The following is a 59878-nucleotide window of genomic DNA, read 5'->3' as shown; positions in this document are numbered from 1 at the left end:
GATTTTAACCTTTAAATAAAATATGTACAGCCATGTGCCCACAATAAGAAACAAACATGAATTGATCTTATTTCATTTTGAATTTGAATTAATGTGCTTTTATGGGTTAAATAAAAAAAATTAAAAAGACAAACATTGAACGAGAAGTTGAGTTCAAACATTTGACTGGTACTGTACATTATATCAGGCTTTATGCTTCTCTTTAATCCACCGTCAACCGTAAACACAGCGCCACGTGTGTCAGTGCAGCAGCACGTGCTATTGTTTCCAGTTCAAACCGGTTTCTGGTGATTGTGCTGCAGTTCACTGTGCCTCAAGGATGTGACTGTCTGACTGCCTGTCTGTCTCTCTCTGTCTTTATTGTGGGAAACAGTGATAGACCTGCTCAGCCTTTGTCTCTCGCAGCCAGAAGTAGAAATGCTGGTAATCTACTGGAGTAATTATTTTTTACTTCTACTTCTTACATTTACACTCAATTATGTGAACTTTCTACTCCTTACATTTTAAAAATAGCCTCGTTTACTTCTATTTCTTTTTCATTCCGGCTTCTCATCGTTCAATAAAACCTCTATCCAGATAAATCTCTCTATCTGACTAAAGTTAATCTGATTGTGATTGGATGTAGAGAAATATAAACATATACCATTCTGACACCCTATTGGTTTATACTGTGATCCATCACACCTGCACACGTCACGACGTATGTACCATAAACATATTAGGGAAGTATTCTACAACAAAAGAAAAAATAGGCCACAAGGGATATCATATTGAAATTCTCGCTTTACAGGGATGTCTTTACAGATTGAGTAAAACATGATCACCCCCTATTTAGAAGAAAATCAGAGAAGTACATTTAAAAGTCCTGCAAAGAATCTACCTATAAAATTATAATCTTACTAAATTTATAAATATAAATTATAGGGGTGGGAATCGTTTACTATCTCACGATTCGATTCGATTCCGATTTTGGGGGCCACGATTCGATTCAAAATCGATTTTTGATTCAAAACGATTTGAATTATAAAAATTTCTGCTTCTGGCTTATGAATCTTATTGAAAAAAAACCCTCCATAATATACACTGGTCCTGGAGCAGGTAATGTGTTACAAAAACAATAAAATGTGCAGGAATGTGGGTCCTCAGTGACAGAGGAATCACTGGGATATCACAATGACGTTAATGAACAATAAATAAATAATAAATAACACTGCTTTATTACCAGGCTACTAGCGGTGGTGTGTAGGTGACGCTGCTGGGCTGATGTGATGATAGCAGTGGAGCGCTAAAGTTCAGGAGCAGCTGCTGATTAACTAGTTAATTTAAGGTCGTTGTATTTCTTCAGAAAGGGGGCAGGAGGTGGAGAAATTAATTCATATGGTCCATTCCTTAATTCCTCTGTGATGAGGAGCTGAAATTAGCTCTGATTAGCTTATTGTATTTTTCCGTTCCGCCTTAAATGCTGCAGCCCGCTGCCACCTGTAGCGTTATTTAAGGTGGAACTGGAAAGTTAGCTAGTTAGCTAGCTAACAGTTACTGAAACTAACTACTAGCGATCTTTTTTATGCTTGTTATGAAGCATTCTGCCATAAAACATTGAAACTACACGTTAATCTAATGTAATATAGTGCTTGTTCTGCCATCTTACCGGTGATTCTCAAACACCTACGCTCTGTGTGTGTCTGGAAGATCTCCGTTTGAAAGGACAAGCGCTATCCCCAGGGTTGCCAGGTCCAACAAAAATACCCAGCCCAAAATCAGTCTAAAACCCGCCCCTCAGAATCGATTTTGGGACATTTTAAATCGATTCTGAATCGTAGTAAATGAGAATCAAGATTCTTATGTGAATCGATTTTTTGGCACACCTCTAATAAATTAGAACTGTTAATTTTGTTCCAAACTTCCACAAAAACACTTGAACCTTTATTTTGTGAATGTTCTAATTCAGAATATGTTTGGAAAGCTTTCGCTAAATCATTTTCTAATAAATCAAACTATAGGTAGATCTAAAATGTAAAGATATTATTTTTGGTTTTAACTGTAAGGTCACTACTGTCAACTTTACGTTTAATTTATGTTACGTTAATTATCCTTTTTTAGGAAACACTATCTGCACAAATACAAATTTGGTATAGGTTAACCCTCTTTTAATGTATTTCTTGTTGAACTTTCTCTGTTGAAGTTCCTTAAATGCCTTAGCAACAATAAAGCTGTTTACTATACATGACAGGAAGGAGTTAAATTAGCTGATTGATAAATGTGTTGTCAGTATAAATGTTTTGTTTGCTTGTAAAACCTTTTAACTATTTTGGATGTCCTTGTTTGTATACTGATGTTTTTGGAAATAATTTAAAAACAAGCAGACGTACGTAGCCTAGTACAGGTTTATTAATGCTGATTAAAACTCATAAAAGAAAGCTCTTCCTCCTGCAGAGCTACTCTGAATTCTGGGAACTACTAGGAAACCAGCACCCTGAGGTCTAAATAATCGCAGTGGAGAATTTTACAGTCTATTTTTACAGCAGAATTTGACTGGAAGCCAGTGCAGTGCTGATAGGACTGGGCTGAGATGGTCAAATATTTAATTGGTGAAAGTTTTAGTAAAGGCTGGTTGCTGGCTGCTGCATTTTTATGTAGTTGAAGTTTAATTAAATTTTCTGCTGGAACATCCTGACAGTAGCGTATTACACTAGTCTAGCCTTGATGTAATGAAGGCATGTACACATTTTGAGGCATTTTTTAGCCTGGCAATGTTACGGAGATCTAATTAGGAACTAATGATTATTCACAACTAATCTCTCAAGAGGACCAATCAAACCAAGCTCTGTGTGCAATGGACAGGTGGGGTCCGTGTTTAACCTCTCCTGGATTGGTGACTGATCCTGGTGTGCATACATATAAGGGGCCAATGTTGAACCCAATGTTCAGGACTTTGTGGTACCCAGCTGGGGTACCCATACAGGCCCCACATGGGCATGCTATCTGGAAAGTGGCTAATATAAATACATAAAAACACATTTTTAAAAATCAGTCTGCAACTGTGCTGCTTTGCAAAGAACTTCCCTAACTACAAGAAACTGATCAGGATTGAATAACAACAGCGTTTGAGTCCAAGACCTTCTGTTTACTCAAGCTGATAAAACCACTCAGACTGTGGGAGTGCTACAACACACAAGGTCAAGAACTTGGTGTTTCCACAGTGGCTACAGAGAGACTGACCCAACCAAACAAACTCACCAAGCCTGTACTAATGTTATTCTAAATCAAACCACAGTAATGCAGAACTGAAAAACTGACTCATTACATTACATACTTTACGCAGGAGTAAAGTTTAGGGAGGGAGAAACAATCATTTAGATTCAAATCAGACACACAATCTCTTTTATACAGGAGATATTTGTAGATCTTAGGGTAGCTTTGATGCCTTTTAAACTACAATATTGTAACGTGCTGAGGTACTGAGTTTAACTGAAAGCTTTAATAGAGAAAATAAACACTACTGAGGCTCCATATTCTACAGTCAACAGCTTGAAAAAAGGAAGTGTGCCATTAGCGGTGTTTGTGTGGTTGTGAGAGAAAAAGAGAGAGAGCATAAACATCAGCATAAATTAAAGGTAAATCTACCAACTGAACTCCACAGTAAGCATTGCTGTGTCATCGCCATGTCAGCAGGCTCTGTCAAATTTGTCCATTTACAGGTAAAGGTTACTGCAGATTCCAGATTACTGCATGCATTAACATGTTTCTGTTGACAGCTCTAATTATGATGTAGCACTAATTATCTGATGCACACACAGACAGTACTGCTCTAGCACCTCATCTGCAGCATTAGCTAACTTAATTAAAAAAAACAGCAGAACATAACAGCATAAAGAGTGCTGTTCAAATGTATGTGTATGTGTACATGCATGCGCTCATCATGGGTGCTTAAGCCTCCCCACATAAGGGCTAGTGATGCCCCTTGCTTTACACATGAATGCATGCTTTTTTTTTACCCTCCTTTTATCCTGTTTTTTATTAGTCAGGATCTTCAGTGCAGCAGGGACACTGAGGTGTTTAAAAACTCCAGCAGCACTTCTGTTTCATATCCACTCACTGTACCAGCACAACACACACTAACACCTTATACACCACCATTAATATGCTAAATCAGTGCTAATCACTGCAGTGCTGAGAATAAATGACGCACCACCCAAATAATAATAATAATAATATCTGCTCTGTGGTGGATTTCTCTTCTGTGGGGTTCTGTGTATTAATAAAAAGGGTAAAAGGAGGATAATAAAAAAAGTATATAAAGGAACAGATACAGGACTACAGTCTGTAATTATTATAGAACTACAAAGTGCATCAACAGACAAAAATACACAGAAAAAATCCAGAGCCCAGATGTATGTGACCACATATTAAGGCTTTAATCATCTGATGTGGGGATAAGCTAGATAATGCTTACATTTAGCAATACCACAGTGAGTTAAGGCTCAAAGGTGTTCCATCCATTAAAGATAGCAGTAAAACATGAGCAAACTTTACATTCATTTGTCAACAGTCTTAAAAAGAAAACAACATGGTGTGGTGTGGTGTGTGTGTGTGTTTGAGGGGGGGTCTGAGTTCTGGTAAAAGTTGAACACAAACTTGAAATGCATTTTGAACACCTCATGGTAAAAGAAGACACTTTTCTTTTCCTCAACAAAATTAAATGACTATTTACATCAAAATTAACAAAAAAGGTAGTAAACAAAAGGTAGAAAATTCAGCCCTGGTTTCCAGGGTGTTGAGAAATTGCGTATGGGGACCGAAAAAGAAACCCAAAACAAAACACACACACCTATGAACTGCAAAACCGAGGCCCCTTACCCTTAAGCGCCACAGCGTGTTGCACGCAGTGGTGCAGCGGCATTGCGGAGGCCTGACTCCACTGACAGGGTGCTTGGGGACATAGAATCATTCTAAACATCTGTGCCTTAACTACAACTGCTTAGTACCAGTATTATCTTCATTATTAGCTGATTTTGTTTTTGATCTGATGTGACTTTGCAATAAATTAGCGTTCTTCACAATATACAGTAAGTGCTCTGTGTTTTCTCTTTTTTTTTCTTGTTCTTGCAATTTAGCTGCACTGAGTGATAGGTATTTGGTTAAGTGGAATCAATCATAAAAAAAAGCCAAAACTAGCATCAAGAACCTCTGAGATCACGATCACAATGGAGACAATTTTAAATGTTTCAAAAAAAGCACCAGTGCCCTAACCCTGGATTTTTTTTTTTGCCAAGCTTACAAAAAGAAGATATGTCTACTGTATTTACACGTTCTCTCTCAGCACGTTCAAGCCTCGAGTGAGTACGCAGCACAAAATTCTTTGCAGTCTTTCCAAAATCAATCAACAATGCTTCATACACAGTACCAGTCATTCTCATTCTATCTTTTACTTCCTGTATAATTGTAGATGAATAGCGGAGTCATCTAGACTGTGAAGGAACACATAAGGAATCATGTAGTAACTTAAAAGTGTTAAACAAACCAAAATACTCTGTGAAGCTTCTGAAGCTGGTAACTGATGAACTTATTCTGTGCAACAGAGGAAACCATTGCTCTTCCTTTCCAGGGGCGGACCTGATGAGAGCCAGTTTCATCATAACTTTTTTTCATGGTCTTGAGGATGTTTTCAAAGTTCTTGAAATGTTTTGGATTGACTGACCTTTATTTCTTAAAGTATTTTTTCTTTACTTAGTTGAGTAGTTCTTGTTTTAATATAGATTAAAACATTTCTCAAATATTCACTATTCACTGTATACCTGTAACTCTACCTCTTCACTACTTTACAACTGATGCTCTCAAACACATTAAGAGGATGAGAAATTATGAGTAATTAACTCTTGATGAATTCAGCACATCTGTTAAGTGAAAGCCTAAATTTCAGGTGATTCTACCGCATAAAGCTGACTGAGAAAATCCAGCCAGTCATCTAAACTAAATGTGCCTATTTTAAAGAGTCTAAAATATAAGACATATTTTGCTTTGCTTAACAGTTTGTTCTGTACTAAATCATTCCATATGTTTTTCTTCATAGTTTGGATGACCTTAGTATTAATCTACAATTTAGAACATTTTAAATAATGAAAAATCACTGAATTCAAGGTGTGTCCAAACCTTTGACTGATACTGTACATATATACAGGGTCAAAAGTCGAAAGTTGCAGGACACTTTTTTAAATTTAGAAATTAAACATAACGTAGGCGTATCTAAATACCCCAAGGCCTATCTTTTAGGATATGTCTGGAACCTGGTCGCCATCCTTTGTTTCTGTAATAAAAGAGTTTCCTGCAATTTTGACCTGTATATTACTGTAGGACACACTCACAGTCAGGGTGACTGGGATGCCCCAAGCTGGGGGAGTATGTGGATGGAGGTGAATTCTGAGGAACAAGATCATAAACACTAAAAAGTCTTGAACCTCTCTTTGTCCTTCTCTCTAGACCAAGGCAGTTCATTCAAATGTGTGCAGCTGCATGCCGAAAGCATAAGAACGTGTCCATCAGGACGCGTCTGTGCGGAGGACTACAGTTGCAGGCGGATGCACAACATGACTGTGCATCACACAAACAGCAGCATAAGTAAACCATTCTCTCTCCCTTTGAGCCAATAAAGGATGCTTTCAAGCTCACAGCGCAAAAACACACAAAGTGGAAAAGAATAAACTAAACAAAAACAACAAAGAAAAATGACTTGCCTACACAGCTAAGGTAGGTCAAGCTAAGGTAAACACACCCTCTGCGTCTAACGCATCTCTATGCTCTCCAAGCAGCGCACCAAAAGGCACACCATTCTACACTCATTCTAACGAATGCGTATTTCTGTGTGAGCGGGTTTTTTCCATTAGGCACGACTAAGACATGCTTACTAACCACAGAGCCAATAATCCTCCAGCTAATCATTCATTTCAAGGGAGTGCACAAGGAAAAAAAAAATGACGTGGGTCTGAGACAACGGTTGCCAAACCAACGCCAGATCGCTCCTGCATCCCTTAAAGGCCATTAAAGGCCTCGTTCCCCACCAACCCATCTGGTGCACTTAACTACAGCTTTCAGTAGAAGCAGCTACAGCAGCAGCAGCAGATCTCCACCGCCTGCCTGTGTGTCATGTACGTTGATGCCTTGTTTTCATTCCTTAAAGCCCCAGTGTTTTCCTTAAAGCCCTTGGGAACCTAAATATGAGTTTCCTTCCTTTAATTTAATTTGGTCAGTTTGTCTGTTCTGGTCTCTCTGTTTAAATGTATGAAGTATTTCTTGTAAATTTCTTCCTAAACTCTACTAATAAACTAATAAACCTCTGCTGTATTTCACCACTATCACTCTCTTCTGAGAGTACAATGGGCAGGGCTAAAAATGAAACAAGCTGACATCAGCCCAGCAGAACCAACAAAGCTCTACCCGCTTCTCTTCGAGTCTGAGCAACCGGAACCGGAAAATTTCAGTCATGCATGCCCTAAGTTAAAATATTCTGACCCGCCCACAAGGGTTCTTGGAGAGTACTGAAGAATGAATTTGGTCAAATTCTGTTTTCTGTTTTATATTTTCTATTTAAACTTTGCTGATTGCTTCAAAGAACACCCAAGGTTAGTATTATAGCACAAGGGACTTTAAGCAAAATCAACCGCAGGTCCTTCTGCAGGGCTCAAAAAGAAAACGGAGCATACACACAGGAACATGTTGCATCTGTGAATTATGGGCCAACAAAAATATCACGTAAATCACACACCTGATTGCAAAAGCTAAAGCTGAATGCATTAAACTCTTCCCTTTTTTTGTTTAATACTCTCCATCGGACCTTCTGTTCTCAAAAGAGAAGTCCTAGCAATGAAACAGAGCAGGTTTAGTGTTGATCAGTGCCACAATGCCAAGATCACCGAAATGCATCCAAAAACGAAAAAACAAAGAAAAAAATAAAATGTGGACAAAAAAATGAACAAACAAAAACAAAACACAAACAAACAATTAAAACACAACACAGATCAATACAGTGAAGCCTATATTATTCTCAGTGCAAGAGAAAGATGTCAACTCCATGTACGTAGGATAATTAAGCCTTTGGCTTGGCGGGAATACAGTAGCTCTGGTCTGAGTCCACTCTGATGCGTGTGCTGCAGAGCTCATGCACTATGGCTGCGAGGACTGCAGCACATGCTGTGGCTGCTGCTGTGAAGGTGCTGACTGCGCTGGGGGAGGAGGTGGAGGAGGTCCGGGGTGAACTCCCGCCTGCGTGTTGGGGGAAGGAGGAGGCGTCGGACGCTTGAACTTGTCTGGACTGTTGCTTCTTCTGGGAGACGGTCTCTGAGGGAGGCAGAGAAAAGAAGACGGTTAAAACAAGTGATCCACAGTATGACTTTTATTTAGAGATAAATACATAACAATACTGATATCTGGTATCTGGTATCTGTCTGAAGCCATGCTCTTCTTTTACTCGTAATCACAAGCCTTCAATACAAACATCTGATACCTTGTGCCTAGCCGACATCACTGTGCTCCTGTGTTTCTGGCAACTTAATCACTCAAGTCCTAATTTATATATATATATATATATATATATATATATATATATATATATATATATATATATATATATATATATATATATATATATATATTCTAGAAGTGGTGGAATGCTAACTCTTCGATGCATCTCGTGTGACGAGATCTTCTGCCACGAAAATTCGGCCAGTGGAAACAATAAACAGTTACAGAGTGACCAACAAGACACAAAACATATGTAAATACTGTAAGTAAATCCTACACGTGACTGTTTCATAGGCAGGTGTAATAATCCTTTAGCTCTGTACTGTATTTTAAAAAAATGTTCTGTCTCTGTTTGCACTTCAAGCATAGTCTTAATATGACTGGTTATGGTTATGGATAGTTAAATTACAAGTGATTTAGGAGAAAAAACACAAACCCTAGGCTTAATATGACTGGTTGTGGTTTGCACTTATTGTTTGCACTATATAAGACCTAGAAAAGTTTTATTTATATGTTTTATTCTTCTTCTTATTTCTATTTCTTATCAAATCAATGTGTGCGAGAAACCAGTCTGTTAAGTTTGCTTTATATGATTTTGTCAAATAAAAGCCATTTTTCACTTTTGACGTTTTCCTTAAAATGATATTTTTAAATCTCGTTTCGTTCTCGTGAACCCAGTATCGTGTCTTGTCTCGTGATATTAGTGTCTCGTCACACCCCTACCAAATTAGATTCAGACCTGCAAACATATACAGTAGCTATGCATTTTGACCAAGTATGCATGTACAATTCCATATTCTAAAGTACATATATCATGTGATCTTGCATTTCCTTTACGTTGTTCCAAATTTGTGTAAGTATATTCGCAGCCACTTGCGCCGTCACACTGGCTCAATACTTAACATGCTGGATTAGCATTCGTGCTAAGCATGAACATTCACTACTTTCATCCGGTTCATTTTCCTCCAAACTGTCGACACACCATCACAGTACTGAAGGGCTGCTATTATTAAAGATGAGCTAGTTGGACCTTTTCGAGTTAAAGATCAAAGAGCAAATCAACTCCTAAACCTACTGCCAGTATTTAGAAGACACTTTCTTTGAGCAGTGGTAAGGGAAAAAATCTCTGAAAAAGCATCTTTCAGTACTCCACTGCACTGTTAGCCAGTATAATGACATAATGACATGGCCCCCCTCCTCACCTGACCTAAACATTATTGAGAACGTGTGGGTTCTTCTTAAACAGGGGGATTACGGTGAAATAAAACAGTACACCTCTCTAAACCGTGTCTGGGAGACTATGGTTGCAGCTGCACAAAAAGTTGATCGTCAAGAGATTAGAAACTGACAGACTCTTTGAAAGGAAGGCTTATGGCTCTTATTGAAAAGAAGGGTGGGGATATTGGTCACCGATTTTTCTTTTAAATGTAAGAAATTTTTATTTATACATTTTTATTTGTTTATTATTCTCGCTTTAACAGAAGAAAATAAACAAGTGAAATAAGATGATTGTTTTTTCTTTAATTGAGTAATAATTATGCACTATGCATTAATATTCTCAGAAGAAAGCCAAAGCCTTACTTTTACTTTCTAAAATGTTCAGTTTTAAGGTTTCTTATCATTTTGGATTGACTGGTAGTTGTTTAATAATGACAAAATCATAATAAAACACAATGGACACATTAACAATTTCAACTGTCAAACATATAATTAAAGCATTTAAATGCAATAAAAGTAGCTAACATTAATGTTTAAAATGGAGAAGGTTTAGTTTTATGTGAATAACAAACACAGATTCACACACTGTCATGTGTTCATGACGCTCTCAGGAACTTCATGAGTTAAAGGCAATGACAGGAGTGCTGTGAGTCCTGTGACATATAATTACAACATGCTCCTTTTGGTTAAAAATACCTCAGAATTTAATGGTATTGAGACAGAGTGCATTTAGGCCACGCCCACACCGTGGGGGAAACATTCTGCTCAGTTGGAATAGAAGTGAAAGGGAAAATGTCGCTCAAAGTTTAAAGAGTAACTAAACCCCCTGATTTTAGCTGACTCCACCCTCAGCTCAAATTTGAAAAATGCTGAAAGATGGGAAGAGTAGTGATGTATGGGTTTAGGGGCAGAGCAGAAGGGAGAGCTGATTGAGCTGAGCAGATGATTGGACATCACTAGGAGACTGTAATGCACACATGGACACATTATCCTCGCCTATAGTACTATATAGCACAACCTGAGAGGGCGCTGCAGAGGTGGAGGTTTTTAAGCGTTTGGAAATTCTACTAATAACTAAAAATCTATTCTATTTTCTCAGTACTTAGTACTAAACATTTCAGCTATTAATGAAAAAATATGGTTTAGGGTTTAGTGACTCCCTCAGTGTTTGCTTTATATCCATTTTTTGGTAAAATGGTGTGGCCAGTAGTCAATGTACCAGCACAGTGAGTACAGTTAGATATTTGCATGAATTTGACTATTTATATGATCAGAAATATTTTCGTGCTTGCAATTTTCTTTCTGTTGTGTTTAATTGTAAAGACTATAAAAACAGTCCACATCTTAAAAGGATAAATTTAAGAGAGGAGATATATGCTTTCTCTATGATAGTCACTGTTTGTAAAGGTGTTTATTTAACAGTTTTTTGGATGTGCTTTTTTTGGAAGTGGTTAGTGGGAAGTTTGTTTAGATAGATTTATAGTTAAGACTGTTAGGTAGCTCTCTGGCTAAGCATTGTTGTTTCTGTAAGAGCTAGATAACGGCCCTTCCATCGCTTGCTATTTGGCGAACTTGCTTCATAAGTGAAGTTTAGACCAGGTATTTGTATTTACTTTATTAAATATCTTGTTATGTTGCAAAGATTTGGTTTAAAGTGTGTTTAACAATGATCTGCATAAAGCAGAAACAGTCATGTCTAGTCATGTTTGCTAACCATAAAACTGACGAAACTAGTGTCTGTCTAGACCAGGGGTCGGCAACCTTTAACACCCAAAGAGCCATTTGGACCCGGTTTACACATAAAAGAAAACATTGGGAGGCGCAAATACTTTTTGGGCCCTATTTTAGCGTTCTATAGCGCACCGGTCATTTGCGTATTATGCAATTTGATTTAAGGTGTGTCAATGTGTCTTAGGAATCGTGAGGGCGGTGATATGTGGGAGTGGGGTGGCGGTGATATGTGGTATTTTGTTGACTGTTGTCAGGGTTTTAATCGGTCAGTGGGTAAACCAGAAGCTATTTTAACGATGTGTGCGCAAGACTGTTGACAGGGTGTAAGATAGCAACAAGCATCACGATAATATCACGAAAAATATAATAACCAAAAAAAAGCAACACACAGAAATATTTTTCTTTTCTTGCATTTTTCCATACTTGGCCTACCTGGGGTTGAAAGTATCGATACATGGACGGCGTTTTGGCAGGTATACCGGCTTTCGCAAGTGTGCTTATTTTGAGCGATGAAATATAATAAAATATCATTTGTAATTATATTTGTTTTACTATTTCAAGATTACAACAATCTTCCAAAAAACACACAAAATAAAATACACTTCAATTTAATATTTATAATTTATTTTCACAAGCCACACGGAGCCGCAGTATTAGGGTCAAAGAGCCGCATGCAGCTCCGGACCCGCGGGTTGCTGACCCCTGGTCTAGACTAGCATATACTGAAAACAATAGAATGGTTAGATTTTTTTTTTCTGAACTAACAAACTAAACCAAAGCAGTACATATACTGACAGAGATAATCTCCTTGTGATGTTTTAACCTTATCAAACTCATACTGTATCTAAACTGCCCTGTCTGACTTATTTTTCCTCTGTACTTATTCTGCCCAACTCAGGTTCAATTTCTTTCTGCAGTTGATGATTCTCCTGTTGCTTGGTTGCTAGGAAACAATCTGAGTAATGATGGAAACTATGCAATAGATTTTTAGAAACCTGTGGCAAGACTGTAATCAACGACTGTGACCCAAACAGGTCCCTGTTTACCTTTCCAAATATGATTTCTAGGGCACTAGAAATTTCCCATAATGCATCATTATTTATAGTAATTATTGCAGCATACTACATGAACTAATTGGGTCCCAAAATGACTTGCAAATCCTGTGGACGGTGAAGTACCAGAGTTGCTAGATTATTACTCTGATATCACAAAATGTGTTTTAAATCCATAAAAAAATAAAAAAATAAATCCAACATCAAAACTTACAATATTACACGATTTATTCTAACATGCAATGATCAGTAATTACAAAAAAGGACATTTTTATAATTATGTCTTAACGCATTTTTGATAGGACAGATGACCCGATGCATTGCAAGCAATGAAAGAAGTATCTACTTATACATAATAACTAACAGCATCACTGACCATTCCAGTTTCCCACAATCCAATCTAATCAGATACCACACATCTGCTCCTATGCTGTGACTGACTGCAGTTCACATCATGTGTGGCATGACTGCGTTAGCCAGCATTGTCCAGATTACTGTAGCTAACCTTGCTAGCTAGCTAGCTATTTAAAGTACTCTCTGCCTTATTTATCCCAGCTGCACAAAGTCTACTGATATTGGAGTCTGAACCCTCCAATTTTAAATTAATTATTGGTTTTGATAAATAACCTGGCTAAAGTATCTTAAGAATTTGTTCAGGAGAAAAGCAGCAGCTCAAAGTCATGTAGTCTCTCTGAGCTTTTCTGCATCTGCAAAACTCACTAACAATATGTTTTCTGTCTTTTATCATTGAACCTTTTTAACATTTGTCAAGGTTTTTTAGGTTGTGTAGCAGTTAAAATTTGCTAGCTTCCATTGCTGCTTCAATGGTTGCTGCTGTGATTTTAAACCTGGCAATGTGTGGGAAGTGTGTGTTGAGGAATGAGCAGCAGGTGCAGACAGAGACTACACCACGCAATTCCAGTAATAAAATACTGTCCTTAGCTCTGCTGACAACAAATCACAGTAGCTGAACTTTGCATGTTTCTTTTTTATATTTGCGGGGTTTTTTTGCACTTGTGTGTGTCAAGGTCCGTCGCGGTTGTTGCGCATGCGCTCTGCATTTGTTGTGTTAATGCGCATCATGCAAAGTATCAGAAACGGGCACAGAATTTCTTTTGACCTTTTGGTACTCTGTAGTAGCGAGACATTTTGGTCGGTGATTTTTTTTGGTATCAAATTTAGATTTTCAGCCCTAGACTGGGCTCTTCATGCTAACTGAACTTACCCTCTGTCTGTGTAACCGTGGACTGTCTTTATTAGCAAAGTCATCGGGAGTCATCACAAAATGAAGGCATACAGCATGAGGGGACAAACAGAAACGGACAGAAAGAGGGAAATAGATGTGACTCACTGCAATGCCGTGCGAGGCTCCCACGTGTACATGCAGGCCTGGTGTGTTGTAGTAGGACATGCCGGCTCGGGTCAGCGTGGCTGGAGGGGTAAAACCCACTGTATGACTGGCATACGAGAGCCCTGCCAAGGGAGTCATATTACACACACACACAAACACACACACACAAATAAACAACACACACACACACAAAAACAGGGTATGTCAGCACTAAAAACTGCATGAATCAATCACTAGAGTTTTACCCACTAATAAAAACTACAGGACAGATTTATTACAGATTTATCAGGTGCTAATTGTTTACACACAGTCAGAACTGTGCAAGTTAGTGACTGGAACAAGATGAATGCTGCTAAAGTTCCTGCCTGGAGCTAAATACCCTTGTATTTCAAGGGTAAACACAAGTAAAAAGGGGAGGAGGAAGGCAGGAGTTGTTGCACTCTAAGAAAAGGACAGGACATTGTTTACCCGGCCATTAGATAGGAAAAGAGTTTACTGACTTATTAAGACAAGTCTATACATCCTAGCTTAAATCTATACTGACTGTTTACACAGACACAGATTAGCTGATCAGCAAATATTTACCCAAACCAGCTGTTTCCTAAAACTCTACAGCACTTACTGATATGCGCCTGTGTGCTGAGACTCAGCTGTTTTAACAGAAGGGTGAAAAACCACTCACAGGACTGCAGGACAGTGCGCTCAGTGCGCTCATCTCTTTTGTTTGGACGTGTGAACACAGTACATTCACTGACAAGGTTTTTCAAGCTAACCTTGTGTCAGCTAATATCTGCTGTTTACAAACTGTGTCACTAACCCAAGCTCACTGCTACAGGTACACAATACACAATACACTCCCCACTGTCTTATTTACACCAAGTAAACAGACAGAATTAATGAGAAGGAGCAGCACTGGTATACTCAACATTTTCCAACATGTGTTTTTTATTTATTTTTATTTCTGAACCCAAAAGAATCTATGGTGATGTATGTGTCACAGAGCCTTTAAAAGCTGTGTAAAGTTCCTTACAGCACTTTGTCTGACCTACACTTTAACTCACAAAGTCCCCAAGTGACATACGCTGAGCATCCTGAGAGCATCATCACAGGACAGTGTGTAAATCTGCGTTTGTTCATTACAGAATGTAGGAGTGAATTAGGGATAACGCTGGAGATACAATAAAACTAGCTCCTTTTAAAGTGTATTTTTTGCTTCTACAGGTCTGTTCCAAACATTCCAACAATTTTATGCTTTAATGAAGTAAATCACATTCCACATAACTAGTTCTAACCAGATTTTTTTTTAGCAAAATTGTTAAAATTGTTGTTGCTTCATTTACATTATCAGGAATTAAAATAAAATACTTAAAATACTTAGTCATGTTCCCACAGTAAGGAAAAAAAAACAAAAATGATCTGCTCACCGGATTTATCTGATTTAATTTTGAAATCGGTATCAATGTTCAGAAATGGGTCTGGGATCTTAAGGTTTATGAGCTGACACTGCAATATCTTAAAGTACATATAAACTATTTGTGCTCAGTCACAGAAAGTGTGGGGTTTTGCTTTAGCACCATCAGCTCACTCTCTCGGATCCGTATTTACAATATTTGATGTTTGATTTGTAATCAAAGACAATTGTTAACTTTTTCTGAGGAATAGTATCACCATTCTTTTTTTGTTTGTTTGTTTAAGAAACCGATTGTCTTTACCAGGCGTCCACACTTTTTTTTATTATACTATTTTAAGCTGCTACACTAACTATGGTTTGGCTGCCTTTACACTAAATGTGGACAATTCGGTGCTGTGCTTTTAAACACAATGTTTTCAGTGGGACAAAGTAAAGGAATTTTGACTGCATGAAACTCTGCAGCAGTTCGTCTGTAAACGTTCTCCATCGCTGCACATGTGCAGTGACAAGGATTTCAAGTTTAGCTTAAAATCTTGTGGGGGTCACAAAACCAAAACTCATAGCTAATTATTCTCTGTGTTTTTAGGGTCTCAGTGTGAGATACTGACCCATAATTTGTTATTTTTTAATTTTGACAGTCTGAAAGCCCTTTTCTAGATGGTTCAGACAAAGACCAATCACAGAAAGCCAAGGCCAATAACATATTGATGATATCATAGCATGACAATGCACTTACATATTGCTTCTGACCAGTAATGTCTAAATATAAAAGAAAAAAAAAAAAAAGACTGAAAGGTTTTTGCCGATAATTGATATATATATTTTTTTTAAAGAAGCATTAGCATTGAACGATACGACCAATATTTCAAACCAATACCGATACTACAGACGAAGGGTCGCTGTCTGCACTACTACAATTGGCAGACAGTGGCCGTAAAATAATTATTTAAGATGAGTTTAAGATAAGTTTTTATTTACTTTCAATAGTTTTAAAGTTATAAAGTTATACCGAGGTGTCTAATGTCTCTGTAAGCTATAAATGTGTATTAGCATCGGCAGATATAAACGTGTAATATCTGTTATCGGAGCAGAATTCCCTGGGTAAGAGGCCTCTAAATCCTTAACATAAAGCATCTAGTTTTGCTTTAATACAACAACTCAACCTCATAAACCACAAGTTAACAGACAAAAAAAAGATAAGAGCAACATAAGATAAGAACAACCTAAATGCTTCAGAGAGTATTTTGGTTTGTTTAACACTTTTAAGTTAGTACATGATTTCTTAGTTTCAGTATTCATTTAAAATGTAGGAAATACAATTAAAAAAGAAAAACACTCAATGAGAAGGTGTGTCCAAACTTTTGAAAGTAGTGCATATCTGAACTTGCCAATGCAGCATCACTCGGCCGCTCAAAGAGAAAGCATGGCCAACATTCCTCTTTCAGACTGTCAATCTCTGGCACTGTGCCCTGATGCAGTGCACTGGCTACAGGGTAAGGCGTGTATACCTGGTGATATGGGTCTGCTGGAGCTCGGCGAGGGCGAGTAAGGGATAGGGCTGGACACAGTGCGGGGACGAAGGCCTTGGGCCGACATTTCATTAAAGTACCTGCAGCATGAGAGGAGAGGAAACACCACATCAGGACATTTTAAAAAACAGTGTACCATCTACTGCTGCTGTGTTTACAACCTGACAAAATGCATAAATACTCTGAATATCCTGATATCATTTTAGGCCCACATAACTCTCCCCCCAGTGTGAAGTAACTTCACCTCACAACAAACACAGAGCAACAATTAGACCACAGAGCATTAATATTAATGAGCTATCTCCATCGCTGCATCCCAAACCTCACATTGATACCTTACATGATAGACTAATGAATGCACTTCTACTCTATAAATGACAAAAAATGTTTAGAAAACAATGTATAGAGATTCTAGGCTACTCAGATATGTCTTTAAAAAGGTCTTGGGAATATTATTATAAAGCCCAAAATTGGCTTCCATCACATTACAGTAACAGGAAATGTAGTGCTGGGTCAAAGAAGGTGATTAACCAACATTACCTTTTCTGTGAATAAGTAATACAAAAATAATTAATTAAATTTACAGCATACATTTATATAATGTATAATAGAATTGTTCTCTTTTTCTCACATTTACTTTTCTCTTTGCAATAAAATAGCTAAAAATAAACCGGTATTTTACACACATTCTAATCTTTTTCCTAGACCATTGTAAATCACAAGGACGATATGTCAGCACGATTCTCAGGTTCTCATGTTATGTATGTGTGCAGAAAATCCAATCAGTGAACATGCTAATATTTCCATTTTACATTCATGTGTTTAAATAATATAAAAGTATTATATAGTACTAGCCTGCACTTCTTAAAGCATAATAATTGCTTACTACATATATATCAATGGGAATAAAATCATTAAAAGTCCCCAATGCAAATATCAAACAATGCATGTATGTGTTAAAAATACAGAGATTTAAATAAAAGAATCTGCATTAGATTGGAAAAAATAAATTAGATTTATATTAGTGGTTTCACTCAGTTAAAAATGAATTGTATTAATGACAGCAATATCCTGTGATCATGATTTTTTTTTAATTAATGGTAGTTTCCTGTATTGTTGGAAGACTAGATCCTTATTTGTCTGTATAATATTTTGGGTAAATTTGATGCTTTTTAAATGAGAAAATATCAATGTGTTGTGTTACTGAGAGATTTAGCTGAAAGATTTAATGTAGGTAATAAAAACTAGTGTAGCTTGGAAAGAGGAAATATGACATTGGCTGTGTGTGTGTGTGTGTGTGTGTGTGTGGGGGGGGGGGGGGGGGTGAGAGACAGACAGAGTAAGTGGATGAGAGAGAGAGAGCCTGAGAGTCTTCAGCACAGCAACAGATGAAAATGAAGTATGCCTTTATGGATAGCTGGCTGGAGGAAGTGCATAGATTGGCTAAAAGAACTATGTTAACTCGTAGATTTCTGTGACTCAGCAACGAAAATCAACCTCAGTGACAACCTGATGATGACCTGACTGAACCTGATGAAATGTGAGCTCAAACTTCATGCATACTTTAGAACATGGAATCATACAAGTGTACTAGGAGGTCAAAATGTGCAAAATGTGTACACGCTGGCAGCTTACACACACTACAGGCCGTTACACCCAGTGCAAACTCAAAAAATAGAACGTGCTTCTGATATAAAGCAGTGTCAGCGAGAATGCTTCCAGTTTCTCAGAGACCGTTTCCTTCATGCAGAGATGATTTGAAAGGCGACATTACGTACCTCTCATCATCCATCTCCAGGCTGGACTCGCTCTCTGAGAGCTGCCTGCACAGAGCCTCGCGCCGCTCCACCTCCCGCTGAAGCTTCCTCTGCAGCCGGATGTTCTCCTCCCGCATTATCCGCTCCTCCTCAATGTACTGCGCCCGTTTCTCCGTGTCTGAGACAGATAATACACAGGATGTACATGTATATATAAGACAATCATTAAGAGTAACAGCAACAAGTGCATACAACCATCAGTAAAAGCAACTAAGTAAGCCCTGTGTTTGCAAGACCCATGTTAAGCTCAATTTTTGTTATACAGTGTATCACAAAAGTGAGTACACCCCTCACATTTCTGCAGCTATTAGAGTTTATCATTTCATGGGACAACACTGACAAAAATGACACTTTGACACAATAAAAGGTAGTCTGTGAGCAGCTTATTTTAAATTTATTCTTCCCTCAAAATAACTCAATTTACCGCCATTAATGTCTAAACCACCGGCAACAAATGTGAATACACCCCTTAGTGAAAGTTCCTGAAGTGTCAATATTTTGTGTGGCCTCCATTATATTCCAGAACTGCTTTAACTCTCCTGGGCATGGAGTTTGACAGAGCTTCACTCCTTCATGACGACATCACAGAGCTGCTGGATATTCGAGACTTTGCGCTCCTCCACCTTCCGCTTGAAGATGCCCCATGTATCTTCTATTGGGTTTAGGTCTGGAGACATGCTTGGCCAGTCCTTCACCTTTACCATCAGCCTCTTCAATAAAGCAGTGCTCATCTTAGAGGTGTGTTTGGGGTCATTATCATGCTGGAACTTTGCCCTGTGACCCAGTTTCCATAGGGAGGGGGATCATGCTCTGCTTCAGTATTTCACAGTACATATTGGAGTTTGTGTTCCTTAATAAAATGTACATTAACTCCCAAACACCTGCTGCACTCATGCAGCCCCAGACCATGGCATTCCCACCAACATGCTTGACTGTAAGCATGACACGCTTCTCTTTTGCCGCAACACATGCTTGAAACCATCTGAACCAAACAAATTAATCTTGTTCTCATCAGACCATAGGACATGGTTTCAATATTTCATGTCCTTTGTAGACATGTCTTCAGCAAACTGTTTGCATGCTTTTTTGTGTACAGACTTCAGAAGAGGCTCCTTCTGGTGTGACAGCCATGCAGACCAAAGCACTTAAAAGGGGCTGACCGCCACCTCTTTTTATCCTTGCTGCAATGCTGACAGCACTTCTGCGCCTTATCTTTCAAAGACAGCATTTGGATGTGATGCTGAGGCCGTGCAAGTTTCTTTGGACAACCAAAGCAAGTCTTTTAGGGGTGTTTACTGTTGTTGCTGTGGTTTAGACATTAATGGCTGTATATTGGGTTATTTTGAGGGAAGAACAAATTTACACTGTAACATGAGTTGCACACAGACTACTTTTCATTGTGTCAAAGTATCATTTTGTCAGTGTTGTCCCATGAAAATATATCCTTAAATATCTGCAGAAATGTGCGGAGTATACTTACTTTTGTGATGCACTGTACATTCAGTATCTCACAAAAATGAGTACACCCCTCACATTTCTGTAAATATTTTAATATACCTTTAATGGGACAACTCTGAAGATATGACACTTTGATACAATGTAAAGAAGTGTACAGCTTGTAGAACAGTGTAAATTTGCTTTAACTCAACACACAGCTGTTAATCAAACACGATAACAACCCCAAACACACCTCCAAGAGGGCAACTGCTTTTCTGAGGAAGCTGAAGGTAACCTCTGGGGCATCCTCAAATGGAAGGTCTCTTAACGCAAGTTTTCTAACCTCCATCAGCTCTGTTATGTCATCATGGAGGAGTGGAAATGGATTCCAGTAGCAACCGGTGAAGCTCTAATTAACTCCATGCTCAATAAAGTTAAGATAAGTTAAGCCACCCAAAATATTGAAACTTTGGATGCAAATTGGCCATTTTCACTTAGGGGTGTACTCACTGTACACTCACTACTTTACACTGTATAAAAGTGTCACGTCTTTAGAGTTGTCTCATAAAATCACAATATTTACAAAAAGTGAGGGGTTAAAAGAGGTGTATAGGCCAAGCCAGATTACAGCAGGAGGACTGGGGCAGGGTAGATTACAGCAGGAGGACTGGGGCAGGGTAGATTACAGCAGCAGGACTGGGGCAGGGTAGATTACAGCAGCAGGACTGGGGCAGGGTAGATTACAGCAGCAGGACTGGGGCAGGGTAGATTACAGCAGGATGATTGTAATCACAACTTGCTCATGAATGCATGATCTTACTCAAGCCATCTATGGCCTTGCTTAACAGAAGACAGTGATCAGTGTTCTGAGGGCAGAAAAATTAAGACACATCACTCCTCAGGCACAATGTTCATTCACCCTGCTATCTGAGTCATACTGTCCTTTAAGAAACCTCTGAGAAAGTCCCTGTTAAGAAATTCCAGTATAACTGCAGGCGTGAGGAAACCAGGCTGAGGATTTCATCAGCTGGGAAGGCTGGCCTCTTTATTGTGTGTGCAGCTCCATCTAGTGGACACTCTAGTGAACAGAAAGCTCCACGAAAGCACCCCAGGAGCCAGTTTCAGACTATAACACTATTACTAGGGGCCAGTTGTTCAAAGGTAATCTGATCGGATTTTGGTTATCGGATTGGATCAAATCTGGAAAACGGGTTGTTCAAAAGGGAAAGAAGCATTCTGAAATCGGATCAGATCATGTAATCCAATCCTAGTTTGTTAATGGATCAAACCTTCAGTTTCTGTTGTTCAAAACTTTTCAGTAGGATTTGGATAACTTTGATCCAAAAAAACAGGATTACCCTGATCCCAACAAGGGGTAGGATTTCAAGGGGGATTTCAGGAAGAAAATGTAGTAAAACTTTAAAATCAAAGTTTTAAAGTAAAAAAAAATGTATTTGTACAATTTAGTGTATATACTTTTATTTCTATTTTGCACTTGACCTGTTTAACCGTTACAGTGATAAAGTAGACATAGGCTACCAATTAAGCCTTTTACTGTAGTAAAGTAAAAATAAAAACAATCTTGACCCCATTAAATAAACCCCCCAAAAGATTTCAATAACAAACAAAAATAATACATTCATTTTTTCATCTACGTCACTGTCATTCATCACTGTATATTAATGTCAAGGAAACATTCATCAGATATGAAGCTGTCAAAAATAATTTCGAACAATTGCAAAGAACACCAGAGTTTGTTCTGGTTCTTCAACAGGCTCAGGTGCATCATAAACATCACAGAGAGGGACACTGCGTCTGGTAGCAACGTTGTGCAGGACAATACATGCAAGTGTTATGTTGCATGCTCCCTGTGGTTCGACTCGCAAATAGTTAAGTCATGCAAAGCGTCTCTGCAGAACGCTCAATTGCTCGTATTGTTTTGCAATAAGCAGTATCTTGTTATATTGAACCCCTGTTGGTTCTTCTATCTGTTTTTTACATAGCTGGTAATCCGGATTAGGTAATCCTGAAAACTGTGTTTCTGGATCAGGTTGATCCAATCCAAAATTGCTTTGAAAAACTGGCTTAAAAGTAAGACAGATCACCTGATCCTGGATAGCAAAAAATGTGATTACCAAATCTGGATAATTTTGATCCGGATTACATTTTTTGAACAACTGGCCCTAGAGATTAAGTGAAATACAGAATTAACATTATTATACTTAACAGATTTGTTATTTTAATCCAAAGCATTACTGTCTCTAAGGGTTTTTCCCCCTTTTAATATTAGCTATTTATGCAAAAGCATTTACTATTTTTTTTCGCTGTTTATATACTTTAAAGATAATTTTTATTATCTTTGAAAACTTACTTTATTTCAGTAATTCAGTTAAAAATGTGAAACTCAAATATTAAATAGATGTATTACACACAGAGTGATCATTTTAAGCTATTATTTATTTTATTATTGATGATTATGGCTTACAGCCAATGAAACCCAAAAATCAGTGTATCAGAAAATTAGAATATTATATAAGACCAATTGGTACTTTCTTCACTGTGGGCAGTGTGCCAAATCCTGCTGGAAAATGAAATGTGCATCTCTATAAAAGTTGTCAGCAGAGGGAAGCATGAAGTGCTGTAAGATTTTGTGGGAAAACAAAACTGCACTGACTTTAGACTTAATAATAAAACACAGTGAATCAACACCAGCAGATGACAGACATGACTCTCCAAACCATCACTGATCATCAGTAAATTTTCCATTTCATTTGTAAATGAAGAGATCAGAGTCTGGAGGAAGAGTGGAGAGACACACAGTCCAAACTGCTCGAGGTCTAGAGTGAAGTTTCTACAATCAGTGCTGGTTTGGAGAGACATGTCATCTGCTGGTGTTGATCCACTGTGTTTTATTATCAAGTCTAAAGTCAGTGCAGTTTTGTTTTCCAACAAAATCTTACAGCACTTCATGCTTCCCTCTGCTGCTGACAACTTTTATAGAGATGTGGATTTCATTTTCCAGCAGGACTTGGCACACTGCCCACTCTGCCAAAAGTATCAATTGGTCTTATATAATATTCTAATTTTCTGAGATACTGATTTTTGGGTTTTCATTGGCTGTAAGCCATAATCATCAACAATAAAATAAATAAACACTTAATATAGATCACTCTGTGTGTAATATATATATATATATATATATATATATATATATATATATATATATATATATATATATATATATATATATATATATATATATATATATATGGAGTTTCACATTTTGAACTGAATTACTGAAATAAAGAAAAATACCTTTTCAAAGATATTCTAGTTTTTTGAGATGGCCCTGTAAACGCTTTGACCTGCCCTGTGTATGAAAGGCAACACACTTGCTTTGCTTTACCTTAAAACCTTAACCATTGAAAATCATATTATTATTATGGCACAATATAACTAACAAAAAAATAAACTGGTCATTGTTCAGTAAAAAATATTCCGTCTTTTCTCATTTATTCGGAAAAGCACAAAAAGTGTTTTTTTTTAGTTAAATATTTACAATTGTTAGATTAGTTATTAGTTAGTTATTAGTATTAGTTAGATTCCTACAAATAAGCTAATTTTATTATAGCTTTATAAGGGCATCTGGTAACGGACACTGCACTGCACTCAAAAAACATATTTTTAAACCATGTAAATTATGTTCCATTTAAAAGTTTGGACACAGCTTCTAATTCAATGTTCGTCAGTTTTTTCTTACATTGTAAATAAGCTTTGAAGTCATCCAGATGATAAAGGAACACATACGGAATCGTGTATTAACTTAAAAAAGTTAAACAGACCAAAATAATTAGGTGGCTCTTATCTGGGGAGCTGTTAACTTGAGGTTTCTGGGGCTGGAAACTCTATAAACCTGATAAACCTATCCTGTAAAACTCTCAGTCTTCCTTTACTGGGGCAGTGCTGATGAGAGCCAGTTTCCTCATGATATGTTTGATAATAGAGAATTCTTTTAAAGTTCTTGGAATACATAATATTTCTTAAAGTATTTTTTTTTCTTTACTTAGTTGAGCAGTTCTTGCCACAATACGAATTAGAACATTATTCAAATAGAGCTGTTCACTGTATACCTGTAACTCTACCTCTTCACAACTTTACAACTGATGCTCTCAAACACATTAAGAGACAAGAAATTCAAGTAATTAACTCTTGATAAGTTCAGCTATTTTGCTAATTTGAAGAATCTAAATGATAAAACATATTCTGGTTTAACACTTTTTTGTTAACCAAATAATTCCTTATGTTTTTATTCATAGTTTGGATGACGTTAGTATTAATCTATAATGCAGAACATATTTTAACGATTAGGTGTCCAAACTTTTAACTGGTTCTGTACATGGGGACAGGGCCTGAGCTATGCTATATTCACAGATAGCGTTTGATGAATCTTGCTGAGCTCAGAAACTCACGCTGCAGTTTGGCCGTGTGCAAGTTCTTCTTCAGTTTCTCCACCTCACTCTTCAGAAAGCAAATGTGTCTCATCATGTTCTCCGGAGAATCGATCTCCATAGAGATGTCCCTGGGGGATGGAGGAGCAGAGACAGGCTGGTCTAGCTTCTCCTGGAGAATCCTACAGGGAGAGAACACAGCAGAAGAACATGTCAGAAAACCTAAAGCACAGCACTGTTTTCTGAGTAAGGAGACAGGAGAATTATCTGTACAGTATAAACGGACAAAAAGTTACAGCTACAGCACTTCAAGAAGCCTAAGAAGCCTACATTTTTATCCATTTCATAATATAAAGACATATACTATACTATGTTACCAATTAATTTAAGGAACGACTGCAAAAAATAGAGATGGATCTTTTAGCTCAATTGGCTAATTAATCACCAATACAGATTGAGGGCCAGATGCCACATTAAACCAATTAAACCAACCTGATTATGCCTAATTAATGTCTTGCACTCATTCTTTTTTTATTTACTACACCAACATCAGAAGAACAGAGGGGAGCAGAACAAAAATAACTGCTTATCCAGCTCTAAAAGTAATAGAGCTGTTTACTTTTGGAGGTGTTTAAATCTGATCTGCAACATTTGTTGTTTTGAATGGTTAGTGGTGTTTGTTAGCTCTGCTACTCACTTTACGGCCTGAAATTCACTATAATGAGCATTATTATCCACTTAGTGGGGTTACATTTTTTTTCCTTTTTTTTCCCCCACAGGTCTTTCTTATAGGAAAGACAGAAACAGCAGAACAAAAATGAAAGTTACACTTTCCAAGCCAAACCTACAGTCCTGACCAATGATTGCTGGTAATGTCTAGTTCACACTACACAATTTTAGCCCGTTTTTTCAGTAAAGGACTGGGAATCACTAGGTACTTTGTCAGTTCTGCAGTGGGAACTGCTAAAAACACTAGCTGAGCCATCGCTGAGTGATTGCCAACCAGTCGCAGGTGTCCGGCAAATATCTAGCAGGTTTAATATCTGACCCAGTTGGTGACTGGGAGTCAGAAGCAGCAGCTACCTACAGCCAATGGGATCATGTAGAAAGAGAGAAGCATGGGTCCAATCTTCTGCATAGCCAGAGCAGTTTATGGAGAGTCTGACCACTTTCTGTTAGAGCTTAGATTGTCTGCCCGAACCCCACCTGACCCGAGGCTGTTCGGGCCGAGATTTACCACCACATTCCTCAGGCCGGGTCGGGTAGGGCTCCAGAAAATAGTCTGAGATGTAGGCATCTGTTTTTTAATTATATTTTTATTTTTAAATAAAGCTCTGGTGTGATAATCACAAAGTTGCTAAGTAACCAATTATTATTGTTAACAAAAACGAACCAAATAACGAAAACTGAAAGTGAAAAAACTAATTTATTTATAATGCTGTTTTCACTCCCGCAGTTCTACAGCGGGGGGTGTTGTGCCGATTCTGTCCGCGAAGCGGGAGCCCGATTCAGCAGGGAGTCGGATTCGGCGCAACAGCGGCCACGCGGCAGCACCTCACGTGAACTCCTCCGCGTTTGACTTGCAGCAGTGTGTGTAGCTGTTCTTAAAAATCATTTAAATTAAATAATAGTTCTATGCTTCTATGTTACAGTGTTAATTTACATAATTCTGATCATATTTCGCTCATTCAAACAGCCCGAAAACAGCCAGTTTATTGGGCGGGTCGGGTCGGGCTCATAATGACAGTTTATGGTTCGGGTTGGGTCGGGTTCGGGCAGAATGTGCACGGGCTCGGGCTGGGTCGGATTTTTTTGGGCCCGATCTAACCTCTACTTTCTGTCCCCTTCTGTTTAATAAGAAAAAGACTGCTAAACACTAGAGGTAGCTTGCAGGCAAGTCCTCTATGAATTGGATGAATGGAACTAAAATCTTTAAACAGAAATTAAAAATAGTAATAACTACTTGTTCTTGTTTGAGTATTCCTTTAATTTTAGAAAGAAGAATAACTAATATAACTAAAAAAAAAAAAAGCAAAGAACGGGTCCGTGTAAATTAAAATGTTTCTACAGTAAACAGTTCTACACACTGGAGTTCCATCTACTGACTGATTAAAAACTGTAATATTTATGCAGTTTTATGACACTTACTACTCATTGGGTTTACATGCGTAATCAGCCCAACATTAAACATGACTGATTTTCAGCCTGGCTGGATGAAACATACCCTCTGGGGTTCTGCTATTAACCAGACACCACTGACCTTTTCTCTGCCTCCAGCTTGTCCATTCGCTTCCATAGTCGATTGACTAGTGCTTCTTGCTCTTGCTCCAAAGTGTTCTCCAAATCTATCTTCTCTCGCCTGAGCTGAAAGAAAAAAAAACACAGAATAGACCCTGTTCAGTAAATAAGTCTGACCAACAAGCAGAACTCCTATAGGGACACCGACTATTTCTCATTTTAATAATACTAGTTATTATCAGATGCTGATAAGAGTCAACAAATCAGAATGTTTTATATTTTAAATTCTTCAAAGTAGCACCTCTTGCTTAGATGAAAGCTTTGGACATCTTGACATTTCTCTGTATGTCCTGTACATATGCATTATTGACAATAAAACTACTTGACTTGACTTGATTTTCTTAGTCAGCTTTATGAGGTAGAGTCACCTGGAATTCAGGCTTTCAGTTAACAGCTGTGCTGAACTCATCAAGAGTTAATTACTTGAATTTCTTGTCTCTTAATGTGTTTGAGAGCATCAGTTGTAAAGTTGTGAAGAGGTAGAGTTACAGGTATACAGTAAATAACCCTATTTGAATAAGGTACTTTATTTTTTTTTTTAAGAAATTTGAAAGTATCCTCAAATTGCGTCACAAAAATCCTAACTGTTATGATGTTATAAGCAATCTCCATAAGCTTTGTTTGCTGCAGCGCCCAGGATTGGGATTGCTATACTGCATTAGAAAATTTCAAACTTTTGAACAGATTTCTAAACAGAAAATGTTAAGTATTAATTAGGGCCGCATCATATTAGGAAAAACTGCATTATTATGTACATTTTTACATTTGATTTTGCAATACTGCAATACAATTGTATCCATTTACTGTAATCCATAATAATAATAATAATAATAACAATAAGTTTAGTACTGGAGTAAAATTAATGATATTGGGCAAAATTTATCTGCCTCTGAGAAAAGTTTGAGGTCTTGTCACCACGAATCAGAATATAAAAAAATATATAAATTAATTGTCTTTTGTGGCTGCTATCCACATGAAAAAGGCGTTTTGAGTCAATAGAAAAAAGCCTTTTGAAAACACCTTATAAGGTGGAGATTTTGGAAAACTGTACTGCTAGTGGAGACATGTGGATGGGGTAAACAAGATTTAATGTTTATGTTAGCTTAGTTGGTTTAAAATAAGCTGAAACATGGACAGCGCCTTGATTGTTACTGTTGTCTCTGTTATTTGCGGATTAATAATGTTTACAGATTAATTTTATTTTATTTTCAATGCAAATCCTCATGTTATCCAGCAGTACGAATGATCTCATGCACGATGTGTGTTTTTATGGTATTTTGTAGGAGGTCGATTGTCCTCTACTGGGCGATATTGCGTGGTACAGTGTTTCTGTGTGGATGGGGATATTTTCGTAAAAGATCCAAATTTATGTGGTCTTGAATTTATCTTCTGTATCAAGCATGTAGCAAAATGAAAAAAAAAGTATTTTGCACCTCCTGTGATGTGATAATTGTAGAAGTTCACAAAGCAATAACAGTGCTGAGACAACACCGTGTGCAGCACTAGTATAAATTATGGCAGATTTAATACCTAGTAAGAATACCTGTTCTAAGGTCAGCTGTTTGGAGATGGTGTCATTCTCTAGTTTCTTGATCTTCTTCATCAGCTTGTTGACCTGGAACTCCTGCTCCTGTTCCAGGTGCTGCTCCAGCTCAGCTTTCTCATGTTGTAGCTGCGAGGAGAGAAGAGAGACATGGGTGTTTATCCTCATTCAGTCCCAGTGCTTCAGCACAAACTACTGAACTGTATCAGATGACAATGTAGAAAGCTGAGTTTCAAAAAGTAATGACACACACACATTTCATGGCACTGATATAGGCCTACGATAAACACTGCCTGGCCAAAAAAGTCACCACCTGGACTTAACTAAGTAAATGATGTGGGGTTGATGCTGCAGTTGGTAAGGTTTAGGTTCAGCAACAGTATGTGCTGAAAGAATGAGGTCAGCTGACTACCTAAATATACTGAATATAGACCAGGTTATTCCATCAATGGATTTTTTCTTCCCTGATGAACACAGCCATATTCCAAGATGAACAGTGTCAGGATTCATGGTGCTGGAATGGTGAAAGAGTTCAGGGTTCAGGGAGCATGAGATTATCATTTTCACACATGGATTGAGAGAGAGTTCACCACAGAGTCCAGACCTTAACCTCATTGAGAATCTTTGGGATGTGCTGGATGGAGAAGTGCTGCTTTGTGCAGTGGTCAGACTCTACCATCATCAATGCTGCTGCAAGATCTTGGTGAAAAATTAATCCAGCAACATTGAATTGAAATAAATCTTGTGACATTGCAGAAGCTTATAGAAACAATGCCACAATCAAAGCTTAAGGCGGTCTAAGAAATATTAGTGTGTGTGACCTTTTTTTTTTTGGTGGCGACTTTTTTTTGGCCAGGCAGTGTATGAAAGCACAATTATGCACTACACACTTTCAAAGAGCAATTAACTTTAATTAAGGAACATTACTGTTAAATTAACAAAAAACTAATAACTACAGTTTTTAAATTCTAAATACCAGCTTAATCATTTTAATGGACTCTTTTTTTTAATATATAAAAAGTGTATATCGTGCAATAAGACTACTGGTTGTGAAATTTTGGGCGTTTAATTAATTAGAAGTATTTTACCCTCTTTAGTAACACAGATACTGTTAAGTATCGAAGAGAAATGTCTTGTATTGCATAATAACAGTTATATCATCCTTATTGATGGCAACACATCATGACATTGTATTTAATAAATACAATATAAATAACCCATTACCCGTAAGACACTGTAATCCAAATTTGTTGGCACTGTGGAGTTAATTTATTACATTAAACACAAAATAATATTTTAGTTTCAGTCTGAAGCCCTCAGACTGATAGCTGCTCATTACTCACCTGCATAAGTTTTCGAGAAAGCTCGTTGGTGAGGAATTCTTCTTCTTTCTCATAATTAACAGCTAGCGTTTCCTTCTCCTTCTGCAGAGCCTGGATCTTCTTAAACAGCGTGTTACTGATGAACTCCTCCTCTTGTTCTGCTCTGGCTTGCTGCAGATCAGAAAGGAAGACATTTGGGAAAAATAATAAAAATAATGCAACTGTGAATTAAACATAGCACATAATCAGATCACAAAGTCTCAAAATCAAATTTCCACAGTAATGTAATTCTATTGCAAATAGACATTTAGAACACTGACAAAACCTTTGGATCTAGTGAAACAGCTAATTTTTACAAACCAATCACTAACTGGACCACATTAAATTAACACAAAAATTTACTTTTGGATCTTTACTCCTGGTACAGTGGTTCAGTTTATTATTTATATTCACAAACACTGTTACGATCTATAGTGCATCTCACAAAATATAGCTCACTGGGGGTTCTGTATTCTGTATGTTTAATGTTTTGCCTGATTCTTTGTCTTGTAATCACGTTTCTGTAAAGCTGCTTTGTGCCAACACCAGTTGTAAAAAGCGCTATACAAATACATTTGATTTGATTTGATCATAACATGTATTATTGGGATTATTGGTTTTATTGATGCAAGACAATCTTAATATCATATCAGTTTCAGATCTTTTTGTCTTTTTGAGTATGAGCATCTGTCAAACATGACCAATATTTATATCTTACAATAAGAGCTGGGCAATATGATGATGTATCCATGGTATTAAACGTAGTGCTGGGCGGTATCGCCAAAAATCCATATTACGATTTTTTTTAAGACTTTGAAGTTTCACAGTATTTTTATTTATTTTTTATTATTACACATAATAGACATTCTGTATAACGTTAAACTTACTGTTTTTCATTCACCTCTCCTTTATTTTCCTGATCTGAACATCTGTGACTCAAACATTTGCAGTTATTTTGGTCTGTATGTATGTTTGGTCTTTAAAGGTTATGCTGTAGGTTGATCATGTTGTGTTATGCAAGAAAAATCAGCTTTTCGCAATAAAAAGGAGAAGTGAAAGCACAGCACAGTAAAGTCAACATTTGCCCTCCATGTTTAGAGTGGGGCTGCACAATACATCACTTCAGCATCAGCATTGTTACAGTAGTGCCTATGTAAAATAGTCATATCACTCATTAAAAAAAAAAATATATATATATATACAAAAACAATTATAAAAGATGTTTTATATTTACATTTTTTTTCCAGGTGCTGCAGTTTTAAGCACATTTGGCATCTCACTTCTTTAAATTTAAGATCTTTTAAAATATATTCTAAAATACATTCTACATAGCTACTCCTGACAGTAGAATAAGCCATAAACCTATATAAATGACCAGTCTTGCAAAAAAAAAAATAATAATAATAATTAATAATAATATTTTTATTTTTTTGTCATGCTGCCCAGCACTAACTGATAGTTAAACAATATACACCATATGTTTGTTCATATGTATAATACATAAAAATCTTAAAAAGAAAATACATGAGATGATTACATTGGCTATTTTATGCAAAATTAGAGGTTCTGAATATGGGTTGTGTTTAATTTTTCATTAATTGCCCAGACAACCCAGATAGAGCTTCACCAACCTCTGACCACTGACTAGAACCAGACACTGTAAACTAAAGCTGCATCAGTGATGAGGACACACAGATACCTGTCTACACAAGTCTAACCCTGATAAACACACATATACAAACAATGCTTCTATACTGTTGTTCTGTTTATTCCAAAGACAAAGTTACAAAGTATTACTAAATAACTGCTCTCCAGAACAGGAGCCGAGTATTCTGCTAAACTAAAGCTGCTGGACGATATGGTCAATTTATATCACGTTATATTCCTTGCAATATATTATGCAATATAATTGATGCAATATAATTTGGATATGAACAGTATAAAGCCAACACCTTTGATGTACATCATTACACAGTCTTTAGCATTCGGCCGTTTCTGCTCAGTTTGAATGCAGTCAGTAACAGATGCTAGTAACAATAGACATTTTTATTATAGATTAACGTACCTTTCTATACCTAAAAAGGACAAAGAATTTATAGAATACAGTCTGTAGAACACCAATATTTATTATACATTTAAAGATATGTATATTCTTGACATATTTTGAGGTTTAGTAAAGTCCAAATAAACAAATAAGTTATAAAAAAATGGATGTTCTTTGTATATAAGTGTAAGTATATGAGCTGGCCTAAGGACTCTAAATATGAAATTCAAAATAGTAGACTAGCCACAATGGCTAACAGCTAACTGGCGATGCTAACAGTATTTTCGAGCTAAATTAATCTCTGTTCTTTTCATAACAGATGTATGGCACTGTGCTGATTAGATTAGTAGACTTTAGGTTTATATATAAGGAGATTATGGCTATAGTTTACTCACACCAGAATGTAGCTGTCGGCCAATGGTAGCTAGGCTAACAAACTCCTGGTGTCATTGAAGGTGGCTAATGGCTATTTGTTTGAGCTAAATTACTCGCTGTATTTTTTTAAAAGAATGTTATAACTGTACTGGTTAGATAGAGTACTACTGCTGATATACAGTGGCTTGCAAAAGTATTCATACCCCTTGAAATTTTCCCCATGTAGTCAACTTACAACCATAAACTTAAATGTATCTTATAGAGATTTTAAGTGATAGACAAATAAAGTATTGTATAACTGTGAAGTGGAACGAAAATAACACATGGTTTTCAAAATTGTTATAAAATAAAAATCTGAAAAGTGTGACGTGCGACAGTTTACTTTACTGTAAGACCCCTAAATAAAATCCTGTGCAATCAACTGCCTTTAGAAGTCACTTAATTAGTTAATGATGTCCAGCTGTGTGTAATTTAGTCTCAGTACAGTGTTTTGTTAGAGAACACTAGTGAGGACCAAGAAACTCACCAGACAGGTCAGAGATAAAGTTGTAGAGAAGTTTAAAGCAGGGTAAGGTTACAAAAATATATCCCAAGCTTTGAGCATCCCAAAGAGCACTGTACCACCCATCATCCAAAAATAAAAAATAAATAAAAAATCTACACTGGCAAACCTACCAAGCCATGGCCATTCACCCAAACTGACAGATCAAGCAAGGAGAGCACTGGTCAGAGAAGCAGCCAAGATGCCCATGGTCACTCTGGAGGAGCTGCAGAAATCCACAGCTGTTTGTACAGCAAACATGTGGTAGAAAGTTCTGTGGTCAGATAAGACCAAAGTTGAACTTTTAAGACTAAATACAAAGTGCTTTGTGTGGCATCATCCTGAACACGCCATCCCAAAAGTGAAACATGGTGGTGGCAGCATCATGCTGTGGGGATGCTTTTCTTCAGCAGGGATAGAGAAGTTGGTCAGAGATAGTGAAAAGATGGATGGAGATAAATACAGGGCAATCCTGGAAGAAAACCTGTTGGAGGCTGCAAAAGATATGAGACTGGTAAGGAGACTCAAGACAGTGACTCTAAACATACAGCCAGAGCTACAGTGGAATGGTTTAGATTAAAGAATATTCATGTTTTAGAATGGCCCAGTCAAAGTCCTGAGCTAAATCCCATTGAGCTTCTGTGGCAAGACACAGGAAACTGTCGCTGAGCTTTAACTATTTTGTAAAGAATAATGTACAAAAATTTCAGTCTCTAGATGCGCCAAGCTGGTAGAGATATAGCCCAAAAGACTTGCAGCTGTAATTGCAGTGAAAGGTGGCTCTACAGAGTATTGATATAGGAGGGCTGAATAAACTTGCACATCACACTTTTCAGATTTTTACTTGATTAATTTTTTTAAATCTATGTATCATTTTTGTTTCATAATTATGTTCTATTTGGTGTTAGTTGATCACTTAAAATCTCAATAAAATACAATAAAAAAATGTGGAAAAAGGGGTATAAATACTTTTGCAAGCCACTGTATGCATCTAGTTTGATTTGATGTCTATTAATAGCCACTTTTTGTCATGCAAATACAGGCAGAAGACAGGGCTTGTTCGGACACCCCGATTAGACCCATTGGGATAAAAATGCTTTAAAATTATTTGAATATTAGTTGCAATTCAATTAGCACTAATTTTCCTAAGCAACAGATCACCAGCTCTCCCATGCTTCCAGTTGCTCAGACTCGAAGAAAAGGGGCGGAGCCATGTCAACTATATTGTGATGATTAGTCAGGGTTATGCTTCACTATTAGACACACCCATTCTGCATCCATAGTGTGATTGTAGTGTGAAATGCAGCAGAGATTTATTAAGAAGGTGAAAATAAATTGATTAAAATGAATAGTTTGTACATTTAACTACAGGAGGAGCCAAATTAACCCAATTAGCTAACTTAGCTCACTCTACCAAACTACTACTAAGTTACTGTTACTATTAATTACAAGAAAATGCATCTTTTTACAAGATATTGAATAAGGAATACAGCTATACATTAGTGGCATAACATGGTCTTAACATGACAATAATATAGTTTGTTGTTATTACGACAGGCCTAAAGTAACCAACTATTAACATTAGCTAGCTAGCGTAAAATTTATCGCAATGGTGGCAAATCCAGTTCCGGAAAGTAAAGATACGAACCGGGATTTTCTTCCGACTGCCTGAACGGCTCGGCTGCAGCTCACCTTTCAGGCAGACGAAAAAAAATCCCGGCGCGGAATATCACTTTTTGGAACTGGATTTGCCACCTATAGCTATCTCGCTACCAAAACAGAGGCTTAACCTACCTAGAACAGAGTCCGTTAGCTAGAATTAGCTTATCTGCACGCGTTAAATTAGCCTTAAGTACTTAAATATTTGTTTTAAAAACCGCAATAAGACTTGTATAAAAGAAATGAGATTTAAAACGAGTCCGTTCCGTCACTTACGATGGTGACGCTGGCTTTGCGCAGGTCTCGGTTCTCCTCCTGCAGAGCTTTGCATTTCAGCTTGAAGGTTTCCAGCTCGATTTTCAGCACTTTGTTCTCCTGCTGCAGAGAGGCCAGCCGGTTGGTCAGCTCCTCCAGGCGAAAGGGAGAGATGACGATGCCCGGCTTGGTGGAGGAGGAAGACGGACACTGAGGGGCAGCGGAGGAGCTGCTGCTGCCCGCACCGTCCGTGTCACTCTCGCTAGCGCTGTCCGCCATGACCACTGAGCGAAGGGAGGGAGGGAGCGAGGAGGGAGAGGGGAGAAATTAGGGCTGTGTCCTAAATGGATCCCTACTGCCTTACTCCCTTAGTAGTGCACAATCCACTTTATTCACCCACTCCCAGATTTTTTATTCCGGTCAATTCGGGGGTCGTGGTTTAATTATAAACAGCAACGTGAACCGACCTATTTATGACGATGATGATGAAATTCTTCATTCGTCAGTTTGTTATCACTTAATAAAAAAAACATGGGATTTTACATGGGTGAAAAAGTAATCCTGCTTGTATTTTTTATCTCAAATGAACTTAAATAAAATATTTTCATTAATTAATGGAATGGAAATAATCAGGTAATTACCCACTCTGGCCAGTAGATGGATACACTGAAATACACTTTTCATTATCCTCCCAAACCCACTTGTTGTTTATGGAGAGGAATTAGTGCTAAATTTAAAAGCAAATACTAGGGTGGAAAAATGTAAAAACAGTCAACAAAATGCATTGATTTTTTTGCTCACTGAAATGCAGAATAAGTGCCAAAATTAAATGAAAACTACTATTACATTACATTTCATTGTACTTGATCTCTTTATTGAAAAACAATACACACTTATTTGCATTTTCAAAACCAAACGCTGAATTAGTGCCAGAATTTATAAAATACACCTTGAAATGTAATCAAGGCACAGCTGTATTGCTTTTCACCATAAGGTATTTTAAACATTAACTCCTCCTTTAAATGTAATACTCGAGATTGCTTTTAAACACGGATATGAGGAAAATGTGCCACAATGAAAAGTTTTAGCTCCAGTGCACTGCTTTAATATCACCCAATCTCTAAACAGGAGAACAGTGTGTGTGGATTTTTATTTAAAGAAAGAAACGCTGAATTCGTGTCAGAATTGCACTTAAAATGCAATCACCATATACAGTCTATGCCTCAACTGCATTGTATTCCACTGTGTGGCGCTGCGAACGTGTAAAGCAATCATGATGCCCAGCGATTGCATTCCCTCTAACCACAGCGCTGTAATCGTGCCAAAATAAAATCCAATCACTGTCCAATCAGAACGCTCTCCTGAATTTGGGGCGGGGCTGAGATGCCAGTCTCTCGGAGCAGTCGCTCGGAGCTGTACCAGAATAAAAGTCTTTAATTTAACAAATTGAGGCTGGGACAGTTACAGACGACTATGTGCTGCTCAGAGTGGAGTGGATTTTAAAGAAAACGGTCATGTTCTCACATTTAGCCCCAAAGACTTTCCCGAAACGTCAAACAATGCGCTGAGTCACGTTCTGGAACAACTCCAGCAGTCCCTCATAGACATATATACATAGAGACTGCATTGACTGGCGCCGTCTTTTGCACGCGCCTCCAGTGCATTCATTTACACTGAGGAAGGTGTAAAATACACCTATAATAATCACAACTCTACCAGTTTATACCCGATTTACACACGGTTTGATTTAGTAATGACACAGGTCGCTGTTACACATTACAAATACATGCTTTCATGCTGGAATATGGTATGGCATATTTAAAAAAGTGTATAAATTAATTATTTGTATATAATGATATGTACATACATACATGTACATATACCCCCCCCCCCCATATACATACAAACATACATACATACATACATACAGAGAGAGACCATCTGAAATTATGGATTTCTTTTATTTTACCAAATTGAAAACCTCTGGAATGGATGACCACAAGCCATCAAACCAAGCTGAAGTGCTTAAATTTTGTGCACAAGGAGTGGCATAAAGTTATCCAAAAGCAGTGTGTTAGACTGGTGGAGGAGGTCGTTATATTACCAGATTAAAGTAGTTATTTTACCAGATTAAAGTCGAACACCAGTTTAAAGTCATATTAACAGATTAAAGTCGTAATATTAAAGTCCTTATAAAATGAAAGTCTTAATATTAACAGATTAAAGTCGTTATGTTACCAGATTAAACTCGTTATATCTGGCTACATTAGGTTTACATAATTATAATAATAATAATAATAATAATAATAATAATAAGAAGAAGAAGAAGAAGAAGAAGAAGAAGAAGAAGAAGAAGGAGAAGAAGAAAAAGAGAGAAGAAAAATGCATATATTTATTTATTTAATTGAATTATATATATTTTTTTATTCCTGAATCAATCCCTTTATCCAGTTTACAGGCCTAAATCCACATCCACTACAATATTCTTGATCTTGCTGCAATCAATGCTTATATCTTGATTAATGTGTTCAGGACTGAGAACAACTCAAATAAATGTCATTTTGAAACGAACTTCATAAGTATAACATACCCGATATTGGCACTCAAGGAATGCTGCAAAGAAAGATATTACTGATAAATATAAAAGCGGAGGATAATGGACTGACAGACAGTGTTGGGCACGTTACTTTGAAAAAGTAATTAGTTATAGTTAGTTACTTCTCCAAAAAAGTTACTAACAGAGTTACTTCACTATAAAAGTAACAAGTTACCAGTAAAATGAACTATTGCTTTACTTCGCCCGGTAAAAAAAAAGAACAAAAGAAAATAAATAATGTAATTACTATTATTATTATTAGAAAAATATCAAACAAAAATAAACCCAAAATGTTGACAAAAATATAATCTAACGAATAAAAAAAAATAAGAAACGAAAAACTCCACAGGACCAAAGAAGGACTAAAGACTTGTAATACTAAAAAAAAAAAACGGAAAAACCAAATATGAGTCTGGGGATAAAAAATAAACAAACCAAACCACACTCAAAGGAAAAATGTATATATAAACAAAACAAAAGAATGGACAAAAACAACAATCCATTAAAAAACTAATTTAAAACAATCACAGGCTTTTTTGCGCAGAATAATAAAAGTTTCGGTTAGTTTCAGTTTCAAATCATGAAAACAGCTCACCAAAACCTCAACCTATCCTTTATATTTGACAATATTTGATTAACTTACAGGTCCTTACTTATTTTTATTTAACTGTACTGAGTTTTATATTATTTATAACCTCGCGCTGAATTCAGCTCTGCGCTGTGAAAGAGAGAGAGAGCGAGAGACGATCACGACAGGCGCAGCGCATTTTGCCTGATTCCTCTTGATTAATTATCAGTACATTTGTTGGCTTTAGTGAGTTTAATAACATAAATTGAACTACACTTGTCCGACCTTATTTAAAAAAAGTAATGGCGTTTTGAAAAAAGAAAACGGCGTTAGTAACGCCGTTTATTTCAACGCCGTTACTACCATCACTGCCGACAGACACACCGATGGGAATATTTCAGCATCTCCAATTCACCTGATGGCATGTGTTTGGACTGGAGTTTGGATTATCTGCCCGATGCCTGACCTTAACTCCGGCAGAGATTTCCCACCGGCTGCTGGCTCAGTCGGGTCTTAATAAATATTTTTCTTAAATAATAGGTCTATGTTTCTTTAGGCTTGCAATTTTAAATAGTATCATTCTGAACAGATTTCGCTCATTGATTTCAACTCCCTGAAAATATGTTTTAAAAGTTCAGTTTTAACGCACTACTAAAAAAATTATGTTTAAATTGGACAGGTTATATGGGTCTGGGGTGGGTTTCCCGAAAACGATCAATCTTAGCCAATAACGAACTAACGAATTACGTGAGTAAAGAATGAGCCAGTTCTGCTAGTGTTTCCCAAAGAGCTTCGCAAAGCGAAAATTAACGAAGGAGGTTAAAGAATGTCTTTGTTGACTCCTCCCCCGAAACAGGGCACTCAATCGATCCACAAATATCGATTCAACACTGCCAATATGCAGTATTTATTCACTATTACACCTTAAAAACAATGTGTTGTAATCAACAACATTATACATATTCTAATATTTAAATTACAAAAGGATGACTTTGGCATTAATAAAATACTCCTAAAGATACATATGACTAAATAAATACTCGAAAATCTAATCTATTTTGAAACATGAAACTTTTTTTACTTTTTTAAAACTATTATTGTTAATATATATTATATTGACCTTTTTGTTTACTAGATAATTCCATATGCTTCAATTAATAGTTGTCATGGTTTTAATATTAATCGACAATGTAATTTTTTTTTTTTATAAAAACTTTGAATGCGACGTGTCCAACTTTTGACTGGTATTTATATATTTGCGAGCTGACACACCCCAGAGTTTGCCCAGATGAACGGCCACAATGTTGGTTAGAAGCACCCGATTAAGGAATAATATTAAATATTACCTGCACATTCACCGATACCCTTTACAATACGTGTAGGTGTGATTAAAGACACCGCAGGCGTCCCCTGCACCGGACCTACAGTACCAGGGATTTTCCCAATAGCATGGAATATATAGTGTTGTGCTGTAATTCCCGAGCTGGTGGGAATTGTATGTAAGTGTGTAAGTGTGTGTATGGCACAGTAACAGCCTAATTACAGAATCCACGGACTTGCTGACTTTGCAGCTTTGCTTAGACCGTGAGCATCATCTGCAGGAATCTGGATTTTAATTATTTATTCGTGGGTTTGATTAGTCATTTCCAATATGCCCAGTTAGACTACAAGCCACAGACAAAGTTGGCATTATAATATAATATAATTAATAGTAACATAATAGTAACATAATATAATTGCTTCAACCGCGGAAATTATCATTTTTCTCCCTCAAAATTGGCGGTCCCTGGTGTTTAAGGTGCTGAACTGCAAGTTGAGATCCCCTAAAGAAGCTCTTAAGAATAGCGATTGGGTGAGGGCAGTCCTTAATCTGCGAGCGAGTTTACGTAGTACTTTAGTTACGCACTGGTTTGGGAAATACTCTTTAATTAACGATCAATCTTGAGTACGAGTTAACGAAGTTCTTAGCGTTACGAAACATTCGGGAAACCCTGGTCGGGCTTGGGCAGAACGCGCACAGGCTTGGCCAGGTCGGGCTGGATTTTATGGGAAAGCTAATTCAGCGCTACATTACTCTTTTAATAAATACAAAAAAAGTAAATTCCAAGCACTAAATTTAATTAATTCAGTTCCTATTAGGATCGCGGTTGGGAGCGGCAGAAATGTGTATGTGGCGGACAGCCAATTTTTTTTAAGAATGACCCAAAATCGCCATCATAGGTAAAGGGCTTGTAAAATAAGAATTATTTAAATTACAAACATAACACACATTCAAGTGTCAGGTATTTTTATTCACACACACTGTTCTTCTTTTCAGAGATTGGGTGATATTAAAGCAGTTCACTGGAGCTAAAACTTTTCATTGTGGCACATTTTCCTCACATCCGTGTTTAAAAGCAATCTCGTGAGTATTAAATTTAAAGGAAGAGTTAATGTTTAAAATGCCTTATGTTGAAAAGCAATACAGCTGTGCCTTGATTACATTTCAAGGTGTATTTTATAAATTCTGGCACTAATTCAGCGTTTGGTTTTGAAAATGCAAATAAGTATTGTTTTTAAATAAAGAGATCAAGTGCAATGAAATGTAATGTAATAGTAGTTTTCATTTAATTTTGGCACTTATTCTGCATGTTAATGAGGAAAAGCAATGCATTTTGTTGATTGTTTTTAAATTTTTCCAACCTAGTGTTTGCTTTTCAATTTGGCACTAATTCCTCTCCATAGTTGTTTAGGACAGCTGGAAGTGTACATGTACGTTTTTATTGTATTTTTAGCTCAATTAATTACTTACAGAAAAAAATACATAAAAAAGGGAGCTATGTCCAGTGCTCTCTGTAGTACAGCACAATGGTTGTATACACTCTCAGCGAACATACACGCTATCTTGCTATCTATCTTTGCTATCTTATGTTGGACAGGTCAAAAAGTGGTTATTTGATTTATTTTATTTATATTATAATATGATTTTGTGTGGCATTATTGTGAATTTATCTTGGACTTCTGTTTATTTTCTGTGATTATTGTGGAGTGTATTTTGGATTTTTTGTTTATTTGCTGTGACGTATGCTGTGTTTTGGGGGGTTTTTCACTGATTGTTTCTGTAAGACCGTCTAATTACCTGAACAGCTGAAACTGTTTCTTGCAATCCCCTTTTTTTGCCAATCAGAGCAGCGGGAGAGCGCGGGCATGTCGGGACTCTTATTTTAAAAGACGGACTCTTATCGTGTGCAGAGAGCAGCAAAAGGGCAGGAAGCAGGGCTCGCGAAGGGAACGCGCGGGCGAGTCGGAAGTGCGCAGACTCAGCAGCGGCAGCGGCAGCGGCAGCGGTGGACTCGGCGAGCCGGAGTACAGACCGCGAGGCTGGCTGGCCAAGCAGACTTGAGTGTGGCACTTGCAGCGGACCAGGGAGGGTACTGAAGCAGGAGCACGCGGTGACGACGGCGGCCGTCGGGAGCGCGTTGGACTGGTGACCGAGGGTCGAGCCATACACTGTGGGCAAGCGGCTGCTGGTTCTGAGTACAGTTCTGACTGTGCTCAGAGCGGTGTGAGTACAAACAGCCTTTTTATTTACAGTGTATGTGGCTGTAGAGTGATAGTTGGCTTGTTGTTATGAGGAGTTTTATTCAGTAAACCGCATAAGTTAAGCGTTTATTTTATTCACCTCCTTATATATATTAGAGGCTGATTTAGTTTAAAGGAACTAGTTACTGTTCAGCCTTTCCTGTGCCCTGTTAGGGACGTGATTGGACCCTGTGGACTGAAGAGCTGCATCTGCCTGCCCTGGAAGCTGTTCATCTTAGAGACTGGGACATTTTGTTATTTTGTGTTTTGATTGTTTTATATTAATTTTGTTCCTTTTTTTTGCTTATCGATTATCTATTCTGGTCTTTTTTTTTTTTTTTTTTTTAACCTTAAAACTTATGCAAATATTTTTAATCTGACTCATGCATGATTTTTAGCTGGTTTATTGTCTAGAGGTAATAATAATTAATAAAAGGCTTTGTTACTTATTTTTGTTGTCTCCTTTGACGAGGCTGAAGTTGGCGTCTTATTCGCCAGTGTCTTATTCGGATGTTCCGGTCCACCTTAAAAAGTCGAAGTACCAATTATTCGCCAGTAGAGAGCAGGGTTGAGCCGAGCAAAACGAGTTTGGCATTTAGGGCATATTACACTGAGAATACATTGCCTGTTCTGGGTATTTCCAGTTACCCTAATTCCAGATTGTCAAATAGTCTGTTGAAATCAACACCACATTATGAAAATATACCTATTAAACTGTGAATAGCCTAAAGAACAAAACATATTACTGTACAGTTTTTTTTATTATGACCCTCTGAACTTGGCATTTGAGAAGATTAAAGAAGAATAAATTGCCTGTTCTGCATATTTCCAGATGCCCTAAATCCAGATTCTCAAATAGTCTGTTAAATTTGACACAAAATTATGAAACTATACCTATTAAACTGTGAACAGCCTTTATAACAAAAAAAATACTGTACAGTTTTTTATAATGAGCCTCTGAACTTGGCATTTGAGATGTCAGGAGAATAAATTGCCTGTTCTGCATATTTCCAGTTACCCTAATTCCAGATTGTCAAATAGTCTGTTAAATTTGACACAAAATCATGAAAACATACCTATTACACTGTGATGAGCCCAAAGAGCTAAAAATATTACTGTACAGTTTTTTTATTATGACCCTGTGAACTTGGCATTTGAGAAGATTAAAGAAGAATAAATTGCCTGTTCTGCATATTTCCAGATGCCCTAAATCCAGATTCTCAAATAGTCTGTTAAATTTGACACAAAATTATGAAACTATACCTATTAAACTGTGAACAGCCTTTAAAACAAAAAAATAAATACTGTACAGTTTTTTTATAATGAGCCTCTGAACTTGGCATTTGAGAAGATTAAAGAAGAATAAATTGCCTGTTCTGCATATTTCCAGATGCCCTAAATCCAGATTCTCAAATAGTCTGTTGAATCAGACACCACATTATGAAAATATACCTATTATCTTCTCAAATGCCAAGTTCAGAGGCTCATTATAAAAAAACTGTACAGTAATATTTTTTGTTATTTAGGCTATTCACAGTTTAATAGGTATATTTTCATAATGTGGTGTCTGATTCAACAGACTATTTGAGAATCTGGATTTAGGGCATCTGGAAACATGCAGAACAGGCAATTTATTCTTCTTTAATCTTCTCAAATGCCAAGTTCACAGGGTCATAATAAAAAAACTGTACAGTAATATTTTAGCTCTTTGGGCTCATCACAGTGTAATAGGTATGTTTTCATGATTTTGTGTCAAATTTAACAGACTATTTGACAATCTGGAATTAGGGTAACTGGAAATATGCAGAACAGGCAATTTATTCTCCTGACATCTTCTCAAATGCCAAATTCAGAGGCTCATTATAAAAAAACTGTACAGTATTTTTTTTTTTATAAAGGCGGTTCACAGTTTAATAGGTATAGTTTCATACTTTTGTGTCAAATTTAACAGACTATTTGAGAATCTGGATTTAGGGCATCTGGAAATATGCAGAACAGGCAAATTATTCTCCTTTAATCTTCTCAAATGCCAAGTTCAGAGGGTCATAATAAAAAAAACTGTACAGTAATATTTTTAGCTCTTTAGGTTATTCACAGTCTAATAGGTATATTTTCATAATGTGGTGTCTGATTCAACAGACTATTTGAGAATCTGGATTTAGGGCATCTGGAAACATGCAGAACAGGCAATTTATTCTTCTTTAATCTTCTCAAATGCCAAGTTCACAGGGTCATAATAAAAAAACTGTACAGTAATATGTTTTGTTATTTAGGCTATTCACAGTTTAATAGGTATGTTTTCATAATTTGTGTCAAATTTAACAGACTATTTGAATATGTGGATTTAGGGCATCTAGAAATATGCAGAACAGGCAATTTATTCTCCTTTAATCTTCTCAAATGCCAAGTTCAGAGGCTCATAATAAAAAAAAACTGTACATTAAATGTTAAGTTCTTTAGGCTATTCACAGTATACTAGTTATATTTTCATAATGTGGTGTCAAATTCAACAGACTATTTGACAATCTGGAATTAGGGTAACTGGAAATACCCAGAACAGGCAATGTATTCTCAGTGTAATATGCCCTAAATGCCAAACTCGTTTTGCTCGGCTCAACCCTGCTCTCTACTGGCGAATAATTGGTACTTCGACTTTTTAAGGTGGACCGGAAAATCCGAATAAGACACTGGCGAATAAGACGCCAACTTCAGCCTCGTTCTCCTTTGGGTAATTTTACTGGTTAAGACTATATTCCCTCCCAAACTGAATCATATTTTTAATTAAGCTAGGTTAGCTCCAGGGGTTACTTACAGTGTGCAAAATTGGCGTTTATTGTACATTTAATGATTGGGTTGTGCGTGGATAAACTCATTGTGTAGAATTTGTGATCCCTCTAACAAGAGGTTCATCCTGATTTATTTCACCATTTAATCTGGATCATTGTAGGTTGAGGACCTTAACACGCGCACTCTTGTGTTTTGTCCCTGGGACACTTACACCCCACCAACAGTCTATTTTCACACCTACCCTCTGCTTTGTTTAAATAGCAACAGAGCTTGTGAATATATCTATGTCGATGGGCGTTTTGGTCTGGAAATGAGATGTGTTCAGATCAATTTCTGGAGTATTTTTATCTTGACAATGAAAAACACAGGTGTACCACTGAATAAATACTACTTAGACAGACGTGAGGTGTCAGACATTTATTGATATCTTGACAACATGAACACACTGGGCATTCTCAATGCACATATATGCCCGCTCATTAAACACACACACACACACACCCAGGCACACAGCAGTATACAAACCCAACTTTTACATTATTAGTACATATCGAGCCTTGCAAGGTGTACTTTTCCCATTTGTTAGGGTAGCAAAAACTCACTGGCACTCCATAAATTAAGATGCATGGTTGACGGCTCATCTATAAATCGCTTAAATAGGGCCCAACGTGTACAAGGGGGGGCCATGGACAGTTGGTTAGTTGGGTCCTTTAGACACCACAGTTAAAAAGTGTTGGACAGTACAACGTGAGAAACAACGTGAAAAATATTTAGTGTTATCTTACATTGTTTTCTTGAACTGGACACTGACCATTAATGTTTTTTATCCTTTTATTCCAATAGGATCACACATTTTGGTTACAAGAAAAGCATTCAGACAATATACAAAATAAACAAAACAACCAGTCCATTACAAAGTACCTGTATCTAGTCTGCAAAGTAAAGAAAAAACAGCAGTACAAAAAGATAAGTCACAATTTTATCAGATCTTCTCCAATGATCCTTCTCGTCAATTCCTGTGGCACACTTTGGAAGGCAAACGCATGCTTGCACTCCAACCACAGGTTACACACTGGCTGCATCCAGAAACAAATCAATACATCTTAATATATACAAAAATAAGCACATATAAACTTCCTAAATATACAGACTTATAATAATATACACAGCAGATTAAGCACAGTGTAATACATGATCAAGCATGTTCACATCTGTTGTGAAGTACCAGACTGAAAAATAGGCTTTTCTCTCAGAGTGGATTAAACGGATATTTCTCTTCTTCCTTTACGTGCAGTGACAGTCAGCCTGAGCGTCTGTTTAGCTGATGTAACAGATTTAAAATGTAACATTCTCCAAGTGTGTAGTACAGTTACAGCATGTTACCTCAGAGGAAGCACATGCTATCCTTCACTTTCCTGTATGGCTCCACTAGATCTCTCAGAACCCTCACACATCTACCCCATCATCTTGTAGTTGAGCATGATAATCACTCAATACCTGTAAAAAAAATATATATATATACATATGTTAAATGTTGTCCATAAGACAAACTGCATTACAGTTTTACAGCAAAGAGAGGATTTTTGCATAAAAAACTACTACTGTATTTTTTTTTAAACCTCTGTTGTGAATTTTGACTTATTTGTGAAAAGTTTATAGGATTTTTACAGAAAGTGTGCAAAATTAGGCAAAAAATATGACTTTACATTAAAAATACTTTTTTGTGGTAGATTTTATTGCACTATTATTTGCATAGAATAATAGTAATACTCTGGGGAAAAATAGATGTATTTGTCAAATATACTGTAAAAACAGGGGGTTCATAGGAATTAGTCTGTTAGTCATAAAACACAAACAGAGAATTATTGTTTTAAAGTATTGTGATGATGAACGACCTCTGATTCTTTGAAGTTTGTTTGGGATTTGTATTTATTTAGAATTAAATCATTTTAATACTTGCTTTTAATAAGCATTGTCTTTATCCCAACATTTTATAATTGGGGTGGTATAAAATATGTGTATATAAAATATGTGCATAAAAATATAATTGTCATTTTGCTGACACTGGTAATTTATTTTGTGGTAAAAAAATAAATGATACCCAGGATATTTTCTTCACAAAGCATAGAATGAATTTCATTCACCAGATTTGTAGTGAGCATCACAACTAGCCTTTTGCTGTAACATCTAATCTCTAATCCCTAATCTCATTTAAAAAGAGGAAGTTCAACATATAAAGAAATAATTGTTTGAATGATTTTCATATTTTTAAATTTTGTATAAAAAAAGCTGTAAGTTTTTAAGTTCTTGTGTAAAAATCTTGGGTGATTGAACCACACAGGCCTGAAATCCTATTACAGTCCTCTCCTCTTACAACTTACCACTTAAAAATCTGATTTATGTAAAGCAGAAGCAGCTTCTGTGGACTGAGGAGAAGGAACAGCTTCTGTGGACTGAGGAGCAGGAACAGCTTCTGTGGACTGAGGAGAAGGAACAGCTTCTGTGGACTGAGGAGCAGGAACAGCTTCTGTGGACTGAGGAGAAGGAACAGCTTCTGTGGACTGAGGAGCAGGAACAGCTTCTGTGGACTGAGGAGCAGGAACAGCTTCTGTATGCTGAAGAGGTTCAAGTTCATGATCACGTTCCACTGAGTCCTGTGAGCAGAGGAAGACATTTGTCTAATATATGACTTTACAATAAACATACTTTTTTGTGGTAGATTTGATTGCACTATTATTTGCATAGAATAACAGTAATACACTGGGAAAAATATTTGTATTTGTCAAATATACAGGTCCTTCTCAAAAATTTGCATATTGTGATAAAGTTCATTATTTTCTGTAATGTACTGATAAACGTTAGACTTTCATATATTTTAGATTCATTACACACAGCTGAAGTAGTTCTTTAATTGTTTTAATATTGATGATTTTAGCAAAAAAGTAAAGAATACCTATCTCAAAAAAATTGCATATTTCATCCGACCAAAAAAAAAAAGTGTTTTTTATACAAAAAAGTCGACCCTTAAATAATCATGTTCAGTTATGCACTCAATACTTGGTCTGGAATCCTTTTGCAGAAATGACAATGGCATGAAGCCAATCAGCCTGTGGCACTGCTGAGGCCCAGGATGCTTCGATAGCGGCCTTAAGCTCATCCAGAGTGTTGGGACTTGCGTCTCTCAACTTTCTCTTCACAATATTCAGGTCAGGAGAGTTGGCAGGCCAATTGAGCACTGTAATACCATGGTCAGTAAACCATTTACCAGTGGTTTTGGCACTGTGAGCAGGTGCCAGGTCGTGCTGAAAAATGAAATCTTCATCTCCATAAGGCTTTTCAGCAGATGGAAGCATGCAGTGCTCCAAAATCTCCTGATAGCTAGCTGCATTGACCCTGCTCTTGATAAAACACAGTGGACCAACACCAGCAGCTGACATGGCACCCCAGACCATCACTGACTGTGGGTGCTTGACACTGGACTTCAGGCATTTTGGCATTTCCTTCTCCCCAGTCTTCCTCCAGACTCTGGCACCTTAATTTCTGAATGACATGCAGAAATTAAGCAACAGTCCAGTGCTGCTTCTCTGTAGCTCAGGTCAGGCGCTTCTGCCGCTGTTTCTGGTTCAAAAGTGGCTTGATCTGGGGAATGCGGCACCTGTAGCCCATTTCCTGCACACGCCTGTGCACGGTGGCTCTGGATGTTTCTACTCCAGACTCAGTCCACTGCTTCTGCAGGTCCCCCAAGGTCTGGAATCGGCCCTTCTCCACAATCTTCCTCAGGGTCCGGTCACCTCTTCTCGTTGTGCAGCGTTTTCTGCCACACTTTTTCCTTTCCACAGACTTCCCACTGAGGTGCCTTGATACAGCACTCTGGGAACAGCCTATTCTTTCAGAAATCTCTTTCTGTGTCTTACCCTCTTGCTTGAGGGTGTTCATGATGGCCTTCTGGACAGCAGTCAGGTCGGCAGTCTTACCCATGATTGCGGTTTTGAGTAATGAACCAGGCTGGAAGTTTTTAAAAGCATCAGAAATCCCTTGCAGGTGTTTAGAGTTAATTCGTTGATTCAGATGATTAGGTTTATAGCTCGTTTAGAGAACCATTTCGTGATATGCTAATTTTGTGTGTTTTCATGAGCTGTATGCCAAAATCATCAGTATTAAAACAATAAAAGACCCAAACTATTTCAGTTGGTGTGCAAAAAATCTAAAATATATGAAAGTTTAATTTTTATCATTTCATTATGAAAAAGAATGAACTTTATCACAATATGCTATTTTTTTTAGAAGGACCTGAACTGTAAAAACAGGGGGTTTATAGGAATTAGTCTGTTAGTCAGAAAACACAAACAGAGAAGTATTGTTTTAAAGTATTGTGATGATGGAGTTTTCCTCTGATACTCTGAGGTTTGTTTGGGATTTGTATTTTTTTAGAATTAAACTACTTTAATACTTGCTTTTAACAAGCATTGTCTTTATTTGTTTTTTTGTTCGATTTTGTAAAAAAATATATATATATGAAAACAACTGTCCATACTAATTTCATTACCAGGCCCAGACACTTAATTTAAACACTTGCCTTAGGAGCTAATTGAGATGTCGCACCTATAAATTCTTTGACTTAGCTATTAGTTTTTCTATTTTTCTAAAAAAAAACACTGTATTATTATTGTTAGGGGTCCGAGCACGCAGTGGTCGTACAGCTTGGTCTTTACAGTCATGCTGGTCATCCACCTTGGTCATGCCGACCAACCAGCTTTGTCATGCTGATCTATATTCTGTATTTTCTATGTTTAATGTTTTGCCTGATTCTTTGTCCTGTAATCATGTTTCTGTAAAGTTGCTTTGTGCCAACACCTGTTGTAAAAAGCGCTATACAAATAAATTTGATTTGATTTGATTTGATCATCCAGTTTTGTCATACTGGTCAACCAGCAATACGTTTTGAGCCTAACTGGCCTTCAGGGGCCTCTTTGCCTGTAATGCTCGGACCCCGTAAATCTATATTTTTTATTATTATTATTATTATTATTATTATTATTATTATTATTATTATTATTATTGTTGTCATTTAATTGCTAATTCTATTAATATTATTGCTATTAGTGGTAGTGGTATATGATTACGATATAAATAACCTAAATTATACATTAATAACATGAATTCAGTCAAAACCCACATATTTTTTTAAGTTTCCCACTGTGAGCGCCAGATTGAATACTTGTGAAAACACTGTAGATTGGACTACACTTTACACCAACCCAGGTCAAAGTACTGTGGCATGAAAGATAGCAGTAGCTCTCCAGCCCAGAAGGTTGTAGGACCCAAGTGCAGATAGATCTCAAAGCAGGTAAACCCAAGAAAAAAAGGGAAATAATAATATTAATAATAATAGCCCAATGCTCTTATCGCTGAACCAGCAAGGGGATTGGGACGTGGCTGCTTTACTCGCCCTTAAGAGTAGCCGCCGAAAGGGGCGGAGCAATGAAAATGGGCGGAAAACAACAGTCACGCCTAGCGAGTGAGAGAGAGGGGGAGAAAATGTAAACAAAGGCCGCTGGGAAGCGCAGCTATCTCTTATGGTGCGAGGTAAAAACAAAAGAGCTTCCAAAGAAAACTGAACTGAACTGAGGTGCTTGTGGATTAAATGCTGTATCTCCAGAGAGGAGAGGAATAGCGGGGAGAGAGAGAGAGAAGGTGAGTGAACCGCGTGCCTCGCGGCTGCTTCACACACACACACTCGAGAGAAAGGAGGAGAGCTGTGGAGCACACTGCTCTACACAACTACACCAAACTCAAAGAAAGAGATAGGGGAAAACTTTAGAGGGAAGAGCACGCCAGCGATGCTGTCCAGAGCTCACTCAAAGAAAAGTAAGGAAAAAACGGCACTTGCCGTGGATAGAGCAGAATGGAAAAGAGATGAGCCGAAGCTCGCTTGCTTTTAAGGTGTTACTAGCAGGTGTTGGTAATTAGCCAAATTAACCCCTGGGCGCTGGCCTGGCGCACTCTCCTATGCCCCGGAGGACGCCTCGACCGGTCACCAGACGTTACAGATAAATCAGATTTTATTTGGTTTAAAAATTCTTTGCATCATGTTGGTTCAATGATAGCCTACGTCAGTGTGGGAATCACACCCCCTGTTTATAATCACATTTAGAATATGTTTGTCTTGCCAACCCTGTCAGTTACATATAGAGAGGGCTTTCTGTGATTTGCTATTTGGATTATTCGTTTGGATACGTGTCTAGGATGCATAGCATCATGTTTTTGCTGACCACTTGCAGTACCTTTGAATTTCTGCTCTTTTATAATAAATCCAATGCAACGCTTTTGCATCCGCACACATCTGGTTTGTTTTATAAACATTACAAATACACTTCTCCATAATTATTACTCTTATCGTGTTTCTCCTGTCTCATCACCATTATGTATTTTGTATGAACTTTATTTTAATATAGTAAAATTACTCACCACTGATGTCCTTTTAAACCCACAAATACTCAGGACGTCCAAAAATCTGTTAAAGTGACAGTATATAATAATGAGTAATCTTGTGAAGCTGAAACTTTTTAAACTTGTTGTCCATTTCTATATTTCTCTAAAATCTAATATAAACTTACATTTCTCTGTTTCTCCTGCCTGCAGCAGAAAAAGTTAAAGGAGTTATAGGAGTCAAAGACAGCCATAAAATTATACAATATTTTTGCTTCAGAACAGAGTACATTATCCTAAAATAAAGCAATGCTTATGAAATTTAGTCATATGAGAAAAAAAAAAATAGGACACCACATGAAAAACCATGTCTCACAAAATAAATTAAGATTAAGGAATTACTTTTAAATATAAATGAATGAACAAATAACCTCAATAACACATTTAATCAGACAAACTCAATAAGAGTTTTTTTTCCCCCACTACTCCATGCAGAATTCTTTCAGTTCTGTAATATTTGAAGGCTTTCTTGCATGCACAGCCTCTTTCAATCATCTCACAGCATCTCTGGTCTCACATTTTCCTCAAGCCCTCTCTGATACAATAGAGATTTTACATTGGATCTTTCCAGGCCCTCTTGTACAAAAGCAGCTTCAAACCAGGATATTTCCACCTGTATTATGGTAGAAAGAGTTTGCTTGCTTAAATGTCATTTTTGATCTGTGCTAAACATGTCTTCCTTTACTGTCCCAACTTTGAATAATCTGTCCAGAGCACAGAACTCCTGGTCTTTGTCTAGGTGCTCTTTCTGAGGTAAGATGCTGTTCCCTGACATCCACTATAGTGAGAGCTGCCTTTAGGTTCCATCATAACATTTTAGGATTGTTTGGGAAGTCTTTCTGCTTCTTGTGTTGCTGCAAGGACAGTCTGACCTGACAATGTTGGCAGTTGCTCTGCAATTACTCTACTGTATGTTCTCCAGTTGTAAAATATTTTACGGACAGTATAATGACTGATTTCTAATTGTTTTTAAATCCTAGATTCATCTACAACTTTCTTTCTGAAGGATTGCAGAGCTGTTTGGATCAGGCCATGTTGATCCACTTCAATATTCAAACCAATGTCTCAACCAAACTAATGTCTGAGATTGAGTAATAATTCAGTAAGAGTTTGGATTTATATAAGAATATTTACAGATAATTTATGTATTCATACGAATTAGGCAACATTTGGTACAGGGTTTTATGTTTGTAGATCATACTCACAGAATGTAGTTATTTGTAGAGTAAGACAGCACAGAGCAAAGACACATTCAGGGGGGATGACAATGGCTCGCAGATCTTCCACTGTACGCTCACCATTTCCTGATTAAAAAAACAACAAGAGACCAATAAGATAAAAAATTACAACACTTCATTCTACTTGATGTTTGGAAGGTTATTTCATTGAGATCATTTGTATGTGTATTCTTCCTCTCTTTAATACAATACACCTTTCAAATGTTAGTGCAATTCAGGATAAACAAATGGATTCTATTTGTGTTTAACTGTAATTTACTAGCTGATCTGGATGTACAATAAACAACGTGGAGTGTGGAGTTTACTCACGTGCTTTTAGGATTAGCTCCGCTGCCAGTGCAATAGAATTCACACAAACGAGAGCCACTGTCCCAAAAATGTACAACATCACATGACCTGCAATACAGGATGATTTAAAACATGTAATAATTATTTTTGTTGTGTGTGTTGGGTTCCTGACTACACAGGGGCTTTTGTGTTTGTAATAAACACAATGCTTGACATTCGTATCAAGGAGAGCAATGTGTTTTATAGACCCTATTTTAGCAATCTATAGAGCACTGGTCAATAGCATATTGTGCAGCTAAATTTAGGGCATGCCGTGTGTTTTTGGTAGCGCTGCGGTGCAAAAGTGAGCCTTGCGCAGTTTAAAACATGCAAAGGGCATGAACTAATTCTCTTAATTAATCATGGGTGTGTTTTAGGCATCACATAAAGATAAACCAATCAGTGTGTCACTTGTCATTACCTTTAAGAGATTCTGCACTCTGACTTCGTACACATTTGTATCTTAACAGTGCGGTGCTTTTGAGCATCTCAGCAGAGGATACTGACCATTTTAACTGCTCATTTAAGGAAACAGCAATGTTATTTTATACTATATTTTGTTTATTGTTAAGGTAGAATCAGGTTTGCACTCTGCAGCACGTCCGTGTGTGTGTTTGGAGCGGGGGTGTATGGGTGCAGAGGGCTCACATTGTGCACGATGCTCCCAGACATCCCAAGTTGCAAAAGTTGATTTCAGGGAGGTTACCAAGTGTTGTAGTTGTAAAGGGGGATTTATGTCGAGGGAGGGTTGAAGCTAGTCAATTTGCTAGTGTCAGCTAGCTAGCTAATGCTCTGTTTACATGGTCAAGCTACTGGAAATTTGAGGTTTAGTTTTTTTATATTATCTCAGGAGTTTCTATGCTGTGCCCTCTCACTGACATGAAATATTGTTCTCTTTTGCAACTTAAACTTCTGTGTATTACTTCTGTGTATTATAGGTTTTGGACAGTAGGGGGTAGTGTTTTACTTACAATGTCACCTCTTTGTGTAGTAAATGTTATATAAAATGCCTGAAGCTCTAACCGCATGGTCGGTTGTATTAAATTTGGTACACCATGAGCTATTACATACTTTTTATTGTGATATAGCCACTGGGGAATTTGTTCTACATTTTGAGAAAATTGTTTTATTTTTATATATGTATTTGTGCCAATTATTGAATCTGAACAGTATTGCTGAATATTAGAAAATAATACAATGTGTTTTGATTCTCGTTTTTTACTTTTATATATATTATATATTTTTATATAACCTAATTTTATATATTATTCATGCAATTACTTTTATCCAGTCTGCACTGATAGCTGAAGGGGGAGGAGTTTCTACGCTGTGCCCTCTCACTGACATAAATATTGTTCTCTTTTGCAAGTCAGAGCAATAAACCAAAGAGGTGACAGTTATGGTCCACTGCAGCTACAGCTCTATCTAACCCCATCACTCTCTAAAAATCTGTACAGTATTATATATGCATAGAGCACTCAGTATTGTGCTGCACAGGACAGAGGAATACAGTAGCAGTGAAAATAGCACATCATATCTGCACATGTTCATAGTGCAGTTGTTTCACACTGTCACACTGTGATGTCTGCAGTTTAGTAGCTCAGATTAGACTGAACTCTGCTCAGCATCTGAAACTGAAGAAAGTGGCCCAGATCTCTTCCATGTAAGTTGTTTGTTCTTTTCCTCACCCTCATCCTCTTCCCTTTTCTCAGTTTTATTTTCTTTTTCTCATCCTTTTCTCTCTGTTTATTAAAGATTAAGTAAAGATTATCTAGAAGAGTTTTCCTCTGGTACAGCTGTGTTTGGGTAACTGGTAAATGGGTGTGGTGTTTGCAGTTTCTAAAACAATCACAGGGTGTTGAGTTTGTATTGTTTGTATTGTACAGTTAAAAAGCTCCACTGTACAGTTAAAAAGCTCCGCGGTACAGTTAAAAAGCTCCACTGTACAGTTAAAAAGCTCCGCGGTACAGTTAAAAAGCTCCACTGTACAGTTAAAAAGCTCCGCGGTACAGTTAAAAAGCTCCGCGGTACAGTAAAAAAGCTCCGCGGTACAGTTAAAAAGCTCCGCGGTACAGTTAAAAAGCTCCGCGTTACAGTTAAAAAGCTCCACTGTACAGTTAAAAAGCTCCGCGGTACAGTTAAAAAGCTCCACTGTACAGTTAAAAAGCTCCGCGGTACAGTTAAAAAGCTCCACTGTACAGTTAAAAAGCTCCGCGGTACAGTTAAAAAGCTCCACTGTACAGTTAAAAAGCTCCGCGGTACAGTTAAAAAGCTCCACTGTACAGTTAAAAAGCTCCGCGGTACAGGTAAAAAGCTCCGCGGTACAGTTAAAAAGCTCCGCGGTACAGTTAAAAAGCTCTGCGGTACAGTTAAAAAGCTCCACTGTACAGTTAAAAAGCTCCGCGTTACAGTTAAAAAGCTCGGTGCGACAGTAGGTAAACTCCGCGGCACAGTTTAAAAGCTCCGCGCGACAGTACATGAACTCCACGATACAGTTAAAAAGCTCCGCGCGACAGTAAGTAAACTCTGCGGTACAGTTAAAAAGCTCCGCGCGACTGTAGGTGAACTCCGCGGTACAGTTAAAAAGCTCTGCACCACAGTAGGTGAACTCCGCGGTACAGTTAAAAAGCTCCACGCGACAGTAGGTGAGCTCCGCGGTACAGTTAAAAACCTCCGCGGTACAGTTAAAAACCTCCGCGCGACTGTAGGTGAACTCCGCGGTACAGTTAAAAAGCTCTGCACCACAGTAGGTGAACTCCGCGGTACAGTTAAAAACCTCCGCGGTACAGTTAAAAACCTCCGTGCGACAGTAGGTAAACTCCACGGTACAGTTAAAAAGCTCCACTCGACAGTGCTCTTACTGTCCCAAAGATTCACAGCCCTAGTAAATACTGTAAGTAAATCCTACACGTGACTTTCATAGACAGTTATACTAATCCCTTTACTCTGTACTGTATTAAAAAAATGTTCTGTCTCTGTTTCACTTCAAGCATAGTCTTAATATGACTGGTTATGGTTATGCATAGTTAAATTACAAGAGATTTAGGAGAAGAAAACACAAAACAGTCTTAATATGACTGGTTATAGTTGCGTTTTCTTTCAAATTTTATTTGAAAATCTTGTCTCGTCTCGTACTCGTGAACCCAGTATCGTGTCTCGTCTCGTGATATTAGTGTCTTGTCACTCCCCTAGCAATCTGTCATTAAATATATACATATAACCAGTGAACGTTACACATGTATGAATATAAAATAGGATTTTAACAATTGCTTGATGGTGAAACTAGTAAAATGATTTGTACACATTTTTATTAATTATTAATATTGTGTTTTGTACAGCCTTTATAGAAACATCTGAAATCTGCACACAGGTTTAAAGCTCTTTAACACTTGTTTTTGACGTCTTTCTTAGTAAAGGTGGAATGAGGAAATGTTATGATTTGCTTGATTCTGTTACGTGATACTTACTCTGTGATTCCACAGTCCTGACAGTGTTCAAAATGGACCTTGAAAAAAGTTCCTCTGTGTAAAATAATATAATAAGAAAAAATATAAGAAAAATATGCAAACTGACATTAAAGAGCTAATTATCTTAAAACTACAAAGTGTAGTGACATGAACAAGCTCATATACAAGGCAATATCTTGAATAAGGAATTATGAGTGAATTGTTATTTTATGATAAAGGAGAGCAGTGCTAGAGTAAATATTACAGCTACACCTGAAGACTTCAGACTCAATAACTCAATTACTTTTAAACACTTTATTAAGCATCTGTCACACTACTGATTCCATATATTATTCAGTATGTTTAACATGTCACTTTCCCTGAGTTAGGGATTTTGGGCTTGGGGGCCACCGGATTCTCCACGCTGTTAGCTGTTAGCACCAGTACTCTTTCAAACATCACATTTAGGCAGTGTTGGGCACGTTACTTTGAAAAAGTAATTCGTTATAGTTACTAGTTACTTCTCCAAAAAAGTAACAGAGTTACTAACGGAGTTACTCCACTATAAACATAACTAGTTACCAGTAAAAAAAACAAACAAAAGAAAATAAATTATGTAATTTCTATTATTATTAGAAAAATAACAAATGAAAATAAACCCAAAATGTTGACAAAAATATAATCTAACGAATTTCAAAACATAGAAACAAAAAACGTTAAAATGGTATTAATATAACAGTTTAACAGCTGGATCAAAACTGCTTCACCAAGGAGGAAAAGAGAAACCAGAGCAGCTAAAGAGAGCTTAACCTCCTTAAAATGGAACTTGAACTGTCCACGTCTGAAAAGAATACAACAATTCTCTCATTAACCTCTACAAATTCTACAAATATCTAATAATTAAAAAACATGTAACAGGCATTCCTATATTTCTATATCCTATAATATTCCTACCTGGAGTAAAGCTGTGGAACAGGGAAATGGTGATGATAGGAAGACATAAAGCTACAGAGATGCGCAGCAGAAACCGAATGAAGGCCTCAGACCCCGGCACAACACCACCACGCCAATCACTGAATTGATTAGAACACGTCCCCTGTGACTCACACGCACACTTGCGCCTTTGTCTGTATGCGCGAAGTAAAAAAATAGTTAATTCAGCGGCTAAAGTAACGTGCAGTAACGGGGTGTCGGAAATAGTAACGGCGTTTTAGTTACAGTCATAGTAATTAGTTAGATTACTCCTTACTGAAAAAAGTAACGCCGTTTATTTCAATGCCGTTACTCCCATCACTGCATGTAGATCGGTTTACGAGGATGTGAGCTGTGTTTGCTATAAGGTAGGTTTGTGAAGCTTCCTGATTCTTATTTGCGTGTATTTTAACCTTTTATATGACGCGGTAACCGCAAACTCATCTTATTTTGGTGTATAGTTTGGCATGCCTGAGAACAGGTGGGTTTGGAGATGGCATTGTAAGATAGGGAGTTCCTTTCCTTTATTTTACCCCAGCATTGTTTAATGCGTTGTTTAATGGGGATTGTGGGTTTTTCTTATAGATTTTTGCACAAAACAAGCCTATTACTTTAGATACTGAAAGCAGGCTGACTAAAGCAAGTATTGATATTAATTCCAGCTTAAAGGCAGGTTGGCCAAGATATGGGGTTAAAGGCTCCTTTATTTAAAAGAAATACCTTATTCTTATTTAAATAAATATGTTCTTTTCTTTAGGTGGTTCATTGGACTGCCCCATTGGCAGTGTCTAGGTGGCATTGAGCACAATTTCTTCCCTAGCGTCTGCTGCTGTTTTGCCTAGGCTGGTGTTTGGCCTAGGCAGTTTTGCCTATACATCTGTCTATTTTACTCTGTTATAGAACTTTAACATGTGTTTCTCCTTTTTGCTGACTGGTTATCTTCTTGGGAGATTCCTTTTTAATTCACTTCTTTTACACTGGGTTTGCTGTGATGGATCACCTTTATTTGAGGTTTTGTAGTGTGTGTAATTTGTGTATTATCAACTGTGAACCTAGCCTGAAGGGTCTCTGTGTGCATAATTTAAATTGACAGTTGATGGTAACATTTTAGAAGAATTTGCCCTGCCAGTAAAGCTTTATTGGGTTTTAATTATTAAAGTAATCATTGAGCATATTTCTTTTATAAAAAAATGATGATTAACGTGTTAATCTTTTTGATGTATTTGCCATTTTAACATTTCTAGTAAAGCAGTTTACTAAACTCCATTTCATGTCTCTCGAGTCTCTCTCTGTCTGTCTGTCTCTCTCTCTCTCTCTCTCTCTCTCCATCTCTTTCTCTCAAATGAACCCGTGTGCTGTAAAGGTGTTTTCAAAGGTGTATTTGAAACATTTCCTGAGGTGAAATTCCCCAGATGGCAGAATTGAGCTATTACTTATTTAAGTGTTTTTACATAATGAATTGGTAACGTTCTAAGAATCACACATGCAGGAGCAAACATGGTAAATTATCTAATTGCACTGATATTATTTTTATAACCATATTTAGATTTTAAAATGGTAAGTAAAATAAGTTGAGGCCAATTTATCAACGTTTGGAGTATTCATTTATAAGCAAAATGAATTAATAAGTGCAAAGAAAATATATACTCTAATAATAATAGTAGCAAATACTTTACCAAACTTGAAGGCTACGACATGAAACTGTAACATCATAGTCAAAATGTGTAGAAATACAGTCACACATATCAGTCCAACACGGTCTGCAGGAAGAAAATATTTGCTTATAAAAGGTACTTCCCACAAAAATGGAAAGAAAGAATCATTACTATCAATCACTACTTTAAACCTTAACTTAATTTTAGTATCATGCACATAAATTAGGTGTTAAGCCAGCACTGAACAGCAACTCAGTTTTTCTGTTAGATTCAAGTCAAATCTAGACCTGTATTTTAAATAACTTTAGACTGCTGAACTAGATTTCACATGCAAAATAATTAATCTAATGGCAGTGTTATTTACTGTACTGTACACCCAGTTACTCCATTACTGTTAAACCTGCACACTTGTCATGCTACCATGCAAAATTAACTCACCTAGGACCAAAATAAAGGAATCTTTCAGCAAATAAAGCTTATAAAGTAAGAATTGTACGTACCTTCAAGAACAGTATCATGAATGTGAACTGATAGTGGTGTGTTTAGAGCCTCTGCGATTACGAAAGGTATAAACCAAAAAATTAGGAAAAAGTAAAAACAAATTAAAAAATAAATAAACAAAAATATAAAAATATACAAATTTACACCAGTATACTACAATTCCAATGAAGTTGTGTAAAACATTAATTAAAAATAGAACACGATGATTTGCAAATCCTTTTTTACCTATATTCAATTGAATACGCTACAAAGACAAGAACTTTGATGCTAAAATGGATAAACATTATTATTATTATTTTTTTTTTTCAAATATTCACTGAGTTTTATTTTGATGCCTGCAATGTTCCAAAGAAGAAGGGCAACAAAAGACAAGGAAAGCTGAGGAATGCTTAAAAAACATGTGAACAGGTCAATTGAAAACAAGTGTCATGATTAGGTATAAAGAGAGCATCCCTAAAAGGCTCAGTTGTTTATAAGCAAGAATATGGTGAGGTTCACCACTTTGTGAACAACTGCGTGAGCAAAAAAAAAAAACAGTTTAAGAACAATGTTTCTCAATGTGCAGTTGCAAAAAATGTAGGGATTTCATCATCTACAGTCCATAATATCATCTAGAGAATCTGGAGAAATCTCTTGCAAGTAAGCGGCAAGGCAGTAACCCAACACTGAATGCCCATGACCTTCGATCCCTCAGGTGGCACTGCATAAAAAAAACAACCTTATTCTGTTAAGTATATTACCAAATGGGTTCAGGAACACTTCCAAACACCATTGGCAGTGTACACAGTTTGTCGCAAGTTAAAAATGTGCCATGCAAAGCGAAAGCCAGATGCCACCCGACACAAGCTCATCTGAGATGGACTGACAATGTATTTTTCAGGTATGCCCTGCTCATTTCCGCAAGACAAAGCCGAGCCATATTCTGCACGTTACAACTGCTTTGTAGAAAAAGACTGCGATACTGGACTGTCCTGCCTGCAGTTCAGACCTGTCTCCCATTAAAAATGTTGAAATGCATTATGAAGCCCTAAATATGACAACAGAGACCCCAGACTGTTGAGCAACTCAAGCAAAATGGGAAAGAATTTAAGCTTTAACAATTTGTGTCCTCAGTTCCCAAATGCTCAGTTCCCAAATGCTTCTTATAGCTTCCA

General features: G+C 37.1%; 2 protein-coding genes across 2 annotated transcripts; both read right to left on the bottom strand.

Moving 5' to 3' along the window:
- Window positions 1–4392: 4392 nt before the first annotated feature.
- On the bottom strand, window positions 4393–34897 carry ccdc6b (coiled-coil domain containing 6b). Its single transcript, XM_022669363.2, has 9 exons — window positions 34606–34897; window positions 29693–29842; window positions 28350–28478; window positions 26769–26872; window positions 24530–24690; window positions 18585–18741; window positions 16786–16886; window positions 13867–13988; window positions 4393–8331 (listed from the first exon to the last, which is right to left on the bottom strand). The coding sequence occupies exons 1-9, from the start codon at window positions 34861–34863 to the stop codon at window positions 8158–8160; spliced, it is 1356 nt and encodes a 451-aa protein (XP_022525084.1). The 5' UTR covers window positions 34864–34897; the 3' UTR covers window positions 4393–8157.
- A 10126-nt stretch (window positions 34898–45023) lies between these two features.
- Window positions 45024–58828, bottom strand: LOC111192414 (uncharacterized). The gene is made up of 9 exons (XM_049464772.1): window positions 58724–58828; window positions 58245–58328; window positions 55618–55671; window positions 52133–52219; window positions 51791–51889; window positions 50714–50732; window positions 50565–50610; window positions 46478–46750; window positions 45024–45593 (listed from the first exon to the last, which is right to left on the bottom strand). Exons 2-8 carry the CDS (start codon window positions 58279–58281, stop codon window positions 46481–46483), a joined length of 612 nt encoding a protein of 203 aa, XP_049320729.1. The 5' UTR covers window positions 58282–58328; window positions 58724–58828; the 3' UTR covers window positions 45024–45593; window positions 46478–46480.
- Between the last annotated feature and the right edge of the window lie 1050 nt (window positions 58829–59878).

This window comes from Astyanax mexicanus, chromosome 15 (genome assembly GCF_023375975.1).
Source record: "Astyanax mexicanus isolate ESR-SI-001 chromosome 15, AstMex3_surface, whole genome shotgun sequence".
NCBI lineage: Eukaryota > Metazoa > Chordata > Actinopteri > Characiformes > Acestrorhamphidae > Astyanax > Astyanax mexicanus.
The sequence above is the reverse complement of the archived record's forward strand: the minus strand, read 5'-3'. Positions and strand labels throughout refer to the sequence as shown.

Bases quoted from the DNA above. Each gene is read 5' to 3' on its own strand.
- ccdc6b (XM_022669363.2), bottom strand. From the start codon at position 34,863: ATGGCGGACAGCGCTAGCGAGAGTGACACGGACGGTGCGGGCAGCAGC. The intron at 29,843-34,605 runs GTAAGTGACGGA...TCTGATCTGCAG, and splicing joins GCAAAGCCAGCGTCACCATC to CAAGCCAGAGCAGAACAAGA. The intron at 16,887-18,584 runs GTACGTAATGTC...CTCATGCTGCAG, and splicing joins CTGGAGATGGATGATGAGAG to GTACTTTAATGAAATGTCGG.
- LOC111192414 (XM_049464772.1), bottom strand. From the start codon at position 58,281: ATGATGTTACAGTTTCATGTCGTAGCCTTCAAGTTTG. The intron at 52,220-55,617 runs GTAAGTATCACG...CCTGTATTGCAG, and splicing joins CAGGACTGTGGAATCACAGA to GTCATGTGATGTTGTACATT. The intron at 46,751-50,564 runs GTGAGTAATTTT...CTCTGCTCACAG, and splicing joins GGTTTAAAAGGACATCAGTG to GACTCAGTGGAACGTGATCA.